Source organism: Solanum lycopersicum, chromosome 12 (genome assembly GCF_036512215.1).
Source record: "Solanum lycopersicum chromosome 12, SLM_r2.1".
NCBI classification, from domain to species: Eukaryota; Viridiplantae; Streptophyta; class Magnoliopsida; order Solanales; family Solanaceae; genus Solanum; species Solanum lycopersicum.
The window spans coordinates 55,919,050-55,991,138 of record NC_090811.1 but is presented as its reverse complement, the minus strand read 5'-3'; the positions used below and the strand labels follow the sequence as shown (position 1 = coordinate 55,991,138).

Here is a 72,089-nt window from a genome sequence, read left to right as displayed (position 1 = left end):
TTCAAAATTGGCGAATTAGAAATAATTATGATATAGATAGTATGGATTCAAAAACTTAGATCAAAAGTGATTTAGACTCCTATATTGAAGAAATTAGAGACAACAATTAGTATAAGACTAATTATCTTCTTTAATTTACGAATAGAAACCAAAGATATCAAATTAAGAATTAAGCTTACTTCGCCACACACAAACGTAGAAAGTAGAGAAACATCTCAAATAATGTCAATCATGTATATTCTCTCAAATAATAAAATCTACCCCTATATATAGGAAAAATCTATCCCCAATAGAATATGATTTAAATCTTACTTTTATGGAAATAATAGCTAGAAAACTTTAAACAAAGAGTTTTAAATGTGAAATTTTAAACTATGAAACTTTTAAACTAGGAAACATTGAGCGTTCGTCTTTTAAAGTTCTCTTTTGGGCTTTATGTGGCCTAAACTTTTTTTTGGGGTTTTGAATTCGGATACTTCTTTTGCCATAAACATACTCTCAACTTTTCATTGAAATCCATAAAATTTTAAGGATATATGTCAAGGTGGATGTCATCACTTAGTCTTAGATAGTGTAAATGTTTTCAAATCAGTATAAGAATTTTTCGATTTCGCCTCAGGAAAAAAGTTATAGAGTAGTGCATGTTTAGACAAGCAATAGTTCAAGTATGGATGTTGATATATGGCAATATACATATATTTAGCTGATAATTAATCAACATTTGTGTTCTTCCACCTTTATTTGACTACTATGATAGTCATTTTGTATTTATTGTGTGTGTCTCTTTATATAGGATGATGTATGAGCTAGTAAGCACATTTGGAGCTAAGAATTGTTGGGTTTTAGCAAGTGTGAATGGGAAAAGAAAAAAGAGAATATGAAAGTGAGGGAACTACTTTGGAGGGAAAATGAAAAGTCATTTGCAAAGTGCAAATGAAAAGTCATTTCTCCCATATCGGCAAAAAGAAATGGAAATTGTTGTCCTTATAGAAGGAAACACTTCCATTACTTCTTAAAAGAGCTAAGAAGAAGATGCCCCCTCGTGCCGCCGTCGTCGCTCGGCTCGGATTTGGATTTGGATGTGATTGATTGATAAATTTTTTGGACAAAATTTATTTAATCAGTTTTTGTTAAATCAAATAAATCCTGTTAATATTATCTCTTATAAATTTGCAGGTAACGGTAACATTTCGAAAAGTAGTTACTTTTTTGAAAAGTCGTTACTTTTCAAAAAGTACCAGACACATTTTTTTTTGAAAAGTGGTTATTTTTTTCAAAAGACACAACTTTCTGGATAAAATGGGTCTGAACAGATTTCACTGAACAGACATGTTCCTTGCTGAAAATGGCTATAAAAGGAAGTCATTTTTTGATTTTTCAAACACTGAAAATTTGTCTTTCTCTGCATTTATTTTTCTCTCAAATAAAATCAAAGTGTCGATCGACTGAGTCTGTGTGACTTGTTGTTGTTCATAAGTTCGTTGAAGTTAAAGAAGTTTGAGGTACCACTATTTCTTTAACAGGTTTAATCCGTTTTATCTTGGGAGAAATTAATCCATTACCTTGGGTACAGTGGGGGGATTAAACTTCTTAAGGACACACAGTAGCTTCTGTGGACTCAGATTAATTCTTGTATTTTATATTTTTTCAGATTCATCTTATTTCTGTTTCTGTTTATTAACCTTATAAATACAGGTTATTGTAAGAATAACAATCTTAAGAAACTTAACAGTTTCTGTATTTGAGATTTCTGGAGATTAAAACCTTTATGGTTTTCTACTCTACTTGAATTTTTAAAATTCATTCGATTAACGATTAAAAGAACATAAAAACTTTATCGTTAAATCAGAAACAGTTTGTGTAAAGATTTGTTCTTTACTGTTAGTATTTTAAATACTTAATTTATCTGTCATTTGTGACAGAAAAAAAAGACTAATTCAAGTCAAACAAATGCTGGAACAGTAAGTGCTGCAACAACAACGGTTGCACATAATCGTTCAAATGCTGCCTTAGCACCGACTGAGAAACCTACAAAGTTTTCTGGAGTCGACTTTAAGAGATGGCAGCAAAAGATGTTCTTCTATCTCACTACGTTGAGTCTGCAGAAGTTCATCAATGAGAATGTTCCTGTTATGTCAGATGAAACTCCGGCTGATGACGATTCTTGGTAACAGAAGCATGGACACACTCAGATTTTTTGTGTAAAAATTATATTTTGAGTGGTCTGCAAGATGATCTGTACAATGTGTACAGCAATGTCAAAACCTCAAAAGAACTCTGGGATGCTTTAGAAAAAAAGTACAAAACACAAGATGCTGGAATGAAGAAATTCATTGTGGCAAAATTTCTGGACTATAAGATGATAGACAGTAAGACTGTCGTCACCCATGTTCAAGAATTGCAGGTCATAATCCATGATCTCCTTGCTGAAGGTATAAATTTATTTAATGCCTATGTTAGAAATATTAAGTTTTCCCTTAATACTCACATAACCTTTAATATAGGATTGATTGTGAATGATGCTTTTCAAGTGGCTGCAATTATTGAAAAGTTACCTCCATTGTAGAAGGACTTTAAAAACTACTTGAAACACAAACGCAAGGAGATGACTGTTGAAGATCTCATAGTAAGGTTGAGAATTGAAGAGAATAATAAGGCTGCAGAAAAGAGGTCACGTGGTAATTGAGCAATATCTGGAGTAAATTTTGTTGAAGAAGATTCCACAAAATTAAAGAAAAGAAAGAAAGCATCTGGTCCAAAAAGCAATCCTCCTAAGAAGAAATTCAATGGAAACTTCTTTAATTGTGGTAAACATGGTCATAGGGCTAATGAATGCCGGGGTCCTAAGAAGGACAAGAAAAAGAAAGATCAAGCAAACTTGGCTGAATCCAAAGGATAAATAGATGATCTTTGTGCAATGCTTTCAGAATATAACTTGGTTGGAAATCCAAGAGAATGGTGGATAGATTCTGGTGCCTCATGCCATGTTTGTGCCAACAAAGAACTATTTTCATCATATGCTCCAGCACTTACAGATGAAAATTGTTTATGGCAAACTCCGTTGTTGCAAAGGTGGAAGGAACTGGCAAAGTCCTATTAAAGATGACATCAGGCAAGGTGGTGACTTTGAATAGGGTCTCATATGTTCTAGAATTGAGAAAGAATTTAGTTTCAATTCCAGTTCTGACTAAGAATGGATTTAAATGTGTATTTGTTTCTGATAAAGTAGTAGTAAGCAAAAATGATATGTATGTAGGAAAAGGCTACCTTAGTGATGGCCTTTTCAAACTCAGTGTAATTGCAGTTGATATGAATAAAGATTTTGCTTCTTCTTACTTGATTGAGTCTAAATGTTTATGGCATGAACGTTTGGGACACGTTAATAACAAAACCTTGTGAAAACTGATTAACTTAAATATTTTGCCAAAATTTGAGTGCAATAAATCAAAATGTCAAATTTGTGTTGAATCTAAGTATGCTAAGCATTCTTATAAATCTGTTGAAAGGAATTCAAATCCTTTAGAATTGATTCACACTGATATTTGTGACATGAAATCAACACCATCACGTGGTGGGAAAAAGAATTTCATAACTTTTATAGACGATTGCACTAGATATTGTTATGTCTATTTGCTAAAAGTAAGGATGAAGCAATAGATGCATTTAGGCAATATAAAACTGAAGTTGAAAATCAGTTAGATAAAAAGATCAAAATGATCAGAAGTGATAGAGGTGGAGAGTATGAATCTCCATTTGCATAAATATGTTTAGAAAATGGAATAATCCATCAAACTACTGCTCCCTACACTCCTCAGTCTAAAGGAATTGCAGAAAGAAAAAACGAACTTTAAAAGAAATGATGAATGCATTACTTATAAGTTCAGGTTTACCACAGAACTTGTGGGGGGAAGCTATCTTTACAACAAATCAGATACTTAACAGAGTGCCTCACTCAAAGACAAATGTAATTCCATATGAGAAATGGAAAGGTTAGAAAACCCAATTTGAAATATTTCAAAGTGTGAGGGTGTCTAGCCAAAGTCCAAGTTCCTATACCTAAGAGGGTAAAAATAGGACCTAAGATTGTAGATTGTGTATTCATTGGATATGCCACAAACAGCAAAGCATGTCATTTTTTGGTTCATAAGTCCGAACATCCGGATATTCATGATAATACGGTAATGGAATCAGATAGTGCTGAATTTTTTGAACATATCTATCCGTATAAAACTAGACTTGAGTCATCTAGTGGGGGATCTAAACAACCAGAGAAGAACCAAAAGAGAATGAACAAAATGAAGAAAGTCCAAGACGCAGTAAACATCAAAAGACATCTACTTCATTTGGATCAGATTTTGTAACATTTCTTCTTGAAAGTGAGCCTCAAACGTTCAAGGAAGCAATGTTGTCTAGCGACTCAACCTCTTGGAAGGAGGCTGTTAATAGTGAAATTGAATCAATCTTAAGCAATCATACTTGGGAGTTGGTTGATCTTCATCCAGAGAACAAACCCTTGGGTTCAAAATGGATCTTTAAAAGGAAGATGAAAGACGATGGAACTATTGACAAATATAAAGCAAGACTTGTTGTCAAAGGTTTTAGATAAAAAGAAGGTCTTGATTATTTTGACACATATTCGCCAGTGACAAGGATTACATCAATTCGGATGTTAATTGCACTAGCTGCAGTATACGGTCTTGAAATTCATCAAATGGATGTGAAAACAGCCTTCTTAAATGGAGAGCTTGAAGAGGAAATTTACATAGAACAACCTGAGGGTTTTGTAGTTCCTGGTAAAGAAAAGAAAGTGTGCAAACTTATTAAGTCACTTTATGGGCTAAAACAAGTACCAAAACAATGACATGCAAAGTTTGATCAAACCATGTTGTCAAATGGATTTAAGATCAATGAATGTGATAAATGTATTGACATTAAAGATACTCCAAATCAGGAAGTTATTTTGTGCCTATATGTAGATAATATGCTTATAATGAGCAAAGACATTGCTAATATAAAAGCTACAAAGCGTATGCTTGCTAGTAAGTTTAATATGAAAGATTTAGGAGTTGTTGATGTGATATTAGGAATTAAAATTCTTAAAACTTCTAACGGTCTAGCATTGTCTCAAACTCATTATATTCAAAAGATACTTCAAAAATTCAAATTTTTGAATTTTAAAAGGGCAAAGACTCCAATTGATGTAAATCTTCATCCTGCAAAGAATAAAGGTGAAAGTCAGTCTCAATTGGACTATGCTAGCGTATTGGGAAGCTTAATGTATGTCATGAATTGTACACGACCAGACATAGCTTGCTCTATCAGTAAACTGAGTCGATACACAAGTAATCCTAATCATAATCATTGGTTGGCAATGAAGAGAGTTTTGGAATACTTAGATGACAGTCAAAACTATGCTTTACATTACAACAGATATCCAGCCGTTCTTGAAGGATATAGTGATGCAAATTGGATTATTGGGTCAACTGAAACAAAATCCACAAGTGGATACGTTTTTACTATTGGTGGAGGAGCAATATCTTGGAAATCATCCAAACAAACATGTATAGCTCGCTCTACAATGGAGTCTGAATTCATTGCTTTAGACAAGACAGGTGAAGAAGTTGAATGGCTCCGAAATTTCTTAGAAGATATTCCAATTTGGCCCAAACCAATGGCCCCTATATGCATACATTGTGATAGTCAAACTGCAATAGGAAGGGCTGGAAGCATTATGTATAACGGCAAGTCTCGTCACATAAGACGAAGACATAACTCTGTGAGACAACTACTCTCTAGTGGAATTATCACAATTGACTATTGAAGTCAAAAGATAATGTGTCGGATCCACTTACAAAAGGCCTAAATAGAGAGGGAGTTGAGAAATCATCGACGGGAATGGGACTATGGCCGAGAACAAGTCATCGTGGCGGTAACTCTACCTAAAAGACTAGAGATCCCAAGATCTAGGTTCAAGGAGATAAAACAAAGTCATTGATGACGGTTCAACATTGTCAAAGGAAAAAAAATTATTATTATTATTTTATGGTCCATTCTCATGATGAGACAATTTTAGTAACTAGGATAAAGACATAAGGACTTTTTAATGGTTTCTAAGTTTGATACAGGGAATATCAAATGGTGTATCTATGGGATAACACATTTAGAAATCACCTATGTAACTGTGAAGTGTAAGCCGCTTCGAGGAGAATCCGGTAAGGCCAGTTCTTTAAGCACTTACTATCCAAGATGTGTTCATGGCTGAAACGAACAAAACAATGAGAACTAAGAACAGTTCAAGGGTTGATTATGTGACATATGTTGTCTAGGTATACACCAAAGCTCGACGGTTCAAAGATATCAAATGTACCGATTGACCGAATATATCCGATATATGTTCACTACGGAAAGTTTAAAGGGAAACCTACTTATCCAGATGCGATTAACCTTTACCTACAAGACACACAAGTTTTTTCATGCATATGTTTTAATAATAGCCTTCCCCATTCATGTGGGGGATTGTTAGATTTTAGCAAGTGTGAATGGGAAAAGAAAAAAGAGAATTTGAAAAGTGAGGGAACTACTTTGGAGGGAAAATGAAAAGTCATTTGCAAAGTGCAAATGAAAAGTCATTTCTCCCATATCGGCAAAAGAAATGGAAATTGTTGTCCTTATAGAAGGAAACACTTCCATTACTTCTTAAAAGAGCTAAGAAGAAGATGCCCCCTCGCGCCGTCGTCGTCGTCGCTCGCTCGGCTCGGCTTTGGCTTTGGCAAATGATGTGATTGATTGATAAATTTTTTGGACAGAATTTATTTAATCAGTTTTTGTTAAATCAAATAAATCCTGTTAATATTATCTCTTATAAATTTGCGGGTAACGGTAACATTTCGAAAAGTCGTTACTTTTCCGAAAAGTCGTTACTTTTTAAAAAGTAGTTATTTTCCTAACAGACACATTTTTTCTCGAAAAGTTGTTATTTTTTTCGAAAGACACAACTTTCTGGATAAAATGGGTCTGAACAGATTTCACTGAACAGACATGTTCCTTGCTGAAAATGGCTATAAAAGGAAGTCATTTTTTTATTTTTCAAACACTGAAAATTTTTCTTTCTCTGCATTTATTTTTCTCTCAAATAAAATCAAAGTGTCGATCGACTGAGTCTGTGTGACTTGTTGTTGTTCATAAGTTCATTGAAGTTAAAGAAGTTTGAGGTACCGCTATTTTTTTAACAGGTTTAATCCATTTTATCTTGGGAGAAATTAATCCATAACCTTGGGTACAGTGAGGGGATTAAATTTCTTAAGGACACACATTAGCTTCTGTGGACTCGGATTAATTCTTGTATTTTATATTTTTTCTGCTTCATCTTATTTTTGTTTCTGTTTATTAACCTTATAAATACAGGTTATTGTAAGAAGAACAATAATCACTTTTTGAAGCTTTAATTTGAGCATAAGATCAAGAAAAGTAATTAAGATCGAAAATGGGGTTCAATGATCAATTGAATAGGTAAAAGGGAAGAAAATCGAGATTTTACAACAAATAATTAGTCTGCGCGACACCAATACCCAATGAATCCCACATCATGTCAATTTTAAAAAGAAAAGAGTATCTAAAATATTTAGGTGCTAAAAAAATAGGGGTATGCGACACGACCACACTATCATACTTGGATCGCACCAAGCCAAACTGTATAAATTTTATTTATTTAATTAAAGAGTATTTTTAGTCCAAGGGTTCTTTTGTACGCAATACAAGTAGATCTATAATTTGTTTGGAAGTTTTACATTGGATTTAAGAGGTATCACCTTTGACCTAAGCTCGGAGATACTGACTTTTGGGAGTCATGAACAACATAAGGAGAAAAAGCAAATCAAATTAGACATGCAATTTTTTTTAATTGTTCATGGTGAAAATCTATGATACTCTCTTAAACAGTAGTATAAATAACCAACATATTTTCTACGTTAAACCTTTGTTGGATGAAGTCGTGACTTTACTTAATTATAATATCATATCATTATGTTTATCTTATTTTATTCAATTATGTAGTAATTATAGTTAATGATTAGCCATTGATTAACTGTGTCATTTTATCTTACTGATCTCGAGAGACATTGAGCTTAGGTTGTAGGTGAACAACATAACACCAAATCATTAAGAGATTAATTATTAAAATTTAAAAGTAGAGGTTAGAAATAATAAATTTTGATTTGATTCAAGTGAATAGATTAATTTTGATTAGCGATGGCTCACAAGGGAATAAATTACTACACTTGGTTGATACATATTTGTGGTAAGAGAAGATTCTAATTTCCTCTAGTTTTTTATTGACTTATTTTTCACAAACAACCTCATAGTAATTGGCTTTAAAGCTCTCAATCCTAGTTTCTTAAAAATTGTGAAAGACATGAGGTTTGTGCTCATCTCAAGATCACATTAAGTCTTTGCAAACTAAAACAACCCAATGATGCACGAAATTGTTAGAGCATTTAATGTTTAATTAACTTGTGCTTTTAAACTAAAATAGTTTTAAGCACTTTTTAAGTGTTATGGGTAAATAAAAGGTGCTTATTATCACTTAGTTTTAATCTAAATTAGTAAAAAAGAATAATAATAAGCCTTGATCAAAACCAAACAAGTTTCAAATACCCTCAAATCTTCTCTTGACCCCCATATTACTTGACATGACCACACTACAATGGTGTGAAATTTCTATTACCTCAAAGTCCATCTCCATTTTTGGGTCACTAAATCCTTCAAAAAAATTTCATACCAGTAATTTCAAATAAAAGCGTCCACTAATATCACGAACCCCCTTTTCGCGTTCTGATGCCTATTTGACTTGTCTTTTATTCAAAAGACAGTCCTGAACCATAAAATATTTGAACTTCAATCTCTATTTTCTTGAGTTTTGGGATCAATTGAGGTAATTTTAAGTCTTGTGCATCCGGGAAGTTTAGCCTTTGTGCAGAGTGTTTAAGTCTTACGAAGGGGTGATGTTAGAAGGTAAATTTTTCCCCAACGGGGCTGTGTGGCTTCTTGTTTATGGTTAAGTTGGTGAATTCACATATGTTGTTGTTTATTTGTGTTCTGAGCCATGAAATGTGTCTCATTTTGGATACAAATTTGAGGATCTTAAATGGACCGTTTAGTAGGATTCCAACACATGTCCCATATTCTCCTTTTTACTCAATTTTGGATCCATCTTTGATTATTATGATATTGTTGTCTAAGCAACCATTTTGATGTTGTGAGTTTATTTTTGATAGCGTGGTAGTGTTTGGGGGTCGTTCGAAATGGGAAATCTCTGAAATTGTCAATTTGGAGTGTGTAGTCTACTTTGAGGCAGACTATAGCTTCTCGTCCTTTAGATTGAGATTGAGAATGTAAATGCATATTAATTTGTGTGCATTTGGTTTAGTAGCTAGTTTATCATGCTTAATTAGTCAAATATCATGTTTTAGGCTTTTGTTGGATTTTTCAGAACTATTAACATGTTGTTCTTCTTGTTTGCAATCATCCTTACCTTATGACATGTATCGTAACTGTTATGGCTGTTACTGGAAGCATGTTTGGTATTAATCTAGGTGTAACCTAGAGCTCATCTTATACTTGCTTGTTTTAGAGCCAATAGGCCTTAGTATTACTCTGATGTCGCTTCAGATGACTTATCTCTATATAGACTGAGGAAACATACTTGAGTATTAAAGAATGAGTCTTAGATTAGAGGTAACTTAGCTCCAATGAACATTTATACATCTGTCTTTCAATGAAACTAGTGGTTATGGTTGAGATATCGGGCTTCATTTGATGAATCGGGTTTGGATTTGGTTTGGACTTGGAGTATTGTATTGATCAACTAGGATTGGATATCGTTCCACAATGTAACTATGAGGATGATTTGGCATGGAATATTTCACGATATTTATTATTGGTCGCAGATTTAAGGTATGGGCATTTGATCTTTAGTTGTAGTCCGTGATTTGTCCTAATTATCATGACAGAGAGTTGAAATCTGTCGTCTTGACTTTATTGGTTAGATTGGAAGGCCTATCCCCAATTCAAGGTCTAGGATACACACTCTCCGAATATGAATTCATATGGTTCAGTTCTCAATATTTCTAGTTCTTCTATGCACAAGTCAAGCTTATGAGGATCCGTTTGGATTTTTATTTTAACTTGTACTTGAATGTATGTTTCAATTCTTTTCTACACTACTATGCATTTCTATTAGAATTCTGCTCTTTTGACATCTGTTATGTTTAATTCTCTCTTTTCATACCGTCTTCACTTTTCTTGCTCAGTCGGCCTATGATGCCTATTGAGTTTCAATTATGTTTTTACTCATACTACGCTTTGCATCAATTTCATGATGTAGGTCAGAGACCAGCTATCAACGTTGAGTTCAAGCCAGTTGTTGCAGTATCTAGAGGCGAGGGTGAATTTATGACGTCTTGGATCATACTTGTCTTCTTCAATACTATTTGACTAGTCTTTTGTATTTGAGACAAATCTGTTTATTTATGATCCACTTTTGAGACCTGTACTCATTTTTGAAGTACCTCTGTAGTTGTGACTCCCCCAAAATCTAGGATTGGTCTTTTGTTTTGTGTATATATGTTGCTTTCACTTTATTCTCTAATTATTCTTTTAAATTATTTTTTCATGCTTCATTTCTACCCTTGTACCTATTACTTGTTGTTCCAGGCTACACCTGTTATTTGTTGTTTCAGGTTACAAGTTGCTATCCTATTTATGAGTTATAGTAGGTGCAATCATGATACGAGAAATCGGATCGTGACATTTCCATATCTATTTGTTTCCCCAATCACCCTTTCTTTCCTTGTTCCAACCTTGATTCCCGCCTTAAAAGTGTTCATAATAAATATTAAGTGTATATAATTATATATATAACACAATCATTTTTTTTGAACAAAATTAAATATAATAGATTCTTAAAAACGTGAAACCAAACCATACACAAATCAAATAAAAATCAAGTTGGTTTGGTCCATTTTACCCATGTTACCCCTAATTTGGTGCATTTTTCTCAACTCTACAAATGACTTTCATTTCGTTTCTTATTTCCACAAGTAACTATGGAATAAAGACATAAATTCCACCTCAAATTTATATCGAAAAGTTATTTACACGCTTAAACTATCATTATGACATAGTACACACTTTTACTATTCAAAAGTGAATTTATTTACCCCTTAAAACTGACGTGACGAAGAAATAAAATGAAAATAAAAATTAAACGCGTCAGTTAGAAACAAAAATAATAAAAATAAAATAATTAGAATCAACTTTTAAACCCCTTTCCCCACCCCCTCCTCCTCACCCTCTCTCACACCTATTCTTCTTTTTCACATCTCTTTTTCTTCATTCTTTATACATCACAATCTCAAAGCACAACTTTTTTTTTATTAGTAATTAAGTTAATTATCATAGATTTGTTAGTAAATAATTGTATTTTGTGATAATTTTTACTGAAGGAAGAATCTATAAAGAATTTCGGATAAACATAATAAATTAATCCTTAAGTTATGTTTAGGTAATTTTGGTTGATTGTTTATATCTCTACTATTTTTTTGACTTTGTTAACGAAATTTTGGTTGTTAATCAATTTTTGAGTTTGATTGTATTAGTAGCTTTACTAGTAAGGTAATGAGTTAAAAAAGAAAAAAGAAAATTAAAAATGGTGAAGAAGATTAATCATTATTTGAATTTGGTATAGATGACAACTTTATGAGTGTGGTGGCGCTGGGTAACGATTTTGAAAAAAAGAGAGTGAAAATCGAAGATGGTGAAAAAGAAAAAAATAATCATAAAAATGGTGATGGTGATATTTAGTGGTGGATGTCGAAGAATAAGAAGAATTGAAGGTGATATGATGATGATGAAAAACAAAGAATCAGTAGTGAATAAGGTAGCCAAATATAGTTTTTTTCGTGAGATAAGAGATGGAGTGAGTGAGATTTCGTGATGAAGAAGGTATAATTATTAGAGAATGGAGTGAGTGAGATTTTGTGATGAAGAAGGTACAATTATTAGAGAATTTAAACAATTTATTAGAGATTAATTATATAAAATGTTGTTAATAAAAGAAAAATAATTAATAAAGAAAAGATTTTTTATAAAAAAATAATTTCTCACATGGCACCGAATAATATTAATGTAGCAGTGAATATATTATACCATAACCTGTAAGAGTAATTTTTCGAGTGATATTAAATTTACTTTTGAATAATAAAAAGTAAAAATTTAAGGAATCCCATAGTGTAATTCAATAATTACACTCTGTCCCGATAAATTTAGTATTTACAAAAAATCCCTTAAATTTGTTGTGCCGTGATACTTTAGACTCTAGTGATACATGGTAAATGATACATGGTAAGTTTAAACTGTTGAGAAAAAAATGGAGAAAAAACGGTAAATTTAATGTTGTTACTAAAACAACTTATTTTACGGTAACAGATCATTAATCAGCATAAATTCAGCACGTAATTGGATATTAATTTCAAATTTTAAAAATCAAATATTATATCATCTAGTACGTAATTGGATATTAATTTCAAATTTTAAAAATCAAAGATTATATCATCTAGTTTGAATACATTTTTTATGAACAATCTGTTAAATTTCGAACTACAGTAATTTTATTGTTATTACTGTGGATTTTTCAAGATGAATACTTCAATTTTGATGAGACATTCCGGAATTTGGGTGAACGAATTGCAGTATGAAAGTTACAAAATCGACGGAATCGTTGTTGGAGATTCAATTTCGTTTTCTATCGTTGTTGATACATATCTACTACATGTATCAGTGCATTGACTAAACATTATAACATGTGGTACATATCTAATACATGTATCAGTACATCGACAAAACACTATACACACTGATTCTATATGTATCATCAAACACAATTGATGACGCAGTTATTAAACTTAGTGAATGATACATTATAACAATTTTCAAAACATGTATCAGTACATCAACTAAACAACTAATACCTTACTGATACATGATATTAGTTTTCAGAAAATTCATACTACATGAAAAACATGTGATACATATATACTACATGTATCAGTGCATTGACTAAACGTTATAACATTTGGTACATATCTAATACATGTATCATTAAACAACGAGTTACATTGAAAATCAACGAAGGCATTATACATTAGTTGAAGAAACAAAATCAACTAGATATATTAAATATGAAATCATATGTATTATAAAGGATGAAGTACAAAAAAATAAATCAACAATACAAATGACCAAGAAATCCCCCTAGACTTTTACTTTGCTCTATACCAACTTCTGTATCTTTGTCTCACTGTCAACAATGGAAAATGATTTCATCAACAAAAGACGTCACTGGAAACGATGATGTTGCAAGGAGCAATGAGGATACATATCTCTTTCACTTTTTCCTTATATATTTTGTAAAAATATGGAAATGGAGGAGATCTGGCAGTTCTTCGAAAAAAATTGTGAAACGAAAACTTACTTGATTCTTGAAAAATATTATGGAGAGAGAATAAATCTGAAAATTAAAAAATAAAAGAAGTAAAGATTGAGGGAGTGAAAATAGGAAGAGGTTAAAGGGAGTGAAATAGGGAGGAATTAAGGGAGTGAAATTAGGGATTTTGGAGATATTTTATAATAGTAGGGAATAATGAAAATTATAAAAAATAAAAGTGTGTATTTAAGTAATTTATCCTAATAAAAATATACAATAGGTTAGGTTATGATGATAATTAAATTAAAGGGTACGCAGTAGGTTATTGTGATATCTAAAGAGTGCAAGTAACTGTTTGATTTAAGTTGTGGAGAGAATTTATAGATTTTCCTTGTAACTAGTAATTGAAGCCGCTATTTTATTAAATGCTCCAACCAAACAAACACACATGCCTATTTCGAAATTGGAAGTTCAAACTACAAAGCAGCATCAAATAGCCAAAACCCTCTGTGTTCGCAACAAAGGCCGGTGAAACAAACAGAGGATATCGACACCAAATTGCTTGAATGTGGTTAGTCGAATTCCAGTTTTCTGTTATGTATTTGTTTCTCTACTGATTTTCAAGTAAGAATTTTACAGTATAAATATAATGTTAGTTAAGTTACATGTAAAATTGAATATTGTTTCTGACTCTAGGGTTATTGGAATGCATATTGATGATGCATACAGTCTACTTTAACTAGGTTGTGATTGGGGCATATCTGATTGATTTACAGTATCAGTATAAATGTTAGTTAAGTAATATGTAAAAATTGAATTTTGTTTCTGACTCTAGGTTTATTTGGAATGCACACAGACGAGACTTTAACTAGTTTGTGATTCGGGCAATATTTGATTGATATATCATTCAGTATTGACTCTGGTTTTCTTGGAATAGGGAATTTTGGAGAAGATATAGGAGAAAGGCATATGTTACACTTGGTGTTCTGGGAAGTGGCTATTTTTTGTACAAGTTGTATGACAGACACAGGAGAAAACTCTCTGATCTTCACACGGAACTCGAACAGGAAAGGAGAAGTGATGAACTCATTAAATTCCTGTTAAGATTTCTCTTTTTTGCTTTTATTTTTATTGGAGTGTATTATCTGTTCTAAAGAGTTTTGTCATGCTTAACTTCAGTAATGGTTGATTTGGCTTTGTTTGATCGGTAGGGTGAAGGCACATTTTGAGAATGTTCAAAGAATAGCTGATTCAACAACATTGCCTCATGTAGTGCGATGTTTACGTAGTCAGATAGAAACAAAATTGGACCTTACACACTTGACAGAGAGGTTGATGAAAGGAAAGGATCTGCCAAATAGTCTAACAGCTGCACAGAAACTCGAGCTATGGGACAGACTCAAAATTTTAAGTATGCAGAATGGGTTCATGCATTGAAATTTGACATGAAGTTGTTGTCTTATCTTGTTATGTGTTTGTGATCTTCCAGGTTTTACAAGAATGGTGTTGTCTCTGTGGGCTGCAACACTGCTGAGCTTATACATTAGAGTTCAAGTAAACATATTAGGGAGACATATCTATATAGACACAGCACGTGGCATTGGAGGTTATGGCCAATTTGTAAGAACTGCTACCCCTTTTCTTGTTTATGACTTCATAATTAGTAGCTTGCAATTATGATCACTGTTTCTAAATTGTTTATTAGAGAAGCCTTGTTGCTAATTTAAATCTCTAAGGTTATGAAATTTTAGACTACAAACTACTGATTAGTGTTAATGCTGGGAACAACGAACTAGTCCACAGGTCAATTACAGTGAAATTCAGTACTTGAGAAGGCCTATACTTCTCAGTTCTTGTTAGTACTGCGTCAGAGTTGGCAATGGCATCTATATTAGGCTTCAGCTCCTGAAATCATCCAGATCACGCTTACTGATAGCTATAGCAGTGTACCTTCCCCCGGACTGCAACATATCCAAACCATTAGAACTGAAGGATTTCACTGATAACTTTCTATACTCTCTATCACCCTTCCAAGTGTTAATTTTCTTACATAAACCTTCTTTACTTTCAAATTCCCAACGTCCAACTTTCGTTTTTGTCTCCTAACGACCCTGTTATTCTTCTCAGTGTCCATCTTGTGCCTAGAGCCTAGTTCTTTTCTTCATTACTGTAGAAACTTCCCTGGCTCTCATCTTTACTTTGCTTATAATTTTTTGTTTTTAAAAAATCTGTTCACCAAGTGGCTTCATTTGTGGATTGTCTGTTGCTTTGAATGTGAATGAAAGCTGTTGTTATTTTCTTGTCAGTTATTATACTTCGAACTCATTGATGAAAATATGTACTATTTCCTTATCCATAAAACTAGCAAGCTTTTACAATGCATATTTCAGATGTAGGTCCTCTTTCTATCTAACTATACATACTAAACTAAAATTCCGGTAATAATCTCCTCTTGGCAGAGTGTAATTTTGGTACCTTTAGGTTTTGTAAGTTTGTGATGTAGTGGAAGCTTTGTACAGTTGCATATATAGGCCCATAAATGGTACAGCCTACTGAAAGGTCAATATTTAGGTCGTTCTCCATGAAATTCTAATGATATTTGATAAGAGCACCTTGATATTTACCTAAGTATCTTTGAGTTCCCTAACTAAGTGGGATTTCCATGCTTTGCTGCGAAGTATAGAGTTATTTTCTTTTTGAAGTAGGTAACTAAGTATAGAGTTGTCGGACCAGGTTCTGTTTATGTGGTTCTGATTCCTCTCTTTCACACTTTCAAATAATGGAATCATGGATCTAGGATTGCAGAGACAATTCCAATTTCCAATAATGTTTGGACTAAAGTTAGGTCCATGGGCTCTCTAGAAACGATATGAACAGACATCAGCCCACAAGTTTGAGAGTTTTCTGGGGGATTGAATGAAACAATCCGCCTTTTGAAGTCTTTTTGTGTATTATAGTTAAATGAACTGACCAGACATGATGCTTTGATCTGTCATCGCTCTCGAGAAGATACTTATGCATATTTCAAAAGTTAGCCATCGTCTTCAGGTTCTTCTCAGACACCCTGACACTCAATTTTGCCTCCAAAATTTCCCCGTTGTCACATGAGGGATCTTAATTTATCTTTCACTTTCATATTCCTTCTCACATTGAAATGTTATCATGCAAGTCCTTGACTTGAAGCTACACATCTGCTTGACATATATACCCTCATTAACTTCTATTCTAATGAATTGAATATCTTTAATAAGGAACTAGAGGAATATGCAATGGTCTTTTCCCGGAAACCCCAACGAAACAATATAGATTCTTCTTTTTTCTATTGGAAGGTGTGTGTGTGTGTGTCAATTTTCTTGTAGAGTGGGCAAGAGATAAGTGGAAATAATGACAAACGGAAGGAGGGAAGTGAAAATATAAGCATATAACTTCTCTTTGCTTATACCAGTGGTGTTTAGGCTAGCTTTCTCGCACCTCGACTATTCCTCAGTACCTGAATACAAACACAGAACGAAGCAGACTCTTATGTGCAGTTGATTTTAACAACAAAGCAAAGAAGCTGGAAAATCATTTATAACCTACACACAAGAAGGAACCTATCTAAAAAAAGGAGACAAATGTGTAGTTGATGCTGGATAATCGGACATAAATTTGGTAGAACTGGATCTAACGCTGAGTATATGGGTTCTCTACCCGAATTTTGCAATCTTTTCTGGGTTCCTTATTCTATTAAAATTTCTACTTGTTAAAAAGAAAAAGAAAGTTTATTCTTATATACATTTATGTGGTGCTTCATGATATTAAATGAGGAAAGTATAACTGGAAAATATTCAACATCTTAAATTGACTAGTTCTTCCAACATCTAAAATTTGACTAGTTCTTGTACTCCCTATGTTTCAAAACAATATGTAGGTGTGTGTGCGCGTATGCACGAACAAACAGAGAACATTTGAACCTTGTGGTCCATATTCAAACAGAAACAGAGGTAGCGGGTTTTGCGAGAAGCTTAAAATGAAAATGGAATTTCAGTTGGTTGTTACCTAACGAAAACAGAAAATCAAGGCTACTGTGTTAATTATTTTATGCCTAGGGTTTCAGTGCTTCTTGCAATTTCTTTTCTTTTACCTTTTCCTATGATAAAGCTGATTCGATTGATGGTACATATTTAGCCTACAATTCTTTTATTTATTGGAGAAGTACACTCTGTTTTGTTTTTAGGATGAAGTTGATCTAATTGACAGAAACGACCAGCAGCAGTTTTTGGCCAGTGCAGATTATTTAAGTTCTTTTGGCCTGCCCACCTTAATCTCTAGTTTTGAAGGAGCAACTTCTGAAGTCCTAGAAGGGTATGCCTTTTATTTCTTACTTAATTCTTTTACCATGCAAAACAACACAGTATATGAGCATTTGCTGTTGGGAATTTGGTCAGTTTAGTATCATTTATCGCATTTATGTTTGGTACGTGGTTAAACTAAGTTACTGACTACTGGCTGATAATTTGATTTCCCAATCCTTTTTGTTTCTCCCTTATATGCCAAAAAACAAAAGAGTTGTCAATCTCCAAGTTGAGAGGGACTGCAAAATCAATACAATTGAGAATATGCAAGAGAAAGTCTCAACTGTTTCCAAGTTTCAAGCCATCGTTACTCTAATTTCAACCTTAATATTTAAGTTTCACCATCATTGTATCGCCATACTTAAAAGTAGTGATCTTAGGTTATCCATACTTAAAAGTAGTGATCTTAGGTTATCCATACTTAAAAGTAGTCATCTTAGGTTATCTATGCTCAACTGTATTCTTCTTCTTATGGCTGATTCCGACTGTGATAAAATCTTGAGCATCTAGATGCAAAATGCTGGAAATTAGAGGCCCATATCTGTTGGAGAGATTCAAAATGAGGAAGATAGACTTCATGGAGTGAGTCAACCTGGAGGACATAGGATGAAGATATAAGTTGGAATTGTGCAGGGAGGGAGATCATGGAAGTGTTATGTCACGGGCAGATGTAGAGGGTAAGGTATGGTTCATCTGAACCTAGTAACTTTGATTTGGACTCAATGTATGCGTTAAAATTCACTACATAAGTACATATGATCAATTTCAGACCTTGTAAAATTCAAGTTGTCACGACCCAATTCAACTAAATCACGATAGCACCTAAACCTTACCCTTCAGGCAAACCAATCAACAATACATAATTATTAAACCAAACTAAAATATAAAGTTTAATGGGAATAACATAAACAAAAAAAAGTAAAAACAAGTACATCCTTGATGGCCTTTATTTTTGATGTGGAGATTACCGCTTAACGCGATGCTTCACAAAGTATATTCAACTCTTAAGGCATTTCATTGCACTTCAATCTCCCTTGTGAAGAGGCGCACTTCAATACCTATGTCAAAGAAAGAAGAGGAATCACAAGAAATTTTCATACACCTAGGCCTGATTCCATCGATGAATCATTCAAGAATGAGTTTAGCAAAACTAGTCAAATCTTGTTCAGCTCTACTGAGTAAAAAAGGCTCCTTTTTGTAGATAGGGCTTTAGAGCTTTACTGATTGGGAAGAATGGTTTTCGCCCTCTAGTGCACAGTTATGGATTAGCAGCCATGTCGAAACTGAACCAAGGTCAGGATAGCTGTCCTGATTGGTGACATGCTTATATTAATCCTAACGTTGCCAGAAACATCCTTGGAAGCCTTTATTACTATTACCAATCAGTCATGAAAACTACTATGCTGGATTATTCGGCATGCCCTTCTTGCAATTAAGGTAGTGACTTTGGCCATGGACAACTCCCATAGTGTGACGAGTGGGGTGTGTACCAGGCCAGGCGTATCGATGACAAGTCATGTCTGTGTTGTTCATGCATTTAAGAAGTTCCCATGCTTGAAGTTTGGGGTTTTTATTGCCAAAAATCTTTTGACAAAATAAATGTGCTGCTAGAACTTTGCTCTAGAAAACTATACTGACAAAAACGCGCTTCCTCCTACTCTCTTTTTGCTTCTTTTTGAAGGTCTCCAGCAAATCCTTAAAGCTGAAGAATACAACATTACCAATTTAAAAAAAATATATGAGCTACTAGGAGGGAAAGTACAACTAAATCAGAATATTACAAGTCTATCTGGAAAGAAAATATTATCAAAGCTACAAAGATTAGTGATCGTAGGATCTACGTAAGGAGGCTCACCAATGGAACTCAACACCAACTCCAGAGATCACAAATGAGTGCGCAAGTACTCTGATACGTATTTGCTCAGATAGTGCAGAAGTGTAGTACGAGTACACCAACACGTATTCAATAAGTATTATCAACCGTCACCAACAAAGTAGTGGCGAGGTTTCGTATTGAAAATACTTTAAAGCCCTGTGCAGTATATAGATGGCAATAACACAATAACAAGAGATAAATATTCAAAACATGACATGCATAGATATGCACAATCCATAGATTCAACATTTAAATGAATGCATCGTGTATCAAAAAAAAGAAATGCATTAACAAGAGTCTACAAATCAAATGCATTATAAAGACTCAAACGTTACTCAATAACAATCATTTTCAAATGCCATAACATATAACCAAAAACTCGTCTGTTTCGAGTCGAGCTTGTGCGCACACTGCTCGTGTTGATCAGGGAACAATGACTTATGACATCCATATCCACATGCCGTATCTAGAGTCTTTTGGACTCCCGTATTAGAATTGACTACTCAACACGTTTGTATCAATCAACATAGACAACTCATGTGCCAACAACAACATGCTCAATGTAATCCCTCAAGTGGGGTTTGGGAGGGTGGTGAGTAAGTAGACCTTATCCCTACCTTGTGAAGGTAGAGTGGTTTCTGATGGCCCTCGACTTAAGAGAAGTATTTTAAAGCAGTTATAAAAAGGGTATACATTAGTGAGGAAGCCACAGGATGAAAATATTGGAGAAAAGAACAACTAATATGATAACTGAAGCATAAAAAAATAATAGGTAATAATAAAAACCGAGTAAGTTAAAATCGAAAAATAAGTGACAACACATGTGCCAACTATCGCAAATATACGTGAACCACATATACTGGCAGGTATGAATGTGTAAAAGTACATAGCTAAGTAAATCCAACCATGTAACCTGTTATACAAACAAGTTTTAATGTCAAACTAACATATGAGAGATGCTTATAACATTATACTAGCATGTGATAGTGAACAACCTCGTCATGACATGAAAATGACAATTAAAGTGTGGAATAACATATATGAATCCCGTATGTACAACCCCTCTACTTGCATATGTACTCGTCACCTCATATATACAGTAACCCTTGAGTCCCAAACTAAACATCCAACAAGTCCAAAACATTATATGAACCAATGCGAAGTCTCAAATCAAGGAATGAGGTGCTAAAACTCAAAACAAGGGGTTGGATTGTTAAAAAATTGTGGTAAGACTCTAAATCTTAGCCCGTAAGGTTCAAATTCTAGATTTACTTCTGATGTTGATGTACTCGTCTAAATGCAAAAATGTTTAGGCAGTCCATAGTGGCATTGGGGGTTGAGAAGGGGAGTGAGAAGTAATACACTTGTGGGGCAATGTGTTATCTTTACTCGACTTTAAAACAATATTTATGGCTGCTTTACAAATTCAAATCAATGTCTTTTTACTAAATGTGTTATTTTGTAGAATGTTAAAGCATGCCTATATTTTTCAATTGCTAACAACTAATCTAAAATACAAAATTGATGATCTTGGAATAAAATGTTTCAACTGAAACCCTCGCTCAAATGCGATTTGAAATTTCAATTATTTCAATAAGGACCGAGTAGTGTTCGCGCCTATGACCTGAACTTTGCAAGCAGTTTCGTATTTGAATACTTTGTTATTTTATCTAAGAATATTTAACTAGAAATGAATGACTATGAACATCGAGCTAGATGAATGATATGCAATGCAAGTGTTATAGTTAGATAAATGTGATTAACTCCTCATTTGCCACCTTTCAACAAGCCAATAGGTTCCCCAGTCTTACATAATTTCTTGAACTTGAGTTGGAGTTGATATGTCGACATATCATTCTCCTTCATCACCCAGAGAAAACAAGATAGTTGAAATATCATTCTCTAGGATTTTGATATATTGCCTCACTATAAAGGTTTGGTAGAGGGTGGTGCAGATGAGGGTGAGGAGGGGCATGACAATTTTTGAAAATCAATTCGAATTCATGTCGGTTCACTCAACTAGATAAGCCATTCATCTCGTTAGGAAACTGGTGGAGTAGTATTGGGAGAGAAAGGACTTATACATGGTATTCATCAACCTAGTGTTATCAATGACGAAAAGTGCAAAAAAGCTCTAAGGTCTATTGGGGCTTTAAGCGCAAAATGCAAATAAAGTGTGGGATTTAATGAAAAAAGTCGCTATTCAATAGAGGCTCATTGGCAAGGAAAAATATGCCTTAGAACCCTGACGATGAAACTGAAGCGCACATAAAGCAAGGTGAAGTGCTCAACGCATTTTGAGTCTCGCTTTAGGGCTTAAACGCGCCTTTGACACCACTGCATCGACCTACAGTATATTTTCAGACAAAGCCCCAAGGGAAGCTCTTTGGAGTTGCTTGGAGGCTTGAGGTGTACCTGTGGCGTACCTTAGTGCGATCAAGGACATGTATGATGGGAGTCAAGACTAGGGTAAGGATTGTGGAAGGAGACTCAGAGCACTTCCTAGTTATAATGGCCAGTTAGCTTTGGAGGATGGTCTAGACCTGTAATAGTGCACAAAACATGAAACCTTTACTAGACTGATATAGAGTTACACATCACATATCAAATAGGCAATCACACAAACGAGTAAAATCAGTTAAGCAAAGTAACAATTCATAAGCTTGAAATCAGTTAAGCAAAACAGCAGTTCATAGGCATGCAGAACATAAGACATCTCCCCTTCATCATATAAAAGAAGTCTAGGAAGGAGGGAGTTTAAAGGCCCACAAACAGGGCAATAAGTACATCCAAGCAAAAAGAAGAGGTAATTCAGCGGTCAGCAAGAAAATAGTTCAGAGTGTTTATTATCCCTTCAAAGGAGTGATAGGTCTTTTTAGTGAGTTTGGAAAGAGAGAAGTAGGAACTCTGGACAGCAGTAGCAAGTTCAGTCTGGGGAACTTCAACTCTCGTAGCCTTGGAGTCGACTTGATTAAGAACTTTGTTGAAGGATTTGACGACTTCACTGCGCAGGTGGTTCAGTTGAAGCTTCAGATTTCCCATACCTGAACTTGTGCCTTTAGATAGAGTAGAAATGCTGGACAGGGAATCTTGCACCTTCTCTAGGCCATCAACCACTGCAGCTAACGTGTGTTTGATCTCCATGGTTTCTTTCATTAATTCTGCTACACTTACCTTTAGGATGTCTATTTCAGAGGTTGCAGTAGCCTTTTCTTCGTCTAAGAATCCCACCTTAGGCTTGGAGAGAGCTTTCTTTGTCCACCTTCCATTTGCAAGAGTATATCCCATGCTGGCGAAGGTTGTGAGATTATAGGTAGCGGAGATCTTGTTTGCAGTGTATTCAGACAAATCTACCCCAACAACCTTAAGGATACGAGAGATCACCATCCCATAAGGTAGACTAGCAGACCCGCTGGAGTCTTGAGAGCTTTCCTCCATGTAACCGAGAAACCATTCAGCCCAATTAATCTTGATTTTCCTTATCAGACAATACACAACAAAAACATCTCGAATAGTGAGGGAGCTAAGAGAGCTTTTGCGGGGAAGCAGAGTAGTAGCAACAATGTGAGCCAGGATTCTATGTTCAAAAGACATAGTAGAGGGTCCGAAATCAGAGAGATTCGAACCTTTCTCAGCAATGGCTTGTGTGGCCTCTTCGAGAGTAACTTCGAAATCAGCAGGCCAGTTTCCGCTAAAAAAGGGAATTCTTCCATAGAACTTAGTTCCAAAAACCTTTTCAAGGAGATCTTGACTGAGCACAATGCGATACCCCAACACAAGGGTTTCTAATTCACCATTGTCCTTAGAGACACGAAGATTTGCATAGAACATTTTAACCGGTTCCTCAAACACTTCATTTTCACAGAGCAAAAAGAAAAGATGCAGTTTCTGGAAATTGAAATACATACTCACATGGCAATGAGAGCTTTCCAGTTGATTAAGGCATATTACTCGTCCAGGAGCCGAAATTCTGTCTTTGAAAGCCATGAACTTGGCCTTCTCCACTGAGCTCCAGAACAATTGCAGGTCTTCTGGTTTGAAATCCACGGAATCTGCTTTATGTTTCTTGCTTGCATGTAAAGAAGGGGAGGATTTTATGTTTGAGGTAGAGGAAGCAGGGAGATCATCCATAGAAGAGTCCGAAATCTCAACAGGAGAGGAAGAGACAGAGGGGTTTTTCAATCTCTTGTTTTGACGAAGGGAGACTTGAGAGGTGTTAGTCATGGAAGAGACACACATAGAAGGTTTGAGATAAGGAGAAGGGTTTTGGGAGCAGAGAGATGTAGAGGTGTATGGAAGATGAATAGTTGGAAGAGAAAGGTTAAGGGGCGATAAGATATAGGGATGCGAAGTAGATGAAGGTGAATTGACGGGTGTCAAAGCATGCAAAAGTGCACATAAAAAAGGAAAAAAATAATCTAATTAAGCAAATGAAATAAATTTATGAGAATTTGTGACACCTAAGCAATCACGCAATAAGCAAAATCTCTTTTCGAATCTTGTAAAAATATCTGCAAGTTGATTTTAGGAGTCAATAAATTCTAGGGAAAAATTGTCATTTTCAACATGATCTCTAATAAATTGATACTTAATGTCAATATGTTCTGCTCTAGAATGATGGACGATGCATTTAGAAAAACTTATAACACTCGTATTGTCACAGATCTTCATATAAAGTAATCATTTTTGCTCATTACCTTTTACCGCTAAACACACTCTTCTTTCTAAATGTACCCAATATCGAAATCAAGCAAGAAATGCAATTATTACTAGGCACATTATCCAAAAATAGATCATAATCGAGCAATTGATGTTTCATTCATATTTTTTGAGTTCCACAGCTAGCTAGAGCTATGTATTCTGCTTCGGTCGTGGATAATGTCTCAGAGCTTTGTTTTTTGTAGTGCCACGAGATGAGTGCTTCTCTGTGGATTTAGCATTTATCACAGGTGCTTTTGTGATCTGTTTTGTCACTTGCAAAATCTGCATTTGAGTAACCAATTAGATCAATACTGTTGGTATGAGGATACCAAAGTCCATGATCTCGAGTTTCGATGAGATATCGTATGATTCTTTTAACCACCACCAAATGGGATTCCTTTGGAGCGGATTGAAATTTGACACACTTGCAAACACTGAACATGATATCGGGTCTACTGGCGGTAAGATAGAGCAATGGTCTAAGCATTCCACGATATAATTTTTCATCGACGTATTTTCAGGCGCATCAGTTTCTAGACAAGTGGATAGACTCACTCGTAGGGGTGCCTAAAACTTTCCTTATACTATCCCACATTTCTTAATGAGTTCCTTGGTGTTCTTGGATTGAGTGATAAAAGTTCCTTCTGATGATTGTCAGATTTGTAGTCCTAGTAAGAACGTTAATTCTTCCATCATACTCATTCTGTATTTTTCACTGGATCAACAAAATATGCAGAGGAGGTGGGAAGTCTTTAGAAGGTGAAAAAGACGGGTGTCAAAACATGGAGAAGCGCACAAAAGGCAACAAACTAATCTATTTAAGCAGAGGAAATAAATGAATTAGAATCTCTGACACTTAAGCAATCACACAAAAAAACAAAATGTCTCTTCTAAAAGAGGTTTTGTAAAAATATCAGCAAGTTGATTTTTGGAATCAATAAATTATAGAGAAAAATCGTCATTTTCAACATGATCTCTAATAATACAATGCTTAATGTCATTATGTTTTGTTCTAAAGTGATTTATGGTGTATTTAGACAAACTAACATTATTAAAAAAGTTAGATCATAATCGATAAATTGATGTTTCATCCACAGTTATTGAGTCCCACAACTACCAAGAGCTAGGTATTCTGCTTCTGTTGTGGATAGGGCCATAGAGCTTTATTTTTTGTTGTACCACGAGATGAGTGGCGCTTCTATGTTCTGTTTTTATCACCTACAAAATCCGCATCTGAGTGACCAATTAGATTTTATGTTGATTGGTAAATATCCAACTCTGATTAGATATGATTTTGTAGGATTTAAGTTGATCTTATAAAATCTTATTTGATATGCTGTTGATTAGTTTAGAATATTAGATCCAAATAAAATCATCCCTTGATCCTCAAATCTGCTAGAATCAACGGATTTGATTGCTAGTTAGTTTAGTTTTCTATACTATAAATTTGTATCTTGGTGAATCAAATTGTACAACTTTGGTACCAGAACTTTTGTAGTATCAGACCAGCTTCATTTTTGTGTTGCTTATGACTAAAACAACATTTATTGGGTTACGTCATCCAACAACATCAATAAAAGCCAAGAGTTTTTTTAAGAAAGTTCCAATGAACCAAGGTAATGTACCCTATGGTATTCTGAGTACAGATTCAACTAGTATTAGTTCTTGGATCATAGACTCAAGGGCTGGTGATCATATGACATGGAATCCCCATTTTTTCTCAACTTACATTCCGTCCGCAAGAAATGAAAAAGTCAAAATTGCTGATGGTTCCTTCTCAACAATTGCTGGAAAAGGGACAGTCAAGTTAACCCTTTTTAGACTCTTGTTGATGTCTTTCATCTTCCAAAATTGTCTCATAATCTTTTGTCCATCATCAAATTGACTCAAAACCTTGTTTGTTGTTCTATCTTTGACTCTATTTCATGTGTATTTTTGGACATGGTCTCTGGGAGGATGATTGGCAATGCTAGAGAGTTTGAAGGTCTTTATTTTCTTGAAGATGGTGACAATTCAGTAACTCTAATTTCAGCTTGTTCGAAATCTGTTTTGTTGATGATAAAGTCATGTTATGGCACTATAGAGTTTGTCATCCTAGTTTTTATTATTTGAAGCTCTTATTACCTCTATTGTTTATGAATAAAAGTGAATCCTCTTTTTAAGTGTGAAATTTCACATTTGTGAAATGGCTAAACATAGATATTCATCTTTTTCTCCCCAAAAATATCATGCAACAAAACCTTTTATGTTGGTCCATAGTGATGTCTGGAACCTTCTAGGGTAGCAATTGTAAATGGGAAAGATGGTTTGTGAGTTCCATAGATGATCACACTAGACTAATGATCTTGGGCATATTTATATGTCCAATTACTACAAATTACCCAATTTCAACACAAGTTTTTAGGACTTTCACTAATCTACCTAGCATGTTTTGGCAAAGTATTGCGATGATTGCATACTAACATACATGATTAGCAATTTTGCTGAAATCTTAAGGGAAGTGATGGATCCAAAAAAAGAAGTTAAAGACGACAAGTGACGCCAGGAGCAAAAGTTGGCGCGACGTCCCAACATCACTGGCGCTACTGGGTTGCATTTGGGCGTATTGGTGGCACGCCAGCCTACCAGGCGTGAATTGGGTGTGATGTCCCACCCTTGTTCCGACTTCAACAAAACATTATTAAAAAGGATTCCTAATTGTAATGGACTTCGCCTCTATTGTCCCTAACTATTATAAATAGACCCTTAGGGCTCCATTGTTAGGATTGGACTTGTTATTGGGTGTGCAAGAGCAAGTATCAACGTTTGTAATATTGATTATTTAAGACTTTTTGAATTAATTCTTGGTTGCCATTATAAGTTACTTTTATATTCTTGTTTTAGTATTTCTTGACTGGCCATCTGGAGATAAATATATTGTCTAATCTTAACATCGAGGGAGAAAGGATTAGATAGACCAGAGAATATAGATAGCTCGGTCGACCCATTTGATTGAGGTGATTAGTTTTCAGGTGTGACGCCCGAACAAACAACTTGCTTGGTTACAAATAGAATGAAATATAAATGCTCTCGAGTTTGTCTATTTATCCCCGCTCAACGATGTAGTTAGATAGCTAACTGGACTAGTCGGCGAGAGGTGTGTAACCTGACTCATACAATTAACCCTATAAACTAGTAACTTGACAACTAAAATTAATTCTAAGTCGAAAATATGATACATGAGATTATTGTCTTTTACTTGCTTGAAACATCATCTTAAAGTCGTTCATACTTAGTTACTATTAGTTATTACATAGTTCGTAGTAGTAGTAGGAAACAACAATCACCAACTCTTGAAAAAGTTACTTTGATTTTATTTTGTAGAATTAAGTGTTAGATATAAATCGATCACAAGTCCTTGGGAACGATAAATCATTTCTTTAAAGAATTTAATTACTTGGGCGACCATTTTCACTTGCGTGCATACCGGGGAGCAACAAGTTTTTGACAGGCGGGAATACTTACCACTATACAATGACTCTAAGACGCAACAAAACTAAACAAACTATTCCTAGTCGATTCAGTGGGACTATCTTCGGGAAAAGAATCGAAAACAAAATGCAAGGAACCCTCCTAAAAGTAAAAAAAAAAGACTCGATAAAGACGTAAACTATGTACAATGAAGTTCAACTTCCACCACACTTAAACAAAACGTTGTCTTAAGTGTGCAAAATAAAACAAAGTGCAAAGGTGAAAGAGAACTCCCCGTCGGCCTCTAGGCTACTTGCTTTAAATCAGCGAGTTGCCACATTAGTGGCAAAATCCATAGCCATCAAGGTTGCATTATCATCTCAATAACCCGCATCAGTATCATCATCTTCGAGGCCAGTATCATCCTCCTCATCAGCAGTGGCATCATTATCATCAATGGATTATTAAAAAGCTGGGCCCATCCGACACATGTACATTGCGCTATCCGTCAAAGGGTAACGCTTCGCTAGTTTCGCCATTTCATCCTCAATCACTAAATGATCACCTACTGCAGTTGTACCTCAGCCATTCCAAACATACGCCCCATCCAACTATCATCACGCGCTTGCCTGTCAATAGTATTTAGCACAAGCCCTTGCGATGGATCATTCACTTTAGTTCTTGTGACATCAACCAAGTGGCACACTAAGTGGGGGGGCACACATCATGAACTTCCTCAATTTGTAAAGCCCGGAAGTGGCTAGTAATGATGCTCCCATAACAGAAATGCCATCTCTTATTTATCCTAAACTTAAGCATGTTTTGCTTCAAACTAGCCCCAACATTCACCGGCAAATACTTCATCAAACGATATATTAGCACCACTTTCTCCCTAGGGAAATCAGTTGTATGCTTACACGGTAGTAAGGTGCTACACAATTTTCAACCAAATGCGAGCCTCCAAATTGAAATAACCATAGTGAAGATGCAAATGACATCTCGTGTCTCTAATCCTATCCCACCGCACAACATAATTTACCCCACAGTTTGCCTAATATCACGATACGGGGGTCTTTCAATCACTGCCAAAAATTGAGCATTTTCACAAATTGGTGTACCAAAAAAATCATTCAATGCTTCCACACTAGATCTCACCCAACTATCCCTAACGAACCCTTTGTATACTTCAAAACGATGTGTATTCCAGTTCATATAAAATTCACGAACTAAGCTTAAATTGCACCTACCTTGATCCATGAAGACATATAGGAGTCCTAAAGCATTGATTTGGGAGGGATTGTGAGGAAATTCCTTTCGCAATCGCCCCTCATCTACATAATAATTATCATGTAAATACTTGGATTCTTGTTGACATTCGTACCAATCCTTTCCATAGTGCATTATAGCTTGTTCGCCAAATTATTTGGGCTGCAAATTGGTAGTTTCCCGACTAGAACTTCCGACAGCCGCTCCTTTCCTACTACTCTTAGTATCCGAACCACTAGCAACATTCTTACCCTTATGAGCCATTTTTACACCCAACAATGGAAGAAATTAGAAAAAGAAAAAATTTGGGAAAAAAAAAGGGTTTTGGGGTGGGTGGGTTTTGAAAGTTTTGTGGATTAGGGTGGATTTTAAGGGTTTTGAGTTGAGGGAAGTGTAGAGGATGAAGGTCTTGGGAGAATTAATGGAGGAATTTGGAATTTTTGGGAAGAAAGGAAATGGAGAAGACGAATAAAAAGTGGGGAATTTAGGGAGAACTAAGAGAGGGGAACGGTTTAGAGAGAGAGTTTGGGAAATGTCGGGTTTTTGTGGGTAGGTGGAAGGTTAAAAGCTTGAAAAGATTTTTTTGTATATTTTTCCCCTAAGTTCTTTCTTCCTTTTCTAATGTCTTCCATTGTTGGGTGTAAAGATGGCTCCTAAGGGTAAGAATGTTGCTAGTGGTTCGGGTACTAAGAGGAATAGGAAAAGGAGCGGCTGTCGGAAGTTCTAGTCGAGAAACCACCAATTTGTGCCCCAAAAATTTCACTAACAAGCTGTAATGCACTATGGAAAGGATTTGTACGAATGTTAACAAGAATCCAAGTACCTAGGTGATGAGTATGTATATGAGGGGCGATTGCGAAATGAATTTCCTCACATTCTCGCTCAAATCAATGCCTTGGGACTCCAATATGTCTTCATGGATCAAGGCGAGTGTAGTTTAAGCTTAGTTTGTGAATTTTATGTTGATCTGAATACATATCGTGTTTAAGTAAACAAAGGGTTCATTAGGGATAGTTGGGTGATATTTAGTGTGGAAGCATTGAATTATTTTTTTAGTACACCAATGTTGAATTTCTGGCAATGATTGAAAGACCCCCGTTCGTGATATAGGTATGCTTTGTGTGGGGTAAATTCTGTTGTGCGGTGGGATAGGGTTAGAGACAAGGGACGTCATTTATATCTTCATTATGGTCATTTCAATTTAGAGACTCGCATTTGATTGAAAATTGCGTGTAGCACCTTACTATTGTGTAAGCATACGACTGATGTCCCTAGGGAGAAAGTGGTGCTAGTATATCGTTTGATGAGAGATTTGCCGGTGAATGTTGGGGCTATTTTGAAGCAAAATATGCTTAAGTTTAGGACAAATAAGAGATGGTGTTTCTGTTATGGGAGCATCATTACTAGATAACTTCGGGCTTTACAAATTGAGGAGGAAGTTCATGATGTGTGCCCCCCGTTCCCCCACTTAGTGTGCTGCTTGGTCGATGTCACAAGAGCTAAAACGCACGTTCCATCGCAAGGGCCTGTGTTAATTGCTATTGACAAGCAAGCGCATAATGATAGTTGGATGGGACGTATGTTTGGAATGGCTGAGCTACAACTTCAGATAGGTGTCCGTTCGGTGATTGAGGATGAAATGGCAACACTAGCAGAGTGTTACCCTTTGATGGATAGCGCGATATACATGCGTCGGATGGGCCTGGCTTTCCAAGAATCCATTGATGTCACTGTTGATGAAGATGATGGCTTGGAGGAGGATGAATTAGATGATACTGGCCTCGGAGATGATGGGGGTGATAGAGATTGTAATGCAGCCTCGATGACTATGGATTTTGCCACTAATGTGGCAACCCACTGTTTGAAGCATGTGGCCTAGAGGCCGACAGAGAGTTCTCTTTTATCTTTGCACTTTGTATTATTTTGCACACTAAGGACAATGTTTTGTTTAAGTGTGGGGTGGAAGTTGAACCTCAGTGTACATAGTTTATTGCTTTATCGAGTCTTTTATTTTTAGGAGGGTTCCTTGCATTTTGTTTTCGGTCCTTTTCTCGAGGATAGTTCCATTCAACCAAGTAGGAATAGTTTGTTTAGTTTTGTTGCGTCTTAGAGTCGCTGTAGGAGTGACAGTTCCCGATGATGGATGGATGACGATCGTCTTAAGAGAAAATTAGTCACTAAGAGTAAAAAGGCTGAATCTGATAGTTGGCTGGACGTCATGGGTGGTAACACTTTGTTTGCAATATCAAAATGGCAAGCTTAAAACATAATCTCTTTTGTCTAGACTCTAAATGGAAAATAACGAATATGGGCTTAATTGTGTGGAAACACCGTGATGCATTTTATGTGAGCATGCTACAAGCATAGGGTCCTTATGTGTGTTATGATGCCATATGTGGAGGATATTTGTTTAGTTTTTGTATTGAATAACATCTAGAATTTGTCTCAAGTGTACTCGAGTAACTTGTGTGAATTATGGAATATGAATGAGGCGTTTCTTTGAATCTTCTTTGTGTGCCTCCAAAGAATATATCCCTAGCTTAGCCCCATTGAGTCTTGTAGCCTTGATTTTGTTTTGACTTACTTAATTGAGTCGAATCCCTTTTATTGATATCATTAGTTTGATCCTAAAGTAATCTTTAATGCACTATGTTGAGTTTAAGAAAATGATAACTTTAATTAAAATGGAATAGGGTGGAAATGCTTGGTTTTGTGGAGAATAAAGAGGAGGTAAACGAATCATACCCCATAAGTCCTAAAATTTGTGATTGGCCTTGGTCCCTTGGGAGATTGTGCACTTCGACTATTAAGGAGACCAATTCCCATCCATCTATTGATGTGGAACTTCTTAACACTCCCCTGCACGCCCTGGCCTCAACTTGAGCGTGAACACTTCTAAATGGAGGCCAACATCGGTGTACAATAAATTGGGATGGACTTGGCTCTACCATGTAAAGATATGACACCTGATCTAGCTCAACCCAAAAGCTAGCTTATGAGGGGAGGTTCGTCCAAGTCCATATAAGGGAGATCAATTTTCCATCCCTCTACCGATGTGGGACTTCTTAACAGGGTGGGTGGGGTGGGGGGTTGAATTGACTGCTTTTTAATTTGAAGGAGATTTAGTAGTCGACTTGTAATTATTGGGAATCGACTATGTTCCTGCGATGAGAGTTAGTGAAGCAAAACAAATAAATTAAAATGCAAGTAATGACAAGTAATAAATGACACAGATATTTATACTGGTTGGGATCATCGTTATGGTGCCTACTTTAGTTCCCTTGGCTTGGTAACTTGATTATAGAGTGTGTCAAGATGATTGTGTAGAATCTCTCTTGAACTGATGTGATATCAGTTATGCTTTTGTGCCACAACCTTCTACACCTATTTTCTTCTTTCTTTTGTTTCGAAGAAAGAAAATCTTTCCATGAATCGAAAAATTCTTGAAAAAAGGGCAAGTTTACGTTAATAAGAGCCAGATGAAGGCTTTCATAGTCGTCAGAGTTGATTTCAAGGATGAAAGCTTCTACGACAGTTTTGATCGCTTCTGGTTGGGGGGGCATAGTTGAGTGATCGCAACATGCGCGTCGCGCTCCGTGTCAGCTGGTTCTCAAGGAGAACCAACCGGTCTACAGCCCTTTGCTCTACACTGATAAGCTAGTACAATGCTTTAGTAAGAAATAGAAGTAAAGTGGATTGCTCAAGTGAAGTTGTGTTTGTCTACACTTGATTTGGTCTCCTTTATAAAGGCTTTTGCAAGGTCTTCAACCTTGGAGGAGATCACTCCTTTGATATCCTTTGTGATTGCTCTAAGGTAACCCAAGGGATTCTCCTAATCACACAGGATAAGATTTCATGATTGAGATATTGATTAGTGTCAGTGTTGATGACATGGTGTGTACCAGTCCTTGCATATTCTCTGAATGCTGTTTCTGGTAGCTGGCTGATTTTCTTCTTTCTAAGATTAGAGGATCTGACTGGTAGCTGATATCCCTGCTGATGTGTTCCAGTGTTATCAAAGGCGAAAAGCGCAAAAAAGCTCTAAGGTCCATGGGGGCTTTAAGCGCAAATAAAGCGTGACCTTTAGTGAAAAAAGGCGCAAAGGGAGAAAAAATACAAATATATATGTTTTGTCCAAGACTAATAATTATAAACACAAATGACACATTTATGACCAAAGAAATTGAAATTTGTCTATGATAAAGTGAAATATCAGTTGTTTAGTGTCACTTCTTCATAAGAGACTTATTGGCAAGGAAATGTTTGCCATAAAACCTTGATGACGACACTGAAGCGCACATAAAGCGAGGCGAAGCGCTCAACATGTTTTGAGCCTCGCTTCAGGGCTTAAGCGCGCCTTTGATAACACTGATGTGTTCTCTTCCAGAATTAAAGCTGATTTGATTTTCCCTGCTGGATTTATTTGATTGATCTGTTGTGATTTGCTCCTGTTGTATTTTTGGGAATGTGATCTCCTTGAATTGGGGTTCAAGTCCTCTACACTTGATTGAACTTTCCATTGTGACCTGCAAATGAGTTAAGTGTCATAATTAAAACTTAAGAGATCTTTAGAGCTAATAGAAAGGTACATTTAACTGTTCTTCTTGAACCAAAAATTTGTGCAGATTACTCTTTGTTATATCCACCACGTCCACATGTATATCTGAATGCTATATATCTTGCCTGAATGATCTTTATATTCAACTCAGAACTTCTAATTTGCAGAAAACAGCTGAAGGATTTTTTCAACACTACTGTACTTCATGATAGTGTTATTCAGATATTGAACACCTTCATGAGCATGGGAAGTCCTCATCACTGGCTGAGTTTTTTGATGCCAGAGGACTCTAAGCCAAATAACTTAGGTGTAACCTCGAGCACTGGCAGCACAGATCTGTGTAACGCATCCAAATTTGAACAACTTATGCTGGAGACACGAGCAGTGTTTTCAAGGTACGCACTTTTCTTGCTATACCTGTGTTTAGCATTTCAACAGTCACTTAAGTAATTTAAGTTCATCATTATGTTGTGAATCAATATAAGTTTCTTTACTGCACTAGTTAGCATGATCGATCATGTGAAAAAGGCTACTTTCTGGAAGTTGTGTGAAAAGACTACTTCATAACAGGCTACTTGCTTTGGAGCATGGCATAGTGAAGTACTTTTCATGTGTACATTTTATCATTATCATAAAGAATGGAAAGAGCTGATGTAAAATTTGCATCTTCTCAAGCTGATTTTATCATAAAAAATGTCAAATGAATTTTCCCTTCTTGCAGCTAGCCCTCATTCCCCCTTGTAAAGCATCTGAATTCAAAAACTAAAGGAAAATATTCAATGTTTTAAGTTTCTCCTACATTCCATTTCAATATTAATCTTCTTGGCTTGTGCCTTTTGTGGTAAATTTGTAAGTAATATAGTAGAGTCCAACTTTTTTTTGGGCAGTACCGAATTCAGGAATATCGTAGACATATTACTAAAAGCAGCTGTGGATGTACTGATGGAAGACATAAGTGTCTTATGTGGTGATGCCAATTTAACATCAGGTATGCCATTAGCTAAACTTCTTCCACGAATCGCTCACATGGATCAGATCCTACTCGAAGAACCCAATAGAAACAGGTATATCCAAGTTATCCAAGACATACCGGAAATAGAAATATTTTTCACCCTGTTGTATGCAAGCACTGCCGCTTCTTAGTTAGAAGCATTGTTGTACTGTAGCTTTAGCATAGGCATGGATGTAAAATTTTACATTTGGGTTTTGGTTAAGTGTTCGTTATTACCTTGCTTAAGAAAATTCTGTTTGAGGAGTTCAAATGTGAATAAAATAAGAAGAAAAAGTGCAGAGTTTTTTTGGTCAGCCTGAATTAATGATTGAAGCTACTTTCTGGGTGTGTGCCATGTTCTTTTTGCCAAACTTTGTTGAATATTGTCAGATTATGTTATATACGTGTAAACTTCTTTTTCTTTGAAGTTTTATGTGTAGTTTACATTTGTTAATTTTATTTCTTAAACAAAATATGGAAGTTAAGGGTGTGTCTTTATATTTAGGAGTCGTTTGGTAAGGTGCATAAGAATAGTGTTGAATATGTTGTATTAGTAATGTTGGTATTAGTTATATTGAAATTATGTCTTTATACAATGTCTGATTTGATATATTAAAAATAACATGTATTGTATACTTTCAAATAAAAAATATTTGTTTTTAAAAGTACCCTCCACAAATATGGATGGAGGAATCTAGAAAAGATATGAAAAAGGTTGAGGGGCAATTGTGTTTTTAACATGCTAATATGCATTTATAAAACCGTTTGTGTTACTAATATTATGGATTTTCACGTATTTTAGTTATACATATCTTAATATTAAATAGAGCATATAAGCGAGTAAACATTAGTTATATGTAACTTAAAAAGGTGTATCAAATAAAGTATTAATAATATGTAAAATTACTACATGCATTATTTTTCTTAATACACTTTACTAAAGAGTCGGAAGGAAAAAGGCAACAAAATTGATCAAAATTTTCAAAAAGGCATATAATTACTGATTTTAGCGATATTTTTTGTTTATTATCATTTATAGCAATGCTTTGTTAAATTTGTAATATGTATTAAAAGTGAATTATGTATGCAATATATATAAATTATAATTGTTTTTTTGAAATATATCATATGTTTGTTTGGTAAAATATTGTCACATTGTATTATAAGTGTATTAAAATGTGTGATAAATATATTATTCATCATTAAAATTTGTATTATATGCGAATAATAAATGTTTTTTATGATATATATTAAATTTATATTATAAATAAATTAAAAGTAATCAAATAAAAAAATATTATTACTATAAATATTAAATATTTTTTTATTATAATATATTTACGTATGTTTCTCTATAATTTTGTTTGAAACCAAAAGGGCAACATATTGCCGTGGACCATGAGCATTGAGTATTAAGTTATCCGTTTGACAAATTACGATTTACATTTGATCGAGAAAATTCTATATTTAATTCAAAATATTTCTCTTCACAATATTTCTCGGTCTCATTAACGCAAACTTATTAAAATAGAGTTGTGGTAGGATTATATTTGTAAACACTAGATACTAGTGTAAATTTGAAATTAAATATTTACAAGATGTCTCAGCCTATTTCGATACCAAACACACCATAAGAAGCAACTTAAAAATAGAATAAAAATTTAGAGAGGTGAAATCACCCAAAAAATTATTATTATTATTATTATTATTATTATTATTATTATTATTATTAATGTCAAGTGAAACTGATACTCCAAAAGAAAAAAAGAAGAAAAAAAGGCAAGTTTCTATTGCTTTGTTAATTGCTTGGGTGTACTATAATTTGAGTTCAAAGTCAAAAAGGTAAAAAAATTGTCAAAAATTTTAAAAGCGGACATATTAATTATTTTTTTTAATCAAAAGGACAAAATCAATTCTGAAAGAGCGATTTTCTTATAACAAATTAATATCGTAATTTTTTTTATTATCGCGGCATGTGCGTGCAGCATTTTCCTAAAAAGAAAATATTTTAAATAGAAATTGCTGCTCCTTTTCCTTAAAAAAGTTAATATTTTTTTTGAAATAGTTTCTTGCAAGGCTTTAAAAATGGGGTTTCTCCGAAACCAAATAATCATCATATTGTGGAGTGTGTCCCAGCTCTTTAGGTCAACCAACACAGGAGGAAATATGTGTTTTGGAAGGGCAACAATGACGATTAACAAGAAGTAAACGAAAAGAAGCAAATCCAATAGCTTAACAAAAGCACCCACTTTGGTCTTCATCTCTTTGTAGCAATAGAGACAAGCACCAACTTTGTTAAAAATTTTTTTTAGATAATGCACAAGTACCTCCTCAATGTATATTTGAAATTTCAGAGATATATTTATACTATACTAAGATTCTATTACTCCCTGAACTTATTTTATTAATAATTTTCTACCCCTTTTCGGTCTATGTGACACTATCTTGTGGATCCAACGCTGGTTGATTTCTTTTTTTTAAGTTAGTGCCACGTAGGTTGAAATAATAGAAAATTACTTATAAAATTAGTTCAGGAGAATAATAGGATCTTAGTATATTATAAGTGTGTCTCTGGGATTTCGGGCATAGGTTGATAGGGTACTTGCGCATTTTCTCAAATTTTTTTTGACAAAATCGCTGCTATATATAGCAGCGCAGCGATTTTGAGGAAGGAGAAAAGTTTTTTGGACGAAATCGCTGCTCCAACAACGATTTTTGTGTTTTTTTTAAAAAAATTAACATGCTAATTTTGTCAAAGACAATCACAGCGATTTTTCCTTTTTGATTAAAAAAAAATTGATATACCCTTTTGAAATCTTTTTGCCCATTTTACTTCGGACTCACTATAATTTGAATGCACTTGTAAACTTGGTTACTATAACCTTTATGCATGTGAGGCGGCATCTCCAACCCTACACTCTATTTTACGTACTCTTCAAATATAGAGCTTTCTATTTTTTCGATATCTAACTTCAACCAATTTTCTATTTTACTTTTTTAAGAAGAGATCTTTTTCTCTTTCATTATTATTATTTTTGTCATTCTTATTTTCTTATTTCATAATATAAATTCTTTATTTCTTTTCCAATTAATTACTTTATATAATTTTCATGCGATATAAAATTTTATTTTTTCAAATTTTTATTTAATAGAAAATTATATTCTATTTTAAATTTTTAAATAACAAATTGCGAGAAAATATAATATAATATACAAACTAATGGACAAATTCAAATAAAAGTGGAATACAATTACATAAACATTACATAAACACTCAATCTTTAAAATTATTACGTTGCTCCATAAATGCTCTATTAATGCTTTAAGGCGTTCAAATGAGCATATTTGTCCTCAATTTTTAAAATTAATTTTTTTATCTTGTCATTTTAATTGTGTATTTTTTTATAAAGAAACTTAATAATAAGATTAAATTATATTATTGACGAAAATTAGGAAAAAATAAAATACTATTAATTTGAGATTAAAGTAGTACATATTAAATAAGATATTTTTAAAAATATTACATTACAATTAAGAAGAATTATGAATATTAGATATTTAATTAATGACATTATACGTAAAATAACATGTTGATTACAAAGTAACAATAATAATAATAATAAAATATTTAAAAAGTTAAATAGAGAGTGTGAATAATAATTCTTTTAACTCTCTATATTTGAAGAATAGAGAGTGATATGGAGATGAGTTGGAGTATCCATTCTCTATTTTACTTTTCAACTATATATAACAAAGAGTAAAATAGAGGTAGATTAGAGATGATCTGAGTTTTTAAAAATACAAGTAAGTGTTATTTGGAGTCTGATCTCAAAACAAACACTTTTGAGACGCTACCGATGAAAGGGATTGTCCTAAAAATACAGACTAATAAACAAAGTCAACTTTTGTTAATTCACTCCAAAACACAACATACATCACAAAAATTTTAATGATAGTTCGCCTAATATGGGCGAAGTGTCCATTTTGACGTGTGTTTTTAGAGAGGATTTCTTTGATCTATAGCGATCAAAAAGTGTCTGTATTAGAGGCGAACTCGTTAATTTGTATTTGTCGGTCAATGATCCTTATATGTGGCAGCAGCAATAGTAACTATACATAAGAAGAAAAAAAATAAAAAGTTTAGCATAAAACGCAAATGATGAGAAAGTAAAAGGAGGTAATTAGACACTCATAACGCTTTAATCTTGATATTAAGTATGAGTTTCACAATTGAGCCTTATACTTTTTTAACATGAAAATTTGATGTACATGTAGAATAATCACTAAGTAACAAAAACTATTAAATTTCAAATACATAAATTTTCACGGCAAAGGTTAAACCTCATAAAGTTAGCAAATCTGAAAGTTTTCATGTGTTATATCCTTCTGATCGAGCCAGAACTTATAATGAAGGCTACTCTTTGAAAAGAGTTAAGAAAAAAAAACACTAGGGAGGAGAGAATGTTGCTTAAATTTCAGATTCAATATTGGACGATTAAATACTTTTTCATTCCTAAGAGAAGACACTTATATCTAATTAGGTCCTTTTTTTCGATGCAATATAGGAAAAGATAGATTAATCAAACTAAATTCCATAAAACTAAAAGATATAGTAGTTTACTTGCATTGACATTTGTACGAAAAAATGTTTAAAAAGATAATAAATGATTGAATCTATCAAATTTAAAACCTGAGATAACAAGCATGATGCATGGTTGGGGTTGAGAAGGAAACCCTTCAGTCCAAGAAAAGGTAGCCAAAACTGAACTCAGCTCCTGCATCATTGATGCAACAACATATGTATATATCCTTGTATGTGTATAATATGTTGATGAACCAATGATTCAGCAGCAAAGATCAGCCCAAATATACCACCTTGTTTGGACTGATGAATTTCCTTCCTTATCCCATCAAAACCTCAACTCAACATTCTACTATATTTAACTTACAAATAATTAATGGGAGGAGCTGAGCCTGAGAGCGCTCTCTCACTCTCTTTCTATATATAATACATGAGTTGTACATACGACTTGTTTTAGGCCACAAATATAAAAAAAAATACTTTTTTCTTTCTTAAATTTCGTGCTAAATTAAGCTACCTCATATAAATTAGAATGGAGGAGTATTTTCTTTTTTTGAGAAAATACACAAGTACCTCCTAGACTATGACTGAAATCTCAAAGACATATTTTAACTAAACTAAAGGTCCTATTACCCCTCTGATTTTTTTTTTGTAATTATGTACATCTTTTGTTTTACATGGCACACTCTGTAACTCCATGCAATTGAGGTCTGTGGGAGATATTTGGATGTCACGTAAGCCAACAAGGTGCACACAATTGCAAAAAAAATGATTCAGGAGGTAATAGGACCTTAATTTAGTTAAAGTGTGTATCTGAAATTTCGGTCATGGTTTAGGAGAGTACTTGTACATTTTTCCTTTTTTTATGTACTCTCCTTGTTCAACAATAGTTGTCCGTTTTGTTCAGCAATAAATGTTCACTATTGATTGACACACTTACATAGAAATTAAGAATCAATAAATAATAAAGATAATTTTACCAAATCACCTTTTGTAAATACAAGTCGTATAAATATTGTATAATGAATAGTGTTTAATATCAAAAATAAAATAACCACAATATGCTAAATTATTTGATGATTTTATATACTGAACAAATAAAAATGGACGGAAAAATCAAAAAAAGTTAGTCCCATAATTCTTGCATGGTTTTGAGGGAAAACCTTTTGTGTGTTAACTTGCTAAAGTCATTATGTGCTGGCTCTTTTGTCACCATCTCTATACATGCATCATTGCTTCAACATCTTCTTACTTTTTATCTCTCTTTTGTTTCTCCAAAATCAGTCATTTCATTCAATTTGCACCAAACTTATTGAATTAATTTCACTCATAAAGAAAAATCACTCAACGTGATAATGCTTAAAAGTCATTAAATTTAACTTTTATAAGCAAAATATCATTAAATTATATCTTATACCGCAAAAGTCGACTAAATATTTATATTTCCGTAATTATTTAACTAATTTGACTAAACATAAGTTATTTGTGTAACGTTAAAGTAATAAGGCGTATTTAGGATTTTGAGATGATGAGTGCACTATTATGAAATGTGGATCTAGGATATATATTTGATCATAAGTTCTTATTACTGAAAGCTATTAAAATTTTAAAATTATAGGCCCAAAACTATTTTTTACCTATATATATCTAAAACCACTTAGAGAGGTGTGATCCAATTTTAGAAATAAAAATAAAACAAGATATAGATAGAACAATCTCTCTTATACAAGGACACCCAATCCTCATCGCACAATATTATATGATACTTTAAACATAAGTACAAACAATTTAATTTATTTTTTTAAAATAAATATAACACTACTACATATGATGTCTGAGGGATTATGGGCTCAAATAAATCCGGTGATCCCGTCCTGCATACGCCCCTGATATAATCATACTTTTGTAACAACAAATATATAGAAATATCAAACTTTTTTTCTTTTTCGAGACAAAATAAAGACGAACAAGTACTCGTGCATAGAAAATAGTAAAGGAAGAGGAAGAAAGAACTTCGACCCCTGCTTACAAGAAGGATATTTTAGTACAAGAATTGTGTTTTTCAATAATTTTTTATGAAATATGAAATAATAAATACAAGGAATTTAATATTATCAAAAGGGTTAAATTTGTCAAAAGTATTTTACATGTACTAATCAAAAATAGGTAAAAGATATAGTTACAAAATTATCAAAATGAGGAGGTATATATAATATCGTAAACTACGAGAGAAGTTAATTTGATAGAGTTAAACGAGAGGGGAGGTCTTTAAAATTATCCAAAGAATAACTTAGCGATTTATTTAACAATAGTTACCTAATATTATCTCTGTTTATATAAAATTTGCAACAAAGACAGGCAACTAGCAGCCTTCTTTGAACATGATTCCAGACAGGGCTGTCCTTGTCTCTCTTTTTATTTTCATTTTATATACTTTCATATTACTAATAGAAACAATACATACACTATTCTTAAATACAGTTCCTTTCAATATAATAATGTGTACAATAAACGTGTTTGCTAAATGAAGGACACCATAGATCAATACTATGTGTTGCTCTAACTTTTTGTGTTGTATTATTCTTAATCCATAAAGAGAAGAATATTCTTGGTCTTATTATTAGACAAACGTAACATGGGAAATTGATGGATAATTGAGAAAAGGGAAGACATATCCCTTCTCCCACGTTTTCTGTGCCAAAAAGTTACACAGTATATAGTGGCGGATCCAAAATTTTCATTAAGCGATTACAAATAAGAATAGTGCCTAAAACTTGATCTTGGAACCTCAAGGGGTGAGTTTTGAACTCCTCAACCATTAAATCAACCTCTAATCTTACATTCAGGAGGCTCAATATCAATATAGAAACATACCATTGGCAACCTCTAGGTCCGCTCCTGCCCGCGCAACAACCAAAGTACCAAACAAACGTTAGTATACACTATACTTTGCTAAAACTGGTGTTTGGTACTAAGGAAAATGTTTTTCATAAAAAGTGATCTTCTAGAAAATATTCTTACTTATTTTTTAATGTTGATAAGTAAGTAAGAAAATATTATTTTAAGAATATTTATATATTACGTAACAAAATATTATGGAGGCAGGCAGATATGGATGAATAATGAGGGTTTAGAGGTAGGATAAGGGTTGAGTGGATGGGATGGAGACAATAAAGTCGAAATGTCACTTATGCAACTTATTTGTCATATTTATATTAATAAATAATTTTTTCATTCTTAAGGAATTTGTTTTCTTCGATAACATATTTTCCAAACATTTAAATCTATCAAACATAGAAAGATGGAAAAACACACCTTAAAAGTTTGTTTATTTTATTTTATAATTGGAAAGGCAAGTTTTTTTCTGCTTGGTGGCAAAACTATTATCATAAATTATATTTGAGATAAATTTTTAAAACACACTTAAACTATACCTTTTTATTGAGTTTCGTACCTAAACTATTGAGAGTGAGAGTTTCATTCCTAAACTATCACTTTTAGTTTGAGAAAAAAACCTATCATATCACACTTCACATGAAAAAAACATTCAATCCTGACAAAATTAAATAAATTATTATCCAAAAATTTATTATTTCTTTTATAAAATAAAATGTAAAATATTTCTAACCCCACTCCATCACTCTCCCCCCATTTTTTTTTTGTTATGTTTAAATTTCTTTTATAACAAAATTTACTTTTTTTCACTTCATTCCCCCTCCAAATATTAATTTAGATAATATTTTTTTTTATTTTTAAAAAAATAATTTTACCCACCCATCTAACCCTCCGCTTTCAATTTTTTTTTCTCATTTTGTGTTAGTTATATACATATCGAACATATTTTTTACTTGCTGCAGCATGACATTTTTTACTTATATATATTATATTTGGTAACACTAGTATTTTCTAAAAATATATGTACATACATATCTAACACAAAATGAAAATATATATACATATATATATATATATATATATATATATATATATATATATATATATATATATATATATATATATAAAAGGAGCGGAAGGTTACACAAGATGGGGTAGAATTTTTATATTTTAAAAACAAAATAATAATGAAAAGTGTACGTGGAGGAGGAGGTGGAGTTGGGTAAGAAAAAAAGTTAAGTAATACTTAATCTTTGATTTCTAATTAATAGCGATAGTTTATTATTTAATTTTTGTTAAGGTGAAATATATTATCCATGTGAAATGTCACGTGTCAAAATTTTTTTCAAATAAAAGAGATTGTATTACAAGTGTGTTTCTCAAACTAATAGTTTAGGTATGAAACTCACACTCTCAATAGTTTAAGTATGAAATTAAAAAAAGAAAGAAGATAATTTAGATGTGTTTTGACAATTATCTTATCATATTTTGATTTATTGGATTTCAAAAGATCAATTGATATTTGACATGCTTTCAGTACGTAGAGATTAAAGACTGAAAATTCTTTATGAACTCAGGGGTCGTTTGGTACAAAAATGAATAACACATGGATTAGTAATGCAGGGATTAGTAATGAATGGATTAGTAGTGCAGGGATTAATAATGCATGGTTTATCTTTATCTAGTGTTTGGTTCATTGTTTCCAATCCCAACTTATATTTGAAATCAAATTCTTTAAAAATCTCTTTTCCAATTATACCCTTATATTATTATGTAATTGGGTCAAGGTAGATAATTAACGAAAAATATTTCTTTTATGACATTCTAACTAGCTATGAGAAGAATAATTTTGTTGTCATGTTTTCAATTTTCTACTTGAATTATTTGAGGATAAATAATTTTCATCTTAATAAATTGATCACTAAAAAAATGTCAATTTTAAATTTAAAAAAGATAAATCAACTACTTTTAAAATTATAAAAGACGGTCAACAATTGGAAAATTGAATAAATCATGTACATTCACACATAAAAAAATTGCAAGTTATAATTTTAATATGTATGTAATTTTTAAAAAAATGTTCAAAATACGAATAATTCGTGATATATTTGTCTTTTAATTAGTAAATGTTAAATAACTCACATTTTAAATTTGTATTGATTTGAATTAGATATATTTAGTTGCAAATAAGTCTCTCTAAATAATTTGTAAACTAATTTATTTAAATAATTTTGCTAGTACAAATATAAAACATAAAATCAAGAAATTAATATTAAAAAGATTTGAGGGATATTTTTGTCTGTATGTGCTTATCCCATAGTATTATATCCTATGTATTACTAATACCTCCAAATGGAAGGTATTAGTAATACTTCACATAATACCATGTAAGATGTATTAACTAATCCATGGATTAGTTATACATAGACTCACATTCCTACCAAACACAGTATTAAATTATACCACATCTAATACATAGATTATTTTTTTTTAATACAGCCTACCAAACGCCCCCTCAAAACACCAGTATTGTCCAAGGAATACCCCAATTTCCAAGACTTTTACTTCTCTCAGAAATACTTCCTCCGTCCATAATTATTTGACAGATATACTAAAAATAAATATCTAAAATTAATTGTCAATTTAAATAATTAAGAAATAATTAATTATTTTTTTTCAATTTTATACTTAATAATTATTTCATTTTGTTCAATTAAAAAATTATGTAGACTTTTGATATTTTTATTATAGTAATTTTTTTTTGAAGAGAGCGCATGACCTTTAAGTATATGTTTAGATCTAGAGATCTGCTGAAAAACAATGCCACTTAGAATATGAATAGAGGAATTTCACTTTTTTTATGGGACAATTAGATCTATCAAAATTCAATCTAGTATTGTATAACTGACCCACCTTGTTAAGTTTGACAACATTCTGGTAAGCAACTATTGTGCATGATAATAATTTGGATCTGAATCCTCTTTGACAAGAATTTTTAAATAATATCGTAATTGTTAGGATCAAATGCTTATCATCATGTCAAAAGTTATAACTTCATTTTGTTAACTAAGTTCACTAAGCAAACGTCATGTTCAATCACGACGCCGACTCAGGCCATCCAGTCAGGCCTTACCATAGGCAGGATGTTGACATTACTCAACTGTTATTGCCAATCAACACACTAATGATCAAGTAACTTAGAATTATTTCCTACTCTTGTTAATTCTCTTCTTCTGCTTTTGATCTATTCAAACAAAGGATGTAATACATTTCATCTTCTTTTTCTCTAAAATCTAATTAAAAAAAGCTCTATTCAAAGCCTATTTTTTTTATGAAGACACTTTTAAAAAGAAACTCTCTTTATATAGTACTAATATTAAGAGATTTACTCTTAATTTGAATTTCAATTGTTCTTTGTTACAAGATATAGCTAAAGATGAAACAAAGGCTATATATATATATATTATTTTTTTTTGTAGAGAATGATATTGCAATTAAAGCATGAAAGCAAATATCACAAATCATTAGGCATGAGGTTTAAAGGTACGGAAATATATATATATATATATATATATATATATATATATAAAATGTTTAAAGTGAGATTCAAACCCAGATTAAGCAGCAGCAAAAGAGCCTTAAGCACCCACCCAAAAGTCATTACACTAGTCAAACCATTTGTTCACTAGGTGATTTATATTAATTTTATACAAATATTTCTTAATTTTTTTACAAATATATACATATATATTCTGATACGAGGTTAATGGGTACTCGATCATTCAGAGGGTCCATCCCGGAGCAGGGGCGGAGCCACCTTGGATGAACCCCTTTCAACAGAAAATTATACTATTTATATATGGTTAAAATAATATTTTATGTATATTTATAGATGTCGAACCCCCTTCGACTACTCCGTACATCTATTTTTACGAATTTTGAACCCTCTTATTTAAAATTCTGACTCCGCCACTATCCCAGAGTGTTACCAACAATTTAAGTAGTGAAACTTAAGTTGTGCTGATATTAGTTGGTGTTGTAACCAATACTTATTGAGGCTTGAAGTAAAACTTGATTTGATGCTTGTTATTCAAATACTATAAGGACATATTCAAGTATCATGAAAACTTCAAATGATCATTGAAAACATCGGGAGGAAGATGCATTAGAGAAATATTACTACTTCCTCCGTTTTAATTTATGTGGCACTTTTCGAATTTTGAGATTATAATAAATTTATCATTAATTCAATTTTTTCATATATCTTTTAATTATTTTGAGCTGTCAATTATTGTAACTTGTAGTAATTTTTACATAGTTTACAAATATATAAATTTCATATTTAAAAATTTTACGACACAAATTTTCGATCGAACTTAATCTATTTTACTCTCAAAAAATAAAAAATGACACATAATTAGGACAAAGGGAGTATTGCATATTGCTACAGAGAAAGCATTGAGATATGCAAGTGCTCCCAAAACATATAACATATACTCCAATCGTTTAATTTTTGGAACACCCTTTTTTAATAGGGAAACTTTCACATATAGTTACTTAAAAATAGTGTAATTATTCTCCATAACTATAGTTTGATAATTACAATTCGTAGCTACATGTTATATGGAGGAGAGAGACGAGCAAGACTGGAGAGAGAGGAGAGAGGGGAGAGAGAATATATATATATATATATACACACATACACACATATGCATTTATATATATATCGGTTAGATAATTCTATACATACATATGTTTTTGTATATATGGCAAGCAGGATTGTGAGAGGAGGAGAGAATCGAGCGAGAGAGAAGAGAGAGAGAGAGAGGTGAATTGTATATGTATATAGGTTAAATAATTGTATATTATACATATGTATTTGTATATTCTAGCGAATTATACATATACAAACTTGACTAATTATTCAAACTCGAAGTCAGCGCATGTAATTATTGTATAATGTCAGTCGTGAGTGATAATTATAACAAACTATTGCTATGATGAGTAATTAAATACTATAAGTTTGCTTAACCGCATAATTTTCCCTTTTTTTACTTAAATCCAAAGAATGAAATCTTTAGATGTTTAAATTTAATATCCGACTTATTTAAATAAAAAAATTCAAAAAAACTTTATTTCTTTCTCAAGTTTGATAATCATTCAAACACATTAACATAAATTAGGTTAGAGGGGTATATAGCTTTATACCTTTGGTCCTTTCATAAAATTGATACCTTTTGTCCTTCTCATAAAATTGGATTGAATCATTTCAATATATGAGGCGTAGATTGGACTCACGACTTACAAGCCAACTAATATATTTTAGATCTCGAAATCATTTAGCATCATTGTTAACCATTCATAAATTCAGATAGAGATACATTGAGGGAGTATATAATTTGACATCTTTGATCATTATTTCAATGTACAAGCCATAGATTTGACTCACAATTGTATGTTATTTCGTGATTTATTCATCTTTTGTAGACTTCTATTTGGCATACTCTTTAATTATTGTGACGATCTACTTTGTGATTCGTTAATTGATCAGTGATCATAAGTGCCACTATGAATCTCCTAATTGCCAACAATTTGCTATACTTTTCCTTTTTAATTGGTCATTTGGACACAATGCTACGAAACAACATTTTAACATAAAACCATAAAAACAAGTATAAAAACAATCAAACCTCAAGTAAAAAAAAATAAGATAGTGTTATAGTTGGGCTAACCCATCGGTGATCACCTAAAGTTAGCATAAATTTTCACTTAAACACCTTAATAAGACTTTGTTCCTTCTAGACACCTCATGTCATATTTCTTTGTGCGAGCTTGACACTTTCTGCTGACTTAACACAGCGTGTGTGCTGCACGCATTTCGAGTGCGTGAGAAGTTTATTTTTTAAATTTTTAATTTTTTTTCCTTCTTCTTCTTCACTTCTTATCCCTACCACTTATTCTACCTTCCACCATGCAAAATTATGAGAAAAAACTATAATCACTATAATTATGAAAAAAAAATAGAACGACACACATTTTTTCCCCAAAAAGATAGAAATCAAATTCACAAAAAAAAAAATCTAGTAAATAGTTTAAAGAAAAAATGGAGAAGAACCAAAAATTGGCAGGATGTTAGGGAGGCAAAAGGGACAGAAGTAAGGCAGATCGGGTAGGGTTGGGGCTGATGTAATGTGGAGTGGGATGGTAGAAAATAGGTAATTTTATTTATTTATTTTTGTTGAAAAATTAATTGTTTTTTAATAATTTATTTTAAAATTATTACTTTTACACTCAAATGTCATATGTTAATTTTTAATTAGTCATCATGACATGTTATCCGCAAGTGTACTACACACACTTTGTAATTTCAGCTGATTAACGAAAAGGTGTCAAAATGACACAAACGGAACCCTACTTCAAGTGTTTAAAATGAACAAAGTCTACTTGAGAAGTCAAAGTGAAAATTGAGGTTAACTTGAAGGGGCAAACGATGGATTCCACCTTTATAATTTCAAGGTGCATCACCATACATATAACATGCATACCTATACATATAATATACATGCATATATATAATATATATACACAATATACAGTCAAACATATATAGTATATAATTCAATCATTTTTTATAAATCAAATGTCCGAATGATATATATTGATAACCATCCCTTAAAAATATAATGAATTATGCTAATAACCTTATATCCATAGAATTGAAATTTTGAATATACTTTCTAATGATAATCCACATTTCCAACTTGAAATCCATCAAATATACGTATATGAGACATACATAAACTAAGAAGAAAGTTTGGATTACCTCCGAAAGAGGAAAACCCTAATTACTCCAACTTGCACTATTGGCTGATCAAGAATACTCAAGTTAATTAGTGCTATAGTAAATTTCCTGAATTTTGGAAATTTGGTGTACTTTATATTTTTTTTTACCATTTGGACCTAAAACCTACAAAACAACATTTTAACATAAAAATTCAATATAGCAAGCATAACAAAAATTAAAACCAACGTTAAATAAAAAATATAAGATGTGTTATAATTTGAAGTCACATCAGCGTACTTATAATATTCATATTAGTACAAATCTATATATACAATATACATATATACACAACATATACACCTTAAATGTAGTAATAACCCACATTCCCAAACTTGAAATCCATCAACTATGCCTTTCCGAGACAAGCATAAACGAAGAAGAAAGTTTGGATTACACCCTCCCCTCCTCTGACCCCCCCCCCCCCCCCCAAAAAAAAAACAAAAAAAACACACACACACAAAAAAAAAAATCCTAATTCTTCCATCCTAAACTATTGGTTGATTAAGACTAAGAGAAAAGTATCGATAATACTTCTAAATTTGACTCGAAATACCTACTATTTTACAATATGAGTGTAATACACCCTAAATTTTTGTCAACTTAAGGGGTGTTTCCAACACTTTTGTCGAATTTTTTATTAAAAGTTTTATGCTCCTACAAAATTTTGAGATCACTTGCTATGTCATGTGACTAATACAGAGTGCATGTATCTAAGTTTAATTAGTCAAGTAAAAGAGTGTTTTTATTAAGACTATTAATAATTCAAAGGCAAAACTAATAATTTAGATCAAGTTTGACAGTATCTTTAATACTTTTCTCTAAGACTAACTAATTAGGATCATCTAATAGCTTGGGACAATTTGAATTGCTTATGCAATCAATCAAAATTGATCCATAAGATAACTTATCAAAATATAGCAAATCCAATTTCTTGTATTTAGATGATCGATATGATCACCATGAATTTAAGTTTTGTTGGTCGAATAATTATCACATATTTAATGCAAATTGACCTACTTAATCCAAGTAAATATTAAGGGATCGTTTGGTATAAAAATGAATAACGCATGAATTAGTAATGCAGGAATTAGTAATGTATGCTTTATTTTTATCAAGTGTTTGTTTCATTGTTTTCACTCTCAACTTGTTTTTGTATTCAAATTCTTTAAAAATCTTCTTTCAAATTATATCCTTAAATTATTATGTAGTTGGGTCAAGATAGATAATTATTGAAAAATACTTTTTATGACATTCTAACTAGCTATGAGAAGAATAATTTTGTTATCATGTTTTCAATTTTCTACATGAATTATATGAGGATAAATAATTTTCATCTTAATAAATTGATCACTCATAAAATGTCAATGTTAAATCTAAAAAAGATAAACCAACTATTTTTAAAATTATAAAGACGGTCAACAATGATAATATTGAATAAATCATCTACATTTTCACATAAAAATTGCAAGTTATAGTTTTAATATGTATTTAATCTTCTAAATTGTTCAAAATACTAATAATTAGTGATATATTTGTCTTTTAATTAGTAAATGTTAAATAACTCACATTTCAAATTTGTATTGATTTGAATTAGATATATTTAGTAACAAATAACTCTCTCTAAATAATTTGTAAGGTAATTTATTTAGATGAATTTACTAGTACAAATATAAAACATAAAATTAAGAAAATAAAAAAAATAATTAAAAAAATTTGAGGAATATTTTGTCTTTATGTGACTTATCCCATTTATATTATATGTATTACTAATACCTCCAAATGGAAGGTATTAGTAATACATCCTATAATATCGTATATAATGTATAACTAATCGATGAATTAGTTATATATAGACTCAATTTCTTATCAAACATAGTATTAAATTATACAATATATAATACACAAATTATTTCTTTTGATACAGTCTCTCAAACGACCCTTAAAAGGATTTCAATTACAATCTTATTCGTTTATTAACTTTTCTAGTTTAACCTGCCTAAATACATGTAGCACAGTCTACCTAGTTTGTTTGTTTGTTTTTTGAAGATTGATATGTATTTTAATTTGAATTTGACTAATCAAAACTGTGTTAGAGTTCACTTTCCAAGATGATGAAATTAAGTACTATGTCATATATAGGAAGTGCTAAATGATCAAAAAAATTGGTCAGAATTTAATAGAAAATTAAAAAAAAAACTTATATTTTTTAAAATATAAAGTAAACTGATCCTTTTTTTTTCATTTTTTAATTAGAATATATTAATTTCAAAAGGTTAAAATTAAATATAAAGTAAAATAACATTAAAAGAAATATCATTTTGAGCAAATCCTAACCAAATTTTCTGGTAAAAAATATCATCCATATATATGGGCAAGTAAGAATCAACATCTATATATAGGCAGTAAGAGTCAACATTCATTAATGTTCAAGATTTCAAGGCGGAAATTAAGGAGCAATTAAAAGACTTCTATAGAAAAATAAGTGTGGGATTTTGATTTTCGATACAATCGAGAAGATCAACAAGTAATACTCCCTATCCGTAATTAATTGTCAAGATATTTTTAGAGTTAAATTATAAAAATTTTAATTAAAATTTTATGATATATATTTTCATCATATTGATATTTAAAGAATTGTAATTTATAGTATTTTTTGTATTGTTTTTAAAGATCGAATTAACATAACTAAAATTAACTTTAAAAATTAGTCAAATTGACTTTCAAAAAATGCAATATGACAAATAAAAGTAGTCAGAGAGAGTAGAATTCTAACGTCAATATAAGGAAAAGTTATTTACTTAATTCTTAAAAAGAGATCAATTTATCTTGTCAAGGATCAAAAATTTTCAAATGACATAATATATAAACATGACCCTTAACTTGACTTCAATTGGTAACTATGATATTTAGCGTGCACAAGTAGAAACTCAAACTTGTATAAAATTGAACAAATAGAAACATTTATTCTACATGACAAAATTTGTATCCTACGTGGCGTCTCATGTGTATTATGTCATGTAGAACACATGTGTCTACTTATTCAATTTTATGCAAATTTAAGTGTCTACTTGTGCACACTCAAAATTGAATGGTATATTATTCGTTAAATTCAAGTTAAAAATTATATTTATGTATTATAATTTTTCGAATTGTCATATTTGTCAAATATCTTAAACGCCTAGCTCAAGAGCCTGTCAAAAAAAAAGGCAATCGAAGGTTTAGAAACATATATAATTGTCTAAAGCTTCTAAAACACCTTTATCCTACTCTCAATAAGCCTTGTTATTGTTTGTTTGATTTATTGTGTATCTAAAAGAGAGAATAGATTAAAAATATTGCTGGTGAGATCAATTAAAAGTGCATAGATATATAGGTAGGGGGTGTACATGACAACAAGGCAAATATATATATATAAAATTAATTTTTCAGTACAAATATAGGGTCTACGAAAAAGCTACTCGGTTCATCTTGAACACATGAACCCCACCTAGCTTCGCCTCTGCATGATCGAGTTGGTTCGAATTTTTCAAATATCAAATCAAACCATTCGTGTAAAAATTTTAAATTTATATATCAAACCAAACCAATTAAGTTCAGATTTTTCAACCTCGGGTTGATTCGATTTTTCAAATATCAAACCAAATCATTGTGTCGAATTTTTGAATTTATAAATCAAACCAAACATATTATTAACTTGTGCTCCAAATATTTCTTTAGTCCAACTAAAATACAATTATCTAATGTGTTTCTTAAAAAAATAACATAAAATATGAGATGAGTATTGATGACACAAAAATATTCAGTAAAAAATAATAATGAAATCATCGTATAAAATAAAAATTGTAAAGTCATAATGAAAATAATCATAATTTAAAAATACTAAATCATTCTAAAATAAGTTTAATAAGTATTAGTTGCATTACTTAATATTTAAGAAAAATTAAATTAGATTATGTATTTTAATTGTTTAAATCAATGTAAAGCTAAAACAAATGTTCAATAATATAAGAAATATTTTAAAATAATATCAAGGTAAATATTTTTATATATAAAATAAAATTAAAAATTACATATATAATATGGAGTTGGTTTGATCTCGTTTTTTTAAGTTAAAACCAACCCAATCCAAATATAGTCAAAAAGAATTTCCAATATCAAACCAAATCACTAGTCAGATTTTTTTTCCTATTTGACTTGATCTACAATTTGACTCAAGTTTTAATTCGATTTTTTATACACCCCTAAATATAAATAGATATAGGAACTACACTTGACATGATTTGTTCAAGAAATTATGTATAAGATTCATATTAGATCTTAACTAGGGTAAAATATCTACAGCACCTATTTTCTAAGTGTTATTGCATTTGAGTTATTTTAATTAAGAAAAAAAATACTTTTCACTCCATGAAAACATATAACCAAGCCCTCATATCTGTTCAATGTCGTTCATAGCTTTTACTTTAATCCTTTGGCATTTTGTGTCCTTATGATGGGCCATCTAGTCTAGTCAATAAGCACAATATTTTTCTCCCTATAAAAATATGTGGTCCTCTTCACCTCCTTTATATGAGCACACTTTAAAGTTTGTCTTTGTCAACACCACGAAACTGGTCAATTATTTGTTGCACCTCAAAAATTAAATCAACACTTGCTCCCAATTACAGTAACTTTCCACTTTATTTAATCTTTCATTTTATAAATGATAATTAAAATCCTATCAATAAACAATACTTTTCCTGCCTAACATTAATTGTTTATTATTCATTTTATACACTTATTAAAAATCTATAAATATAAAATTAATTTTATCAAATTACCATTTGAATATAATAAACACGGTTTCGTAAAAAATATTATAAAAAAATAACTAATAAATGAATAAGTCCTTTGTAAGAAATAAAAATAAATAATTATGAGATAACAAAAAATGTATATGATGTTGTAAAATATTAGCAATATAAAATTATTAAAGACAATAAATATATAGACAAGATATATAGGAGAATGGTTTTTTATTTCCTTCTTCTATACTTTTCGATTGATCCTTTAATAAAATCATCATGGCCTATTTATTGTACAAAACATCTCTTCAAAGTTACATGAATTAAAATGTTCATTTATTTCCTACATGAACTTCAAATAGAGAAGTGAGTTAGTTACAAATGACATCCATATTAATGCATTTATAACACTCCCCCTTCGATGTCCATAGATAATGTGCCTCGTTAAAACCTTACTAGGAAACACCCTGTGGGAAAAAGCCTAGTGAAGGAAAAAAGAGTACACACATCTTGTAATACGCCTTGAGTGCTTCCTTGTTAAAAACCTTACCAGGAAAACCCAATGCGACAAAACATTGGCTAAGGGAAAAAGAGTACAACACGTATTTACTTCCCCTGATGAAAAACTTATTTGATATCTTGGAGATGACGCATCCCAATCTTATATCTTAGCTTCTCAAATGTTGACGTTGGTAATGCCTTAGTGAATAAATCTGCAAGATTATCACTCGAACGAGTCTGTTGAACATTTCTCAAACCATTTTGTTAAAGATCATGCGTAAAAAAAACTTAGGTGAAATATGTTTTATTCATTCTCCTTTGATATATCCTCTCTTTAATTGAGCTATGCAAACAACATTATCTTCATATAATATTGTTGGAGTCTTTGTTTGCAAAGAAAGACCGGATAATTGCAAAATGTGTTGAGTCATTGATCTCAACCATACACACTCTCGACTGGCTTCGTGAATGACTATTATCTCTGCATGATTTGAAGAAGTAGCAACTATTGTTTGCTTCATTGAACGCCATGATATAGTTGTACCTCCATATGTGAATACATAGCCTATCTGAGATCGGGCTTTATGTGGGTTAGACAAATAGTCACCATCTGCATAACCAATCAATTCTGGCTTGGATGCATTAGAATACAACAATTCCATATCAGTTGTTCTTTGAAGATATCTGAATATATGTTTAATACATTTCCAATGTCTTCTTGTTGGACATGAGATGAATCTCGCCTATTAATTTACTGCGAAATAAATATCTGAACGGGTATTGTTGGCAAGGTACATTATTGCTCCAATAGCTATGAGATATGGTGTTTCATCACCAAGAACCTCTTCATCCTTTTCTTTAGGCCGGAATGGATCTTTATTTATAACAAAGAGATCTCATAACCATTGGGGTACTCAATGGGTGTGATTTATCCATCTAAAATCTTTTCAAAACCTTTTCAGTATATGTTGATTGATGGACAAATATTTGTTTATCAAATGTTCAATCTGAAGTCCAAGATAAAATTTTGTCTTACCAAGATCTTTCACTTCAAATTCTTTCTTCAAACATTCAACGACTTTTGAAAGCTCTTTAGGTGTTTCAATCATATTCAAGTCATCAACATAAAATGATATTATTACAAATTCAAATTTTGACCTTCGTATAAAATACAAGGACAAATAGGGTCATTCTTGTACCCTTCTTTTAGCAAATATTTGCTAAGACGATTATACCACATTCGCCCTGATTTTGTAATCCATATAAGGATTTCTAAAGCTTTATTGAACAACTTTCTTTTGAATTATTATATAATTCAGGCACTTTGAGTGCTTCAGGAATTTTCATAAAAATATTGTGGTCTAGTGAGCCATATAAATAGGTTGTGACAATGTCCATTAGATGCATTTCAAGCTTTTTATGAACTGTCATATTTATTGGATACCTTAAGGTAATTGCATCTACCACAGGAGAATACGTCTCCTCATAATCAATGTTAGACCTTTGTGAAAATTCTTAAGTCGTGCTTTATATCTTACGACTTTACCATTTTCATTGTGTTTTCGCACAAAAATTCATTTGTGCCCCACTGCCTTGACACCTTCAGGTATTCGGACTATTGGTCCAAAAACTTTACGTTTTTCAAGTAAAGCTAATTATGTTTGAATTGCTTTTATTTTAGCCAATCATTTTGCTGTCTATATTCATTGACAGATCTTTGTTCAAAATCCTCATCTTGTTGCATTATTTCAATAACAACATTATAGACAAAAATATTATCCACCACAATATTATTTTGATTTCACCTTTTTCTCATCGAGACATAATTTATAGAAATTTTCTCATTCTCATTATTTTCAGGTACATGAACCTTTTTTGTGATGTCATCATTTATTATGTCTCAAAACTCTTCATGAGCAATTTCCTCTATATTATGATCATCATCTTGATAATTTATTTCTTCTTTTTTCGATAATTTTTATCCTTAGAATCAAATGGTCTACCACATTTTAAGTGTGTACAGACTTATTTGCCTTAATATTTGTCCTATAGGGTCATCAACTCAAACTTGAGCATTAGCAGCTGGGATATATAATTTAGTAACCCGTGGAAGGTTAGTAAATGCATCCGACAGTTAATTTGCAATATTCAACAAATAAATTATCTTTTGAACTTCTTGCTCACATTGATTTGTTCAAAGATTTAAACGAGACAATGAAAGTGAATTTCAATCTATCTCATTTCCCAACTGCTTTTGTTCTCCCTCTAATGTTGGGAATACGGATTCGTCAAAATGACAATCAGCAAATCTTGCCGTAAATAAATCTTCAGTTCTAGGTTTCAAATGTTTTATAATAGAAAGATTCATACTCAATATATATCCTCAACCTTCTTTAGGGATCCATCTTTGTGCGTTGTGGTGGAGCAATTGGAACATATATTGCACAATCAAAGATTCTAAGATGAGAAGTATTTGTCTCCTGGCAAAAAATCAATTGTAATGTGGATATGTCATGATGACTGGTTGGTCTTATGCGCACAAGTGTTATTGCATGCAAAATAACATGCCCCCAAACGAAACAGACAACTTTGTCCTCATCAACAAAGGTCTAGCTATAAATTGAAGACGTTTAATCAATGACTCTGCTAAACCATTTTGAGTATGAACATGTGCAACCGGATGTTCAACTATTAGTCCAGTGGACAAACAATAATCATTAAATGTTTGAGATGTAAAATCACCAACATTATCAAAACGAATTGGTTTTATTGCATAATCTGAAAAATTGTGCTTTTAACCTTATTATTTGATCCAACAACCTCACAAAAGCCATATTGCGAGTTGATAAGAAACACACATGAGAGCATCTTGTAGATGCATCTATCAAGACCATATAATATTTAAATGGTCCACATGCAGGGTGAATATGTTCACATATATTACCCTGTATCCGTTCTAGAGAATTCCTGTGATTGAAGAACATTTTGGTTCTTCAAAGTATGCCCATGTGAATTATCAATTATTTTGTCCATCATATTATAACTGGGATGGACCAACCGGTCATGTCAAATGATAAAATCATTAGAATTACTAAACCTTTTGTTTACTGCGACATATGATTCAACTATACCAATATTTGTATGGTACAACCCCGAAGAAAGTGCTGGCAATTTTTCATGCACAATTTTTTAATCCGCATTTATTATAGTAATATAAAGGTATTCTACATTTTCTTCATTCGCAGCCTCAACATGATAGCTATTTTGGCTAATAACCTTGAAACTTAACAAGTTTCTATGAGACTTACTACAATACAGTGTATTATCGATTACCAATAATGTTCCTCCAGGTAGTAATAAGGTCGCTCTTTTCGAGCCCTCAATCAATTTTGTACTACCGGATATTTGTATTAACATATGCCTTTTTCATTATCAAATGAGAAAAATAGTTTTTTTTTCTCTTAGTATCGCATGAGTTGTGGCACTGTCCAGAAGACATATATCTCCACTACTCATCTTGGATCCAATTGAAGACTGAGAAATTTTATTTATCTTAGTGAGAATAAAAATACATAATAAGAAGTGCTCAATTTAGCAAAAGAAATCTTAAGTCCATAAACTTTAATTAAGACATTAAAAATACATAAAAAAAAATTATTCATTTCCTAGCTCAATTATCAATCTTAGTTGTGATCCCCAAAATATTCCTCAGCTTCCAGATGAGTAATATCATCGAGCCCATCAAAAGTATCATCTTTTAATGTTAAGTTTACCTCAACATTCTCATTATATTTTTGAGAAGATCCTACCAGAATATCATCTTTGAGGGTCAAATGTGACTCTACCCGGGCATTAGAAGAGGAGGCACCACTTTTATTTCCTTTTATTTTATAGGAATTCTGATACAGCCTGACAAAATGCTCACGTGCCTGACATTCATTTTTTCAGTGACCTTTAAGGCTACAACGATGACAGTGATCGCCCTTTACTTTTGAAGGATTATTTTAAGAACCTATATTGTTCTTCCTTTTGTTATGATAACCACCTCGATGACTATTATACGTCTTTTGACTTTACCACGCACGCACATTGTCGTGGACTCTATTATTTTATCTTATTTTAGACTGGCAGTGTGCATCAACTGCGTGTGCCTTCGGTAATGGAGCACTTCGAACAGAACGTGCTTCATGATTTTTCATTAAAAGGTCATTATGTTGCTCACCACCAGAAGGCATAAGATCAGTTCAGAGTATTTCTGAAAACCTTTTTCACGATACTGCTGCTGTAATATCATATTAGAGGCATGAAAAGTAGTTTGTGTATTTTCGAATATGTTCTCTTCTTTTATTGTTTCCCCACATAATTTTAATTGGGAAGTTATTCTAAATACAACAGAATTATACTCAATTATGATCTTATAATCTTGAAAATGTAAGTGCATCCACTCATAACGAGCCCTTGGCAATACAGTTGCCTTGAGGTGATCATACCTCCCTTTCAAACCTATCCACAATTCAAGTGGATCTTTCATTGTTAGGTATTCAACCTTCAGGCTTTCATCAAGATGATGACGAAAAAAAATCATAATTTTTACTTTATCCTAATTTGATGTCGTATTTCCTTCGATTATACTATCACCAAGACCCTTAGGGGTAAGGTGAATTTCAGCATCAAGTAACTATGACAAATAATTCTTTCCAGAAATGTCAAGTGCCACAAATTCAAGCTTTGACAAATTCAACATTATGAAACTATCATAAAAGATGTTGGTTCCTTGTAATAAAAAATATCTTTATGTTTCAAATGATTAAGAATTAGTATAAAGTATATTTTATGCATGATCATGAAATGTTACAAAAACATATAAACTCATAAAGTATGGAACGGTAGATTTAATATATTTTATAATTATTTTTTCAATATTAATTTCTAAGTTTCAATATAGTTATTAACGTAAAACATTTGTAAGTTTTTCATGTCATATTTAATATAATACCACTCTCTTTTTGACACACAAATATTTATCATAAATTTATGACAAGAAAATATTTACAAGTCTTCTAACTATCACGCTATTATATTGCTTAATATTGAGTTTAGAGTTATAAATTAGTAGTATAAACAATATAACAATATAAACTTGAAACAAATCGATTATTATGCCTAGTAAAGTATTATAATAATATCTAAAGCAGGTTATATATGCAATAATGAAAATACTAATCAAAGAGTTATGCAAACCTATTAGAGATGTTACAGACACACAAATATATACCTAACTCTAAAAGAAAGTTGATTAATTTTTAGGAATTAATTTTGAATTAAGTATGTCTCAGTTGGCTAGAAAATCGTGTTGATAACGTGTTGTAAAATATTAGCAATATAAAATTATCTAAGACAATAAATATATAGACAAGATATATGGGAGAATGCTTTCTTATTTTCTTTTTTTTACCTTTCGATTGATCCTTTAATGAAATAATCATCACTTATTTATAGTACAAAACATCTCTTCAAAGTTACATGAATTAAAGTGTTTTTTTAGTTGTACATGAACTTCAAATAGAGTTACAGATAAACTTTGAAGTAAGTTACAAATGACATCCGCATTAATGCATTTATAACATATGAAAAAAAAATTGTGTCTTGTTTGGTTGTTATATTTGATATAATTTATTCCACAATGGAAAAAGAGTCAAATATGCCCCTAAACTTTTCGAAAAGGTTTAAATATGCCCTCCGTTTAAAGTTTGGTCCATATATACCCTCGCCATCCAATTATTGGTACAAATATGCCCTTATGGCCGTTAGTTGGCCACGTCAAAATATCCAGCGCATTTTACTTTTCTTTAATTGCCCAAATGGATTTTCCACGTCATTTTAATATTACATCGTGGCATTTATATTACAAAAGAGAAAGGGTCAAATATGCCCCTAAAAATCCGACCCATTAAACCCTTTTATTATCCATATTTTATGGTTCAATTATATCCCTCTTTTAAATAACTTATCCTACCCATATCCGACCCAAAACCCATATCCCTTTTCCCCCAAAACATTTAAAATAGAGCAAATATATTCTTCATTATGTTTTAGCTGAAAATTATCCTTTACCTCTTACTATTGAATCACTTCTACCCTTCCTATTAACAAAATGAGGTGTCGCATTCAATGTGTATATTATAATGCTACATAAATGTCCACCTAACCAAATCCATCCCCACCAATTAAAAGGTAAGGAGATTCATAGCGAAACTCCATTCTTTCCGGCGAACAAGACTGAACACTGGAGTTATAAGTTATAACCATTAATTATCTCATTTGAATAATGGATCTCTTTTATCGCCGAAGATGTTGACAGAAAATTGGTGGTAAAATCGTTATTTGTTTCTTCGGGATAATGGATGTCCATTGTCGCTGACGATAGAGAAGGCACAAGCGGCCAGAATCTAGTAAATAGTTTGAAAAATCATAGTAGCCTTTGCATTTCTTGCAAGATCCCAAAACGATACCTTCGGAGAACAACATGGTGACGGTAATTGTAACAGAATCCATTGTGAGAACAAAGTAATATCGTTACAAGCAACAGAAACGGAAGTCAAAATTAACAACTTAGCAACAACAGTGAATCGTCTTTTTTTAATGCTCTAATTATGTAATCAAGAAGAGATTGATAGTCGAATACACCATCGGTTCCATGAAAGATGAGAACATTGTTCACTAAGGTCAGGTTGCTGATTTTAACAAATCCCTTTTCCCCTAATTTGTTTTGGGGAAAAGCGATATGGATTTTGGGTCGGATATGGGTAGGATAAGTTATTTAAAAGAGGGGTATAATTGAACCATAAAATATGGGTAATAAAAGGGTTTATTGGGTCGGATTTTTAGGGGCATATTTGACCCTTTCTCTTTTGTAATATAAATGCCACGATGTAATATTAAAATGACGTGGAAAATCCATTTGGGCAATTAAAGAAAAGTAAAATGCGCAGGATATTTTGAGGTGGCCAACTAACGACCATAAGGGCATATTTGTACCAATAATTGGACGACGAGGGTATATATGGACCAAACTTTAAACGGAGGGCATATTTAAACCTTTTCGAAAAGTTTAGGGGCATATTTGACCCTTTTCCCTTCCACAATTTATACCGTAGTGATGGGGTAAGTTATTCCATATACATGATGAGATAAGTTACCTTAGGATAACTACTAATCCTTGGAACTTGTTCCCAATCAAACAATAAAATTTCATTAATTATTAACTGCATTAATTAATTTTATAAAGTAGACAAATATTATTGACATCTCGAAATAGTATAATGGACAACTATTATTAGTCGGCGAAAATAATTACAAAGTGTTGGTTTATTTTCAAGGTTTAAATTTTAATTAAGTATAATTATTTTTTTATTTTATATAATTTAATGTGTTTGGATAAATTCAAATGATTAATATCCATAACAAAGTAATATTTTTACATTTTTTTATTTATATTCTTTACGAAAATCACCATTCACAGCTTCTCCATCTATTTCCCTCCATAATTATCATCACTATTATCGCAATCAATCACAATCATCTATCATCCACAAACCACCATTTTTATGTTTTAGTCTGAGCATAATCACCAATAATCAAAATCAATTATAGTAATTATTAGCCATCATTTATAATATCATCAACAATTATTATTACGTTCACTAATTACTATTGATAATTATCAACATTAATCTATATTAATATAATTAATTGCCATCTCATCCACTAATGTAATTAGTCATTAATATCATTTTTCTATTAATTATCACTAGTCATCATAAACAATTATAAATAATTACTATGTCAACTACTATACATAAGATATTAATAACAACAACTATGTGACTCATTTTATTACTTTTTTTGTCTAATAATAATTATTTATTATAGACTTAATACAGAAAATTAGAAAACAATATATAATAAAAATAATTTTATCAAATTGATCTCTATTAATACAAAGTCGTCTAAATATTAGAAAACAAATATTCCAATACTTAATACTTTATTCTTTTTACAAAAGATTTCATTTCCTTTTTAGTTTGTTTTAAAAATGATTTCTTTTCTTTTTTTAATAACATGTTTAAAATTACAAGAATAATTTTGTATATTTAATATAATTTATTTTTGTATCACAGAATTTAATTTTTTTTTATTTTCTTAATTTGTGCGTTAAATTAAATTAAGTAATTTCTTTTAAATGAAAAATTAGCAACGTAAAATAAATAAAAATTAACAAACTATTTAATTTTATAAATATAATTGAACATTCCAAAAATATTATTAAAGTGAACAAGTAAAAATGGACAGAATGCGTATAATTTATGTTGTTGTGACATGATTTAGATGCAGGAATAAATTCGGGTGAGTAAAGTAGTTGGACTAGTAGAGATTTATAATATATTCCATTCCAATTTCAACAACAAGGTAGAAAGTGAGGATGATGATGGAGGAACGGGAACTTGACTATTTACTTGTCCCTTTTGGGATTGCCATTTTCGTATCATACCATGCCTGGCTTCTCACCATCATTATTCGCAATCCAAGAAGAACTGTTATCGGAATCAATTCTGAGTCTCGCCATCACTGGGTCCTCTCTATTATGACCGTTAGTCTCCATTTTCTACTATTTTCTTTTTATATACTATGCTTTAATTTTAATTACTTCAGCCGATGAATTAGGGGTATAAGACTGTACCGGTGTGTTTTTTGCCCAAAATATTGATGAAATTATGTTGTTAAAAGAGTTTCGCTCTGGTTCTCTGGCAAGGGTTTTTTTACTTTTGATGCCGTAGCTGTGTTAGATTCTTCAAAAATATTTACTTCTGATTGATTCGGCATGCACTCGTGGACATATTTGAAGAATTAGATAAAACAAATCATCCCTGCATCTTATTATGCTGTTTAACTCGTAAAAAATATTTTTCATAATAAGTTGTACTAAATACTAATGATGCGGTTGTAGTGTTAGATACTAATGATGTGGTTCTGGTGTTAGAGCCATTTTTTTCTTAAAGACATTTTGGAAACCAATTGCTTGAATATTTCTCATCTTCGGAAGCCAGTAAATGCCTATCTTCACTTTGTTTTTTGATGTCTAGTTTGCTGACTTCTTCATGTGTGCTATTGAGCAGTAGAACCCAAAGTAATCTGATGTCAATTCTTCTCGGGTGTGATAACTCATATTTAACTTCGACCCTGTAATAGATTTGTTCTTAAAGTCTAATGCAATTGCTCTTGTTTCCTTAATACTCTCGTGTGTTCCATTTTAGTTTTAGTTAGTATTATGCATAAGAGGAACCTTTCCAACTATTGGCTCTTTGATAAACTCTGATAGAGTTCTTCATTGCTGCATCTTTTAGTTTTCAACTATGTTGCTCGGATTAGCCAAAAGTAGTGTATTTTTGAAGAATCCGAGACGGATGCGGCATCAAAAGTGAAGGGTCCGTGCAAATAAGGTTTTTAATAAATGAACTTACTATGATGGAATTACTTTTGGCTGCTGTGCTTAGCCTTTTCCCTTATAACAAAGTTTGGCTGGCATTTTTATTTTTGAGTACACAATATGTGGTGGTTCTTTCAATGGGAGTAGAACAGATTCCCAAGGGTTTGCGGCCTAATTCGTGTTTGGAGATATTGCTATATGATTACAATATAGTTGAAACTATCTAATCCTGTTTGACCCGTCCCTGGCTTTATGATAATTTGGGCCTTGTACTGTATACGTTGCTTTCCTAGCGCTATTTAGGAGCAACTTGGTACGAACCCCGCATAGGTTACTCTCTTCCAAAAGGAAGAAGTGGAGTATGAGAGTCTAATATGAAAAGAAAGAATAAACCAGCGTTTGGTTTGCAGAACTTATCAGACCCAGATATATTATGTCAATTAACTTAATTTATTCTTATAAGATCTCAATCATCTTAATGTTTTTCTTCATGTCCAAATTTTGCATTTCCCTTCTTGTTTCCTGCTTATGTGTGCTATATATCGAGAAACATATTATTAGTGTTCTGTTCTGGTAGAGGTACAATCCATAGCAATTGACTGACAGTCAGTTATGTGATTTCAATTGACTTTGAGGTAACTGTATCCAGGATCCAATAAAGAATGGAGTTCTCGCAGTTCAAACAATACGGAACAACATTATGGCATCTACACTTTTGGCAACAACTGCAATTACGCTCAGCTCAATTATTAGTGTATTTGTGAGCAACAAATCAAGCTATACGCACTCCGAGCTACTGTATGGGAATAAAACATCTATGATGTCTTCTATAAAGTTTTTTACCATCTTGCTTTGCTTTCTGGTTGCATTTCTCTGCAATGTTCAATCTATCAGGTACTACGCTCATGTTAGCTTCTTAGCTACTGTGCCTACCTTCAAAGAAAGATCTGATTCTATAGAGTATGTCGCAAGGAATTTGAACCGAGGGAGCATGTTTTGGTCACTTGGACTACGAGCATTTTATTTGTCATTTCCTCTCTTCCTTTGGATATTTGGTCCCATACCGATGTTTGTAGGTTGCTGTGTAATGTCGATTGTTCTCTACTTCTTGGATACCACTACAAGTTTTACCAGGGATCTCCACTGTCAATCTATAAGAGAGAAAAGAAAGGAAACTGATGTAGATGCGTAAATCATCCACTTTACAAGTTGTTATGACATAACAAGTTCACTGAGGGCTAAGTTGATCGGACTCTCCAAAAATGTTGTCCATCCGTGTCAGATCCTTGAAAATAACACTAGTTTTGAAGGATTCTACACGCACCCGTTGACATTTTTAAAGAGTTCGAGCAACATAGACTAAGGGTGTATTCAGAGTGTAGCCTGTAGTACTTGAGTGTTTTATTTGGAAGATAGCTTGTTTCTTTGTGACTAAAGTTTCACCCTTTGGTTTCTGTATAAAAATTATCTTCAAGTGGTTTCCACTTCATTATTAATTTTGCTTTCCCTGTATCTGTAGAAGGAATATTATCCAGTGATTTATTGCATGTTATCTTTTGGATAAGAAAGATGACTTTATGTGTGAGGTTACTGTAGTCTTAAAGATTGAGGGTACAGAAACATGTTACAATAATTTAATACATAAATTATTAACCAATACATAACTAATATCTTAATAAAACAACATATTAATTTCTTCATCTACGACTCTAGTCAAGTCAGTAACCGAACAACCCCTAAAGTATCACTAGCTTGACTTGTTTGGGAATTTATCCTGATAGTTGTCGTCGAGCCCGTCCTCTTATTGAGCATCATATTTGTAAGGATTAATTATGAATGTTTCAAGCGCTACACTATTTTCAATAAGGTAAGTTATAAGTGTCATATCAGCAAAACCACCAATGGTAACCATTATATTTGACTTCTTTGAGATGTTGATGGGACACTTCTTTCGTATAATTTTTTTTTAGAGATCATCTTTGTACACCACTCAAGCTGAAAAGGGAAAACAAAAGGGTGAGTAAAATATAACTAGTAAGAAGCCCAGGGTAACATCTTTTTTCCTAACATAATTGCAATTGAGTTTAATTTATACATATACCAATTGCGAACACAATTCTTATTCCATACATGCATTCATACATGTGATTGTTTAAATTTAAAAAAATACAAAATTGGACATAATATAAGGAACGAGAACAAGGTTTTTCTACCGAAGGTTAATATTCATTATAATTGGCATAGGTTAAAACAATATGGAAGAAAAGGGAAAAACTAAGCGTGTGCATTAGTAGGTTCGGTTCGATTTTATGTATTATTAGTTTGTTTTATCGGTTTTTAATTTTTAAATATGTTAAAGCAATAATCAATATCAATAAGATACTTTTTATCAGTTTTGATCCTTAGTGGTTCGATTTCGATTTAACTAATAAGAAAATACTTATAAAGCAAATATACGATTTTTCTTATAAATTTGATGTGAAACACAATAATGTAACTTTACAAATGCTCATAAAATAGAAACAATAAGAACAAACATGAAAAGAACCAATAATGCAACTTTACAAATGCTCATAAAATAGAAACAATAAGAACAAACATGAAGAGACCCAATAATGTAACTTTACAAATGGTCATACAATAGAAACAATAAGAACAAAAATGAAAAGAACTATATAAGTGTAACACAAAATAAAATTACGAAGAACATAGTTCTTACTTTAGATTTTAACGTTTTGTATAATGTGAAATTGTGAATTGAACATTACTGTGAAGTGTGAATTAAAGGCTAAAAGATAAAAACAGTAGCTAGTAAGATATTGATATTAATATATAATATCTATGTACAAGTTAAAGTAGTAACTTACTAGTCTTAATGGGTTATCGATAGTAAATTACTAGTCTTAATGGGTTATCGATTTAACCAATAAACCAATATTAAAAACCAATACCAAATTGATAATCCAATAATTCTTTTCATAAAACCATTAAAAACTGAACCAAATACCCCAATAATAATAAATCAATAACATTTTTATTGGTTCGATTTATCGATCGATTCAATTTTTTCACACTCCTAAATAAAAATATGAGTAATAAATACAAAAATTGGTGTTGGTTAATATAACAAGGAAAAAAAACAATTTTTTTTACATGAGTATTAAACTCCTAATATTAATAATTATAAGTTTGGATTTAGTTTACATGATCCCATGTTATTTTACAATGTCCTACATATTAAAATAAAAAAGTACTTATAAAAAATAATATAAAGAATAAACTCATACATACTTCAATATGCAGTTTTTGTAAATATGGAGATGCTTCTATTAGTGAAGTAATATCAAGTAGGGAAACATCTTCTAGTACGCCCGAGAGTTTCAACACAAGCAGTTTGAGATTGTTGAACTTTGATAAAGAATGATCGAGATCCTGGAATAATCAAACAAATTAAAAATTACAAGAGTAAAATCAAGCTTTCTTTATATATTAATCTACCTCTATGGAATATATAATTGCTTACCGTACACGTATGATAAACTTCAAGTGAAAGCGTTGTGAGTTGAGTAAAATAGGTTGTAAGTGTATGAACAAGCAGTTCACATATCACTACAGTAAGAAGTGAAGTAATATACTCGAGAAGCAAGTTTCGTTTCTTACCTATGTATTTGAAAGAGACAAAATTGACGTTATGGATCTTGATGAAATCACAATCATAACAATCACCTATTTCCAAAATTTTCAAGTTGGAGCATAATGGTCCAACAATTTCCAGTTGAGTCAATAGTTGTGATTCATGAATAGATAGTTTCTCAATCATAAAAATCACTAATTTTGCTACTATATTCTTGTCAGCCTTAATTCAATTTGGCCAACTGGTACCTCTGTTTGGGTTTATATGGATTTTCAAACCAAAATTGACTAGTTTATGGTTTTTCTGTATCAAACCCAATTGAATTAGGATTTGTTTTTTTATTACACTAGTTTCTGAATTTAGACCCCCCCCCCCCCCCCGCTATGGTATCAAATTTTCCAATTGAATTAGATTTAGTTTTTATTATTAGTTCAAAATTTACTGTATCAAACCCAAACCCAAACCCAATTGGATTTGGATATCGATTTCACTTCCCTTTTTTTTTTAAAAAAAATAATTTAAGTTATCTAAACATAATTTCTTACTTTGCTTAAAAAAGACAAATATCCAATGAACTTAGGGCAGGTAAATAATTAGGATAGCACATGATGAACACGAGAGCTAACAATTAATCTTACTAGCAAGTGATATTCTTCTAAAAACACAATCTCGACAACCAATTAAATTATTGCACTAGTTAAACAGTGAAGATAAGGAAAAACAAAGATTTTTTTTACACAAATATTTTTGCAACAAAATTCAACACTGACATTACTTTGTTAGTCATCGAAAAAGGTTACAATTAGGTGTGTAGCTAGCTTATTGCAGGGGAGTTCATCCTGTTAGGACCGAAAATAAGCAGGTGTAAATGTAGAAGCTAGCAAAACAAACCTTAAAAAGCCACGAGTAAGAAGACAACGAAAAATATATCAAAAGACACAAAGATTTAACGTGGTTCGACCTACGTCCACAAAGGAGATGAGCAATTCACTATAAATATGAGAGTACAAAATACAGAGGGAAACAACCTCAACCAATTCACTCGGAATACATAGGAGGTTCACACAAGTGATAACGTATCAAACTTGTGACCCGCAAATTCTCCGTCTAACCAAAACTGTCAAAGCCCTTAAGACTACATTGTGAATGTTAATTAAGTTAGAAGGAACATGTCTCTATTTATATAATCCTAAACCTTTTCCTACAAGAAAAGGATTAGTCAATCCAAAATCTTTTCCTAAAAGGAAAATCTATTTATGGTAAGAAATTTAGGGCAAATAAAACCCAACACATCCTTTGACGGAAAATTATATTATTTATATATAGTTAAAAATTATAATAATATTTTAAATATATATAATAGATGTCGAACCCCTTTAGACTATTTCTGTGTTTATTTCTCTAGATTTTGAATCTCTTATTAAAAATTTTGGCTTTGCCATTGATTACAACATACACCTTATATGTATATAACATATATAAAGGAGAAACATAGAAGAGGTGATGTGACACCTCTTTATGACCTCCATTCTTATTTTTTCCTTTTTTTTTGGATTTTTTTCTTCATTTTTAATTAAATAATTTGTTAATTAATTAAAAATTTTCAATCATATTTACAATTCTAATTACGTCTAGTAAGTTAAAAAATAACATGTCCAGTGGCGTAGTCAGGAAATTCATTAAGGGTGTCCAAACTTTTAATAGTATTTTTTAAAAATAAACGATAATTTAAACTAACAAAACAAATAATCAAGTTAAACAATATTTAATTAAAAATAAGAATATTTTTAATAGAATTACAAGCGTATAATTTAAAACTAACATAAAAAAAATAAACTAATATTGAAAAAATAATTTAAAAATATTTTTACAATTGTACTCAACGAGGTTTCATATCCTGAAATATTTTTATAAGACTCATTAAAAATAGTACGAAATACTTTTTTTTTAACCTAAGGCACTATATAACCGTCTAAAAACTCATCATCCATTCGATTTCGCAAGTCATTTTTAATATACTTCATTGTCGAGAAAACTCTTTTTTAATTTTTTTAAGAAAATCTTATTCTACAAGGAAAAAGTATTAATATTTAAAGAAACAATTCAATTTTAATTGAAAAAAATCCACAAGGAAAAAGTATTAAATTGAAGAATTCTTATTCCATAGTGAAAAGATATTAAAATTTAAGTAAATAATTCAATTTTAATTGGAAAAAAATAATTAGTATTAGAGGGGATTCAACCTTGGGTTCCTGGAGGGTTCATGACACAATCAACCAACACACTACTAAATGTTTATGCTAAAACTATGCATGTTCTTTTTATTAATTAAATTCAAGAAGTCAAAAATAATTAAAGATAAATGAAACACCCTGCTAGAAAACGAATCCGGACAAAGTATAGGGATGTAGCAGCTATTGTCAACTCCACTGCGTCTCACTTAGTCATTTTAGGGGGTCTAACTTTTATGTATATCAATATTAAATCAAAATTGTACATGTATATATAACTTTTTTTTTTCGACGAAGGGTGTCCAACTACGTGACTCCGCCCCTGAACAAGTCTCTTCAAATTCTATTCTTATGACTTGCATAATCTATGAATGCAGTTATATATGGAGATGTTGAATGTTTATTTTCATTTTAATTTTCTCTTTTTTTTTTTTCTGGGTATAGATTTTCCTTTTGTTTTTTTTTTAAATTTTATTTTCTTCATCTATTTCTTCAATCATGTACTTAATAATGTATCAAGATGATCTTCATTTTGATAAAGACCATAGACATATTTATAAAAAAATTGAGAAAAGATATAAAGTCATCACTGAAGTTGTCCCGAATTTTTTAAAAGATACATGAACTTTGCAATCATCTTATTACTCTACTAAACAATTTTGAATAAATATAATTACATCATTTTTCGTTCATCTGACATAGAGAGTGGTGTGCACTCTCTCAAAGAGAGTGTATAGCCTAAAATAACTAATATAATTTTATTTTTACAAGTATTTTATTATAAAATATATTTTCTTATTATTTTAATTTGTTCTCCTTTTTATTTTCTCTTTCTTTCTCCTTCCTTTTCAAAAATTCATTGTTATCTCCATTCATTGAAGCTTCTTACTTTCAATGTCACCATTTTTACCACAATTTCACCTTTCTTTTTTTGGATACTACTAGTTTTACTCTCTTTAGTTTTAAAATTTTATCGAAATATTTTCTTATATTTCGAACAATTCGATAAACTCATTAGATCTCAAGATGATTAGGAAATATCATATCATTTTTTAATTCGATTTCAACTAAGTTCTTTCAATTTTTGAGAAATTAATTGATTCTTTTAAAATTATCATTTCTAATTTTGAATTTATATGAAATTACCTTCAAATTTTTCCTAAAATATAATTAATTTTGTTATTAATAACTCAATAAAGTCTAAATAATAGTATGAATTTTATAAAGAATTTGACCGGAGAAGAAGAAGAAAAAAAATGGAAGTGAGTTTCAATTTGACATGGGGGTGGGAGGTGAAGAAAAAAAAATAATGATGGGATGAATCACTTGAAAGTGGGAGGTGGAAGATGAAATGAAATTTAAGATATATTTAAATTAAGATTCAAAATAAAAGTAAGAGAGAGAGAGAGAGAAATAAAGAAAAAAAATAAAGAAAAAATTTAAAATGAAAAAACTATATTTTTAATTAAATTAACTCATGTCATATAATGATTGGGGTGTGAATTCACTAGCTTCTTAAAATTTAGGGCTGATCAAAAAATGGTATAATAATATATGTTCAAAATTGTTTAATGGGCTAATAGGACAGTCGCAAAGTTAACGTGTGTCACGACCCAAATCCGGGCCGCACCTGGCACCCACACTTACCCTCCTATGTGAGCGAACCAACCAATCTAAACCTTAACATTTCAATATAATATAAACAGAAAGTAATGCGGAAGACTTAAACTCATAAATAGAATCAATAACTATTATTATCCCCAAAATCTGGAAGTCATCATCACAAGAACATCTATAATCAAATTACTAAACTAAGAGTATTCTAAGAAGCTAAAAATACATAAGAAGCTAGTCCATGCCGGAAGTTCAAGGCATCAAGACTTGAAGAAGAAGATCCAGTCCAAGCTAGAAGCATTAGCTCACCCTGAATTTCCGATGTAGTAAGACTGGCTTGAATTACTGTTGAGTCGAAGATGACGGCACGTTTGATGCACTCCACAAATAAACAAGAAGAAAACAATAAAAGTAGGGGTCAGTACAAAACACGGGTACTGAGTAGATATCATCGGTCAACTCAAAATAGAAAACAGTATGTATTAAGCAATATCATAAAATCAACTAATATCCTTAGCATGCAGCATTTACAGTTACCATAACTCTTGGTTACAACACCAAGCACATTAATGAGGACTCACACCTCCTCATCATACTCATTTGGGAATTCAGTTCATTAGATTAAATATATTAACATATTTCAAGATTCATTATCTTTATTCCCCTCGTGTCGGTACGTGACACTCCACTCCTCAATATACTATTCTGGTGTCGGAACGTGACACTCCGATCCTCATTCTATCCTAGTACCGGAACGTGGCACCCGATCCATATTCTATCCTGGTACCGGAACGTAGCACCCGATCCATATACTATCCTGGTGTCGGAACGTGACACTCCGATCCTCATATACTATCCTGG

The 72,089-nt window shown here is 32.0% G+C and overlaps 2 protein-coding genes and 2 long non-coding RNA genes across 5 annotated transcripts; 2 read left to right on the top strand and 2 right to left on the bottom strand.

The window, feature by feature from the left end:
- The first annotated feature begins 13,753 nt into the window (after nucleotides 1–13,753).
- LOC101245440 (peroxisome biogenesis protein 3-2) lies at nucleotides 13,754–35,083 on the top strand. Its single transcript, XM_004252221.5, has 7 exons — nucleotides 13,754–14,051; nucleotides 14,418–14,579; nucleotides 14,692–14,891; nucleotides 14,970–15,100; nucleotides 17,697–17,824; nucleotides 33,833–34,060; nucleotides 34,553–35,083. Exons 1-7 carry the CDS (start codon nucleotides 14,047–14,049, stop codon nucleotides 34,806–34,808), a joined length of 1,110 nt encoding a protein of 369 aa, XP_004252269.1. The 5' UTR covers nucleotides 13,754–14,046; the 3' UTR covers nucleotides 34,809–35,083.
- Nucleotides 35,084–38,402: 3,319 nt separating this feature from the next.
- LOC104645007 (uncharacterized) lies at nucleotides 38,403–39,633 on the bottom strand. The gene is made up of 2 exons (XR_738888.3): nucleotides 39,347–39,633; nucleotides 38,403–38,766 (listed from the first exon to the last, which is right to left on the bottom strand). It is a non-coding gene; the product is annotated as an uncharacterized lncRNA (long non-coding RNA).
- Nucleotides 39,634–62,659: 23,026 nt separating this feature from the next.
- On the top strand, nucleotides 62,660–65,317 carry LOC101245139 (uncharacterized). The gene is made up of 2 exons (XM_004252220.5): nucleotides 62,660–62,912; nucleotides 64,399–65,317. The coding sequence occupies exons 1-2, from the start codon at nucleotides 62,745–62,747 to the stop codon at nucleotides 64,939–64,941; spliced, it is 711 nt and encodes a 236-aa protein (XP_004252268.1). The 5' UTR covers nucleotides 62,660–62,744; the 3' UTR covers nucleotides 64,942–65,317.
- A 65-nt stretch (nucleotides 65,318–65,382) lies between these two features.
- On the bottom strand, nucleotides 65,383–67,699 carry LOC112940450 (uncharacterized). Of its 2 annotated transcripts, XR_003244647.2 has the most exons (3): nucleotides 67,410–67,614; nucleotides 67,041–67,181; nucleotides 65,383–65,744 (listed from the first exon to the last, which is right to left on the bottom strand). It is a non-coding gene; the product is annotated as an uncharacterized lncRNA (long non-coding RNA). The 2 variants fall into 2 exon arrangements; XR_011213244.1 differs by lacking the exon at nucleotides 65,383–65,744 and having other exon boundaries at nucleotides 66,762–67,181; nucleotides 67,410–67,699.
- Between the last annotated feature and the right edge of the window lie 4,390 nt (nucleotides 67,700–72,089).

What these genes read in the sequence shown, in the direction of transcription:
- LOC101245139 (XM_004252220.5), top strand. Translation starts at nt 62,745, where the DNA reads ATGATGATGGAGGAACGGGAACTTGACTATTTACTTGTCCCTTTTGGG. An exon ending in GGGTCCTCTCTATTATGACC is followed by an intron (nt 62,913 to 64,398) that starts GTTAGTCTCCAT and finishes AACTGTATCCAG; the next exon opens with GATCCAATAAAGAATGGAGT.
- LOC101245440 (XM_004252221.5), top strand. An exon ending in TTGGAGGTTATGGCCAATTT is followed by an intron (nt 15,101 to 17,696) that starts GTAAGAACTGCT and finishes TTTTGTTTTTAG; the next exon opens with GATGAAGTTGATCTAATTGA. An exon ending in ACTTCTGAAGTCCTAGAAGG is followed by an intron (nt 17,825 to 33,832) that starts GTATGCCTTTTA and finishes TCTAATTTGCAG; the next exon opens with AAAACAGCTGAAGGATTTTT.